Source organism: Lemur catta, chromosome 3, assembly GCF_020740605.2.
Source record: "Lemur catta isolate mLemCat1 chromosome 3, mLemCat1.pri, whole genome shotgun sequence".
NCBI classification, from domain to species: Eukaryota; Metazoa; Chordata; class Mammalia; order Primates; family Lemuridae; genus Lemur; species Lemur catta.
The window spans coordinates 55,544,780-55,616,868 of NC_059130.1; the positions used below are offsets into that span (position 1 = coordinate 55,544,780).

General features: G+C 36.9%; 1 protein-coding gene across 5 annotated transcripts; it reads right to left on the reverse strand.

Moving 5' to 3' along the window:
* Positions 1-12,404: 12,404 nt before the first annotated feature.
* ZNF326 (zinc finger protein 326) lies at positions 12,405-44,385 on the reverse strand. 5 transcript variants are annotated; one of them, XM_045547559.1, is made up of 12 exons: positions 44,237-44,385; positions 41,433-41,477; positions 34,733-34,768; positions 34,527-34,638; positions 32,017-32,422; positions 29,491-29,689; positions 25,283-25,394; positions 22,155-22,302; positions 20,940-21,039; positions 18,854-18,984; positions 17,108-17,203; positions 12,405-12,892 (listed from the first exon to the last, which is right to left on the reverse strand). In XM_045547559.1, the coding sequence occupies exons 1-12, from the start codon at positions 44,250-44,252 to the stop codon at positions 12,560-12,562; spliced, it is 1,734 nt and encodes a 577-aa protein (XP_045403515.1). In that variant the 5' UTR covers positions 44,253-44,385; the 3' UTR covers positions 12,405-12,559. The 5 variants fall into 5 exon arrangements, with proteins under 5 accessions (XP_045403515.1, XP_045403516.1, XP_045403517.1 ...); XM_045547560.1 differs by lacking the exon at positions 44,237-44,385 and adding an exon at positions 42,833-42,976; XM_045547561.1 differs by lacking the exons at positions 41,433-41,477; positions 44,237-44,385 and having other exon boundaries at positions 32,017-32,120; positions 34,733-34,767.
* Between the last annotated feature and the right edge of the window lie 27,704 nt (positions 44,386-72,089).

Consider the following 72,089-nt stretch of genomic DNA (forward strand, 5'->3'; position numbering starts at 1 on the left):
ATATGAATTTCTGAATCAGCTTAAGTGGTATATACTGCTAGTAGTACCCTAATACCCATTCTCCCCTTTGTGTATAATAGAACCCCTGCTTTTTCAGGTAGGAACATGGCTATATAGAACAAACACAATTCCTAGCCTTCCTGGCATGTATTTGTTCATGTGCCTCTTTTAAGTAATGAGATTAATGTAGAAAAGTAGGTACAATTTCTGACAACAGTTCTTAAAGTGGAGGTGTGTGACTTCCTCTTCTCCCTCTCCACTGGCTAGAATATAGACAGGATTAGAATATAGACAGGATTAGAGATCTGAGGTTTTGAAGATGGCAGAGCAACAAGATAGTCTCTGATACCTTGAAGGGTGCCACTACCTCTGAATCGTCTACCTGAACTTATATATAAGAGAAAGACACTTCAATCTTCCTTATGCCATTGGTTTTTTTTTTTAACTTTTCCTCATAGCCAATACTAATTCTAAATAACAATTGGAATGGTAATTAATTCATAAATTCATCTTAAGATAATTGACATACAGACAATATTTTTTGCAGATAGGAACAGAGAATGTTTCTCCATTTATTCAAGCATTTTATTTCCTTTATTAAAATGTATAATTTTCCTTGTATGTATCCTGTAGTTTTCCCACTATTTAGTCCTAATTAGTATCTAATCCAGATTTGTGTTGCAAATGAGATTTTAAAATTATATTTCCAATTGGCCAATGCTAGTCTATACAAACCTAAAGAATTTCATATGTTGAACTATTAAACAAAATTATTTATTTCTCATAGTTTTTCAGTTCTCTCCACAATATTTCTATTTCTTAGGGTTAAATGATTTTTGTAGCCAACAGACATCTTTGTCTCGATCCTGAATTGAATGTGGATGTTTGCTAAAGCTTTCTGTTAGACCTCCTTAGCTATGTTAAAAAAGTTTTCTTCTATTCCTAGCCTGACATAATTTAAATCTGAAGTGTTAAATTTTAGGAAATGTTTTCCCAGCATATATCAAAATTGTCATGTAATTTTTCCCATTTAATCTGTTTTTTGTCTTTTAATTGACAGTAATAGATTTCCTAATGCATTGAGTTACGTTAATAGATTATGTTGCATTCTTTGGATAAACCCTACTTTGCCATGACATATTATTCTTTTGGATTTAATTGGTAATGGTTTTTCAATGATTACATTAGTTCATAAGTGAGATTGGTCTGTAATTATCTTTGATGCACAATTTTCTGGAATAAAGGTTATGGTAGCCTCAGAGACCAAACTGAGGTGTTTCAACATTTTGTATAGTGCAGAATTGGTTATATAAAATAGGAATTCTTTCTTAAAATTTCCTGTTTTTATTTTCTTTTAAATGCAAGCATTACAAGAAGTGTTTTCTTTTATATCTGATTAATTTATTAATTGGTTTATTGTTATCCACTTGTTGATTTCTGGTTTTATTGTATTGTGATGACAAATGTCCCTTGTATGATTTCTACTTAACAAAACTTACTTTTTGTGGCCTGTTTCATGGTCATCTTTTCATGGCATTTGAAAACCAATACGCTATTAAAATCTGTAAACTGTATGATTCAAAATCTCTTTCCTCAATTTTGAACTCAACAATTTCTGTTCAGCACATGAGCCTTCTTATAAGACTTTTTCATCAGAAGTTTCTTTTCCCCTATTCTTTCTCATTTTTTCTGTTTTTACCTATTAGAACTCCTACATATTTATATATATATATACACACACACACTCATGCATACATATGTATTCAAAAATATTTATTGAGTACTTACTATTTGCCTGGCACTGTGATATATGCAAGGTATTCAATGGTGAATTCTTTTACATATGTTTCCTAGCCTCATTTTGTTTAATCTTAAATGGACGGTGTCTTCTTGGATCTTCTATGTCGTTAAGAGATATATGCCTACATGTCTTTTCTTATAATTTCTTTTGACCTTTTCTTGTAAGATTCTGGAGTATCCCTCAGCTCAAAATTCTAGCTCAGTAATTTGATTCTCAGCCATGTTTATTCAACTCATCAGTCTAAAATAGACATTTTAACAACCATTTTTTATTTCCAAGACACTTCTTTTTCATAGCAACTTGCATTTTTTAAATTAGTGCAATAACCTCTAAAATCTCTTTGAAAATTATAATGACGTATAATACTGAAGATTATATATAAAACTATTATAATTAGTACTAATTATTATTCTAGTCTATGTAAAACTAATTATACTTAAAGTTACTTTTTCCCCCTGCATTGTTTCCCCAGGAATTCTTTCTACTTGTTAAGTTTGCTGCCTTTCATGTAGCTCTTTTCCTTAAATGTTTGTTGTTTCTTGATTGTTTCTCTGTCTGTAAAGGAGAGTCTAGGAGTCAGCAACTTTTTATGCAAAGGTTAAGCTTTGAGGTCCACATATGGTATCTGGCATATATTGTGTCTTGGTTTTCTACAATCCTTTAAAAATATAAAATCCACACAAAAAACAGGTAGTGGAAGGCCTGCAGATGTTGGTTTTCCAACCAATAAATTTTTCAGTATCATTACCTGGAGATTATTTTCTCGGATTGAGTGAAAAATTCCCGGGCAGATTGTGATTACAGAGAAACTAGCACTTTAATTACATGAGAAGGAGGGAAGAACAATCAGTTAAAAACAAACAAACAGGGAAAGGATAGCCAGCAGACTTTTCTTTGTTTGCTTGTCTTCTAAATATGAGGAATAAAACTCCTTGTGGTAACCACAAAACACCTGGGGCACTGCCACACTTCAATGGCCTCTCTATATATGCTCTGCTTATGTGCTCTGTGAGCCTTACTTTATTTGGCAAACAGCTACTTAGAATAATTCTGTGGACCAGCAGCTCTGAGCCAGAGACTCGAATAAGACTATTCAGTTCTTTAAAAATCTGGCTTATCATACAACAGACACCTATCTCACAGCTGCCTCTAAACCGGAAGTAATTCCTTAATTACCCTCTGTATGTAGCTGTCAGTTACTTCGTTCTTTTCATTTCACCAGGATCTAATTCCTTATTTTTTATCTTTTAGAAATACCTCACAGCACCCTGTTGTCTTTCTAGTGTGGTATAAATTAATCTTTATTACTGCAATTTTTTATCCTTATATTTCTTCTGTAATTTTAATAGAACTTTAAAAAATAACAACTTGAATCTGGTATGACATTTTGATCTGTAACTCTCCCAAATTCCTACTTTATACTCACCTAATAACCAAGCTACTCAGAGTTGCCTTCCACACTCCATGCTGTTTCATACCTCCCTGTCATCAAGGAGGCCATCTGTCACCATTGACATCACCTCACCCCTACTCCTAATACTTGAAAAAAATTTTTTTTAACAAAACTCAGGAAAATCAAGGCAAAAGGAAGGGAAAAGTAAGATGAGACTAGACTTTTATGGCTGTTTCCAAGGAGGCCTCAAACAGTGGCAGGGCCTACTGAATTTACCATTGCCAAGAATCTGTCCTCTAGCCTTGTAGACTCCCTGGTTTCATTTGCATACCAAATAGGAACCCAGCTGTCAGGGGAGGCACTATAACTATCAAAGTCAAATTGTTAACATATAATATTAACTGTAACTGTCACATTGACTAGAACATCTCTGCCTATATGACTACTCCATTTTCTGTCCATCAACAGATGTCAAACTGTAATCAAAAGTTTGCTTATATTTAATGCCACTGAACTGTACACTCAAAAATGGTTAGAATGGTAAATTTTATGCTATGTATAGTTTACAATAAAAACTTTACTTATATTCAAAATAAGCACAATTTGGTAGACAAATCAAATGTTAAATGTCTAAAATAATCAGACAGTCTCTACTTCTACAACAAGAACAATCTTGCTAACAAAAACAGAATTCTTAAATACATTTCAACATGCACTCCTAACATTTGCCTTTTTAAGTTCTTTTTTCTGTGTCTATGTATATAAGACAGAGCTTTTTGTATAGGAAAACTACTATTCCTACTGACTTCACAATATAATTTTAAATATTAAATTTAAAAAGAACAAGGCCCAGGTTTCTGATTCCTAGAGGTCTGTTACAGATTCCAATGCTTTCATAAATTATGGAGAATCCCTCAAACCTATCTCTACTTACAAAAGTAGGGAAACTCCTGCTTTGATATGGGAGAATTATAAGCACCAGAAATTTGTTTGAGGGTCCTATCAATGTTCTAAGTGCAATCACTGACTATCACCTTCAAAATCACCTGGAATACTTGTTAAAAATACAACATCTCCAAGCTGGGCATGGTGGAGCACACCTGTGGTCCCAGCTATTTGGGATGCTGAGGCGGGAGGTTCACTTGAGCTCAAGAGTTCAAGTCCAGCCTGGGCAACATAGCAAGATACCTTAAATTAAGATCTCTAAAAATTAAAAAAAAAATTGAAAATTAAAAATAAAAAAAAAACACCACCTCCAAAGAATATGCCCTAGTAAACCTGGGGTGGTGCCCCAAAATCTTCACTTTTACAAAAATTTAAGAACTACTGCCCTTTTCTAACACTTAACATAACCTGAAGAATGAAGTCAGCCAAGGAAAGCTGACAGGTATAGACTACAGCAAATGCAAAGAGCTTTGTAGGAAAGAGCTTCATCAAAAAAAAAGTAACAGAAGGCTATTATGGCTGGTGAGAAGAATGGAATGATAAAAAGTTGAAAAGCTAGGCCAGTCTGATTGCCATGGTAAGGAGTTTGGATTGTACAGGTATACAAGAAAGCACAACTCAGGAGCACCCAGTTACATAAAGCAAACATTGTCTGATCTAAATAGCATGATAAGCAGTAATACCATAGTAGCAAGGGACTTCAACACCCCACTGAATGAACTGGACAGATCTTCCAAACAGAAAATAAGCAAAGAAATAATGGACTTAAACAGAGCTCTAGAACAAAAGGGTCTGACAGACCTCTACGGAACATTCCACCCAAATAAAGCCGAATATACATTCTTATCATCAGCCCACGGAACTTTCTCCAAAATTGATCACATACTAGGCCACAAATCAGACCTCAACAAATTCAAAAAAACAGAAATTATACCGTGTATCTTCTCTGATCATAGTGGTATAAAATTAAGAGTTCAATTTCAACAGAAATACTCACCACCTCACAAAGTCATGGAAATTAAACAATCTATTATTGTTGAATGACTATTGGGTCAGGGAGGAAATACAGAGAGAAATCAAGAGTTTCTTCGAACTAAATGATAACGGAGTCATTAGTTATCAAAACCTGTGGGATACAGCAAAAGCATACCTGAGAGGAAAACTAATAGCATTAAACGCTCACATCCAAAAAACAGAAAGCTCAAAAATCGACAATTTAATAAGCAGTCTCAAGGAATTGGAAAAGGAAGAGCAAATCAATTCCAAACCTAGCAGAAGACAAGAAATAACTAAGATCAAAGCAGAACTAAATGAAATTGAGAACTATATGGAAGATCAACAAAACCAAAAGCTGGTTTTTCGAAAAGATAAACAAAACTGACACCCCTCTTGTGAGACTGACAAGAATTTGAAGGGAAAGGACTCTAATAAACTCAATTAGAAATGACAACGGAGAGGTCACAACAGACACCACAGAAATACAAAACATTACTTTCGATTACTATAAAAACGTCTATGCCCAAAAACTACATGAGGAGGAAATGGACAAATTCCTGGAAACATACAATCTCCCTAAGTTCACCCAAGAGGTAACAGAATTTCTGAATAGACCAATCTCAAGCTCAGAAATTGGAGCAGTAATTAAAAACCTCTCAAAACGGAAAAGTCCCAGACCAGATGGCTACACTTTAGAGTTTTACCAAATATACAAAGAAGAATTCACACCTATACCACAGAAATTATTCCACAACATTGAGAAAGATGGTATCCTTCCTAACTCATTCTACGAAGCCAATATCACCTTGATACCTAAGCCAGGAAAGGACACAACAAAAACAGAAAACTACAGACCAACATCCCTCATGAATATAGATGCAAAAATCCTCAACAAAATTTTAGCAAATCGAATTCAGCAGCATATCAAAAAAATAATTCACCACGACCAGGTGGGCTTTATTCCAGGGATGCAATGCTGGTTCAACATATGCAAATCTATAAATGCAATTCGCCTCATAAATAAAAGCAAGAACAAAGACCATATGATTCTCTCAATAGATGCAGAGAAAGTATTTGACAAAGTCCAGCACACCTTTATAATAAAAAAAACTCTTAACAAAATAGGCACAGACAGGTCATACCTTAAAATTAACAAGTCCATTTATGATAAACCCATGGCCAATATCATACTGAATGGGAAAAAATTGAAAACATTCCCACTTAGAACAGGAAATACAAGGTTGCCCACTATCTCCACTTCTATTCAACATAGCACTGGAAGTCCTTGCTAGAGCAATTAGACAAGAGAGGGGTATTAAGGGCATCCAAACTGGGGCAGATGAGATCAAACTCTCTCGCTCTTTGCCGATGATATAATATTATATCTAGAAAACCTCAAGGATTCAACCAAGAGACTCCTAGAATTAATAAATGAATTCAGTAACGTCTCAGGATACAAAATCAGTACACACAAATCAGAGGCATTCATATACACCAAAAACAGTCAAGCCGAAATTCAAATCAAAAACTTAATATCTTTTACAATAGCCTCAAAGAAAATTAAATATCTAGGAATATATTCAAACAAAGATGTGAGAGACATTATACAAGGAGAACTACAAAACACTAAGAAAAGAAATTGTAGAAGATGTAAACAGATGGAAAAATCTACCTTGCTCATGGATTGGTAGAATCAGTATCATTAAAATGTCCATACTACCTAAAGTGACCTACAGAATTAATGCACTTCCTTTCAAAGCACCATCATCACTCTTTACGGATCTAGAGAAAATAATTCTACGCTTTGTATGGAACCAGAGAAGACCTCATATAGCCAAAGCAATCTTAAGTAAAAAGAACAAACTGGGAGGTATCAGTCTACCAGACTTCAAAGCTGTACTACAAGGCTACAGTAATTAAAACAGCATGGTACTGGCACAACAACAGAGACATAGACCTTTGGAACAGGACTGAGAATCCAGAGATGAAACCATCCACATACAGTAATCTAATCTTTGACAAAAAGACAAAAATATACACTGGGGAAAAGAATCTCTTTTCAATAACTGGTGCTGGGAAAACTGGATAGCTACATGCAGAAGATTGAAACTGGATCCCCACCTCTCATCTCTCACAAAAATCAATTCAAGATGGATAACAGACTTAAACTTAAGGCATGAAACCTTAAGAATTCTAGAAGATGTTGGGAAGACCCTTTCAGACATCGGCCTAAGCAAATAATTTTTGAAGAAGACTCCCAAAGCAATCACAGCAGCAACAAAAATAAATAAATGGGATCTGATCAAATTAAAAAGCTTTTGCACAGCCAAGGAAACTATCATTAGAGCGAATAGACAGCCTACAGAATGGGAGAAAATATTTGCTCTCTATACATCCTATAAAGGGCTGATAACAAGAATCTATCTAGAACTTAAAAAAATCAACAAGAAAAAATCAAACAACTCCATCAACAAATGGGCAAAGGAAATGAACAGAAACTTTTCAAAAGACAGAATAATGGCCAGCAAACAATATAAAAACATGCTCAACATCTCTAATCACTAGAGAAATGCAAAATCAAAACTACAGTGAGATATCACCCCAGTGAGATTGGCCTCTATCAAAAAATCCCAAAACAAATGTTGGCGAGGAGGTGGAGAGAAGGGAGCACTCTTATGCTGGTGGGACTGCAAATCAGTGCAACCTCTGTGGAAAAGAATCTGGTGATACCTCAAAGAGCTAAAAATAGAAATACCGTTGGATCCAGCAATAGCACTCTTAGGCATCTACCCAAAAGAGCAAAAGACATTCTATAATAAAGACATCTGCACCTGAATGTTTATGGCAGCACAATTCACTATTTCAAGGATGTGGAAACAACCCAAGTGCCCGTCGATTATGAGTGGATTATTAAAATTTGGTATATGTATACAATGGAATATTACTCAATTATAAGAAATGATAGTGATCTAGCACCTCTCATATTTTCCTGGATAGAGCGTGAGCCCATTATCCGAAGTGAGGTATCACAGGAACAGAAGAATAGGCTCCACATGTACTCACCATTAAATTGGCACTGACTGATCAACACTATGATGCTCACACAGTAGTAATATTCTCCAGGGATTAGGGGGCTAAGCGCAGATAAACTCAAAACTAATGGACGTGGTGAGCATTGTAGAGGGGAAGGGTATGCCTCTAATCCTCGCTTGGGTGAGGCAAAGACATAAAATGTAACCAAAATGTTTGTACCCTCACAATATCCTGAAATAAAAATTAAAAAAGCAAGCATGAGATTAACATTATCTGAATTACGTTTTTAAAACCTTACCTTTCTTCGTAAAAACCTGAGTCTAGCAGGGTAAGGGTAGAAGCAAGATTAGTTGGCTATTTCAATAGTCCAGGGAAGAGAAGACCAAGACTTGAACAAGGCTAGTAACACTGGAGGTGGAAAAGTAGGCTAATAAATTTTGGAAGTAGGACAGACTTTCTGATAAATTGAAGGTAGGATGTGATAAAAGGGGATGAATATAAAATAATCCCTAGGCATCTGGCTTAAACAATTGTACAGGTTGTAAATAAATGTCTTTGGTTATTTAAAACTCTACATCTCACTTTTTAATATCTTACTTTTTAATAAAGAAAACAATACTTGGAAAATAGAAGTTGAAAGGTTATTAAAGGTTTTATATAAATCCTTATTATATAAAAGCAATGAAAATATAAACACTACAGATCACAAAAATTAATCTGCCTATAAACTAACCCATCTACAAATTACGCAATAGGAAATAAATAAATTTGAATTTTTGAATTAAGCATAACAAAACACATTTTGTTGATACCTTGCAAATAAGCTAATCTGACAAGTTCCACAAAAATACTACTTAGATGCTCTTTCCTATCTCTCATTCTAAAACATTTACCAAGTTGTTACACAGGATTCTTGTTATATAGGATTCTTTTTTTTTTTTTGGAGACAGAGTCTTGCTGGGTGCTAGAGTGCAATGGGGACATCATAGCTCACTGCAACCTCAAACTCCTGGGCTCAAGCCATTCTCCTGCCTCAGCCTCCTTAGTAGCTGGGAACTACAGGTGTGCACCACTATGCTCAGCTAATTTTTTTTCTATTTTTAGTAGAGATGAGGTCTTGCTCAGGCTGGTCTTTTATTTTATTTTTTTTTTTTTGAGACAAGAGTCTCGCTCTGTTGTCTGGGCTAGAGTGCGGTGGCATCAGCCTAGCTCACAGCAACCTCAAATTCCTGGGCTCAAGCAATCCTTCTGCCTCAGCCTCCCAAGTAGCTGGGATTACAGGCATGCACCACCATGCCCAGCTAATTTTTTCTGTGTATATTTTTAGTTGTCCATATAATTTCCTTCTATTTTTAGTAGAGACGGGGTCTTGCTCTTGCTCAGGCTGGTCTCGAACTCCTGACCTGGAGCAATCCTCCTGCCTCGGCCTCCCAGAGTGCTAGGATTACAGGCGTGAGCCACCCAAACCCAGCCAGCATTCTTTCTAAAAGTTTCCTATCTCAGTTATTTTTTAAATCACCCTACTTAATATCAAAAGAACCAAATACTAACTACAACCCAGGACACTGTGTTATTCTTTTACTTTAGCCCTTACAAGTATTTGAAAATAAAGGAGAAACAAGAGGGTTAATCAAGTCCTATTATCCTTGAAATTTGAAATCATAAGCAAAAAGGCTTTCAGAAGCCTACAAATAAATACAGACTCCTACACAGGATCCAAATTTCTCTAGTCTTCAATTAACTTTCTCTTGTTTGGCTCCAAATCCCTACAATTAGATATAAGTGTCTACTAGATATTCCCAGCTTAAAGGTAAGCAAACCTAGCTCACCTCAAAAAAAAAAAAAAAACCATACTGGTTCAGAAAATCTAATTTTAAAAGCCTTTTTGTGTAAAAAGAGAAATTACCTGCGGAATTCTACACATGCACATGTACTCATCTGCTTAATGTCTTGCTATTTAATACACGCATACATTCATCCATTCAATGCCTCAAAACTTTAAGAAGTTAATTTCATTAAAATAAAGCCCCTCTTTCAAAAGAGGCCAAAGTAAAGATTCAAAGAAATAGAGCACTACTTTTCAGTGACATAGATAGAAGGTCATTTAAAAATAAATTACTTATGAGATCCTTAAGTATACAAGCCATAAAAAGTAAAAAAGAAAAATAGGGAGAGAAATATTTTAAAAAGAAATAATTATTTTGAAAAAAGATTGTTTGGTTCTTCAGCCAAAAACAGACATGACAAAAGAACTAACACAACTACAGAAGACTTATTTGTATTCAAATGTATTTTCAGGAAGATTTCAAGATCTGACACAGGCACAGAGAAAAGGAACAAACTGAAACAAGTATAAACAAGGTCAGTTACAAACTGACCTCTATTTGAAATGTGTTAAAAAAAATATTTTAGTCATACATTAAAAATATGATGATTGAGAAAAAAATTTTCTTTAATTCAAGTCTTCTCAATCATCTTGAAATACTGTGACCTGAACTCATACATTAAGGCAAATCTTGATTTTAAATACTCATTTAATTGATGAACTATTTCATTTAAATTGCTAATCCAGGGAGAAAGATTTTATAAAAAACATTTTATTGCTACAAAGGGAAACATGGTCACAAAAAGCCTTTAAGCGTATCTTAACGCAAATTACTATTCAATGTCCAATGCTGTAAAAAAATACACAGTCAGAGCACAAAATACTTGCCCAATTTATCTCTTCTAGGGTAAGTATTCAAAAACTTAATGCACACTTGAATATTTACTCCCAAGAGCAGCATTTAAGTTCAAATGATTAGAATAGATATACTACTAATACATGTTTGTTATCCTTAACACCAATAAAGTAATAAAAATCAAGCTTAAAAATTATACAAACAATTTATCAGATCTAGTTTGGTAGCTATAAAAACTAAACTAAAATAATCTTACCATCATTTTATTAAACAAATGTCAAACATTTAGAAATTATATAAAACACAATTTTAATGTGTGGAATGCATGCAACATGGGTGTTAACTCATATTTTAAGCTATTAGGTTATTAAGTATGAAATGTCCAATTTCCTTAAGTACTAAGTTGACATCTCTGACTTCACTTTCACACTTCTAGTTTTATTTCTGTTGTGAAGGTACATCCTCAGTATTTCAAACACACGGTTTGGCTTGTGACTATCTTTCAAATTTTTTTTAGCGCAACTTTTGTGAAACTGGGGATAAGTCAAAAATTTGCGTTATTTTCGAATATGAGTTCCGCTGTGAAATCAATGCAGTGCAGACAGCTCAAAATATCAATGAAGTGTTTGGGAAGGATGTGCCTGATGAACGCACAGTACATCGATGGTTTGAGAAGTTCTGTTCTGGTGATTTTAGTCTTGAAAATGAGCCACATGGGCAACCTAAAACCAAGGTGGATAATGATGAGCTGAGAGCTACAATGGAAGCGAATCCATCTCAACCTACACATGAATTAGCAGCAAGGTTTGATGTTACTATTCCAACAATATTGGACCATTAGAAACAAATCGGCAAGGTAAGGAAGCTGGTAGGAAGCTGGAGAGATGGGTACTGCATGAATTAAAACAGGCAACAGAAGAAAAATCATCTTGAAGTTTGCCTTTCTTTGCTGTCATGATATAAAGGCAAACCATTTCTACACCACATTGTTATATGTGATGAAAAACGGATTATTTTTCACAATCGCAAGCGTTAAGCACAATGGGTAGATAAAGAGGAAGTGCCAAAACATAGTTCAAAACCGAATATTCATCAAAAAAAGCTAATGGTGCCTGTTTGGTGGTCCAGCGCTGGTATTATCCACTGTAGCTTTGTGAAATTTAGCCAATCGATTACAGAGGATGTCTACCGCAACCAGTTGGACAAATGATGAGGATGCTTGCAATTAAGCAGCCGAGTCTGGTCAACAGAGACAGGCCAATTCTCTTGTAAGACAATGCTCGACCACATGTCACACAAACAATACTGCTCAAATTACAGAGGCTGAACTTGGAAACTCTCTGTCATCCACCGTATTCACCAGACCCTACATCAACTGACTACCACTTCTTCCAGGCTTTGGACCACTTCTTCCAAGGAAAAATATTCAACCCTCAACAAGCTGTGGAAAACGCCTTTCACAATTTCATCACCATTCACTCTCCAGGCTTCTTTGCTGCTGGCATAAACAGGCTACTGTTAAGATGGCAAAACTGCCGATAGTTTAGGTGCACACTTTTGACTAATTGTACTGTTTCTTGTTTGAGATACAATAAACTACACTTTTGATTCGAAACTGGACATTTCATATTAAATGACCTAATAAAATTCTTACCCTTTTCCACATTAGGACAGAAATTTAAAGCTCCTTTTAAATCTAATACCTTATATCTAATTTTCTTCAGGTTGTTCAGGAGGGATGTCAACAGACTCTTCCTTTGCTTCTTCTTCCTCTACTCCCCCTACTCCCTCTACTTCCCCCACTGCCCCTACTTCCCCACCTCCCTCTGTGTCCCTCGCATCCTCTACTCCTCCAGTTTCTCCCACATCCTCCGCTTCCTCCACTTCTTCCACTTCCTCTGCCTCTCCTACTCCCTCTACTTCTTCCTCCTCCTCTTCGTCATCCTCTTCTTCAATAGGCTCATCAATCTTTTCTTCATCCTCTTCATCTCCTTCTATTTGCTGATCCTGAGAATGATCTTGAATTTCAAAAGGATTCTCACCCTAAAAACATGAGACAAGGCTTTTAAAACCAGCACATTCATTTTTACATCAGGACATTTGTATTTGCTATATCATGAAGAAGAAATATTATTTGAAACTTTTTATTTTAACTTATGACAAAGCCATTAAATATTTGTTGAGTACCTACTTCTTACCAATGTGGGTATATAATTTACTGAAGCCATTTCTTCATATTCCATAAGCTGGAGTACTTTTAAAGGTCCTATTTTCTTCTTAACTGAATTTCTAAAATCATATATATATGATAAAGGCAAATATGTGATTTGTGGTAGAAACCAAACAGATGATGCAAAAATTTACATTTTACTTAATTATACCAGTATTCAATGTACTACTGTTACAGGATCTCTTTAAAACTCAAATGAAAATCAGGTACCTTATTTTTTCTACTAGATATCATGCCTCATTTCTACTTTAAGAAAGCAGACAAATCTTTAATTCAGTAAAGATTCACAGATATAATTTTATTTTGATATTTTATTTAAATACTTGAATTATTTATCTGGGTCAAATCTCAAATAAATTGGACTATCTAAGAAAACTATAATAATGTGGTAAGAAATGAAGTGCCAGTAAAGGTTTTTAAAAAGGCAAGTATTAAGACTGATGCTACCCTTTAAGATTAAGCAGGTAGGAATGTGCAGGATGAAGTGGAGTAGCAAGAGAAGAGATACTAGGGGCTACTCTAATAGCCTGGAACAGGGAAATGTAAAAGATGTGGTGACAGCATTAACAGAATAGGTAATCAGAATCCCCATTCTAATGGAAAAGAAAAGGGAAAGGAGGAGGTAGGTGTATGCTATGCACAATTAGAATTTCAGATGTCTAAAAGTTTAACAGGCAGCTATAAATTTGCAACTTAAAAGAGGAGTTCAAAGTAGATATTTACATTTGTGAATTGCTTGCATACAGTGCACTGTAAAGGAGACAGCCCTGGGGTGGGACCAGAGGAGTTAAATGTTAAAAAGGCCTGGAATAAAACCCTATGAAAATACCTATACTATACACAGGGGCAGAAGTTAGAAGAGAAGGAATACTTGGTGCAGGAGGAAACCCAAGAAAGTAAAATATTATCTGGTAAAATATTTTCAAGACTAAGTGAAAGATGAACACTGCCAAATTATACAAATAGATAAAAGTACAAAAGGACTGAAAAAAGTCACTAGAGTTGATCATCTTTATAGCTGAATAAGGTTCTTTAGGATTTGTTATACTATCCCCCTTACTTTTTATGTTTAAAATGATAATAATGTTAACATTTTTTAAAGACCATTAAATTTGATAATTACATCACTGGTAATCAGGAAGAACAGTTGTAAAAGTATGATATAAGTAAGAGTTAGGAGTTGTATGAAAATATATCTTCATAATTTCCTGTGAAGTTCTCAAAATACGCAGGCCCTGGTTCCACACTCTGGGATTTTAATTTAGTCAAGTCCTAGAACTCTAGCTAAAAACACAAATTCCTGAATCAATCCCAGATCTCCTGAATCAAAATTCCCAAGGTGGAAGACTGGTAACCTGCATGTTGAAGAAGCACTTCAGGAGATATTTATCAAGAAGTTTGGAAAACACTAATTCAGAAGGTCTGAAAAAAGGCCTAGGTAGCTTTTTGGTTGCTCTTTACCTCACAGGTGATTCTCACTACGTTCCTCCAGTTGATAACTACTAGTTTAAAAAGTGAATAACAGGAAGTAAAAAGCACATACAAGGTAAACTATCTTTTCAAGCATGGTGGGAAGAGAAGAGATAATAATATGGAGAGGGCCTAAGTCTAGGAAAAGTTAAGTCATTTTTAGTTTAGGGAACACATAAGCAAGTCTGTTTGGGGAAGACCAGAAAAAAACAAGAAAAACATCAGTTGCAAGTAAGGGAAAAGATAATGATAAAACAAGAACACAGATGAAAGGCAAAGAAGAATATCTTCCCTCACAGATAATAATAAATAAAGATTAGGGAAAGATACACATACATATGGCAGAGAGGAGAACATTTACTGAGCTTACATCTAATGGTCTGAATCTCCGTAATGCAAGAGAAGAAATAAGCATATGGGAAGTGAGGAGAATAAGTATAAAATCTGGAATGCGGGACGTGAAAAAGGTTTAAAACAGTCACTATAGGAAACACATTACATTGACAGTAAGTAAAATTACTGTGAACTGAGTGAAAACCTTGCAAACATGGTACTAGCACATTTCCATAGTATTTTTTTAGCGAGACAGAATTAATAAAGCTAACCACAGATGGCATAGTGTTGGGAACTCTTAAATGGTAAAAGAACAGCAGCATTTCTTGTTGAAAGGGGTGATCACAAGTGCGCAGAGCAGAGAGTGAAGACAGAACAAGATGATACGGCTGGAGAATTAAGAGATTGATGAACTTATCAATTTATTTGATGGGGAAAAGGATTTAAAGAGGTATTTTCTCAGATAGAGCACTTGCCAGTGAAAGATTTTTAAGCCATGACCAAAGCTGACCATGAGCAGAGAATGAATGTTCTGGGGAATGACAATAGGGAACAGAGCAGAAAGACATGTTGAACAAAGAGAAATCATTGACTCATGTGACTCCAGTGCTTCTTGAATTTTAACATGCATATGAATCAACTGGGATCTTATTAAAATGAAGATTTTTATTCAGTAGGCCTGGGTATGACCTAAAATTCTGCATTTCTAATAGAGCTCCCAGGTGATGCTAATACTGCTGGTCCACAGATCACAATCTGAGTAACAAGGTTCCAGAAGAGTTCTCCTAAATTCAGGTGCTTTCTCTACAATATACACATGAGCAAGACACTCCCACCCATGTTGTCTCCCATTACATGAGTGACTTAATTGTGTAGTTAGAAAACACTACAGAAATTCTAATTTTATATTCCTCCCTCATTAAAAAACACTCTCCTACATCCATAAACTACTAACTTCTCAAAAGTTGTGACAAAGCAAGGATAAAAATCTAATTTTTCCTAATATAGCCGCGATGCTCTCGTCCTTTTGATAAGGGCATCATAGCTAAATTGAGCACTATACTTCCCATAAAATTTCAATTCAGAACTGTATTCATTTTTTTAAAGCATTGTCAAGAATGCTGTGATGATATGATTAACAAATTAGAAAACAGGCCCCTAAGAAGCAAGCCAAAAGAAGTGAGATTATGCAACTTGGAAGTCACTGGTTGAGGGATAATTTAATGGTCATTAAACACACATCAGGTTTCTTCACAGAGAAGCTGGTACTCACCATAATAGCCAAAATATATAACACTTATTTAAGCTACAAAATATTTACTAATATAAATAATTGTTATAAATCTTCAACATAACAGTTCTCTTCAGTGTAGAATGATTTTAAGGTAGGTATTATTTTATAAAGACTCAAAACTAAATTCTAAAATTTATTTGTTAATTTCCTGAATAACAGCAAGTTCTTATTTGTACAGTAAGTGTTTAAAATAAATTTTACATCAAGGTGGATTCAAGCAATAATATATGTCAAAAACCCTGAGGAGTAAAGTGAGCCAGGTATACCAATCATTCACATCTGAGTTTCCTAACATTAGGAGCAAACCTCTTTTCTCCTGCCCTGCTGAAGCAACACGTCTGACCTCCTGCTTCCTCTCCAATTTTTATCCAAGGAAGAGGAATGATTTACCTAATTAGTATGTCTGGAAGAAGAAACTGAGTATACGTAACTCATTCCCTTCTGGGTCCCCTCTTTTGGGTCTTCCTAGCAATGGAAAGGGTATATTCTAGTCTGCTTTATGTGGTGTGGTAGACTAGGGGAAGCCTAGTGATGTCCATCTGGGCCAGTAACAGAAGTTGGGGGGATGTAAGTTTAAGTTAGGAGTGAAATATTAAAGTCCACAGTAACTACACATCTAAGACATATTCTCCAAGTCAATCTTATTTTTAAATCAAGAATAAAGCTAACATTTTGATCTTCTATCCAATTCTTGTATATCTCTCAGTTGACTCAGAGCTAGAAAGGGGATAAGAGAGGAATCACTTACTATTCCCCTCCTGGCCAATCACAATAATTAGGAAAAAGATGTTTTACCTATATGCAAGATATTAAGTAAAACTATTCCTAATATGTTGTGCTATATTTAAATATCACAAAGAATTACTACGTCACCATTTAATTATCACAGTACAACAATACTACCCAAAAAGCTTTTGCCCTGAAATCTTACCTTAACAAAACGTTCATATCGTGCCTTCACTATTGGATTATTTAAAATGCTTGTAGCAGTCAAGACACTCTCTCGTTTTATTTGTTCCTTATAAGCCTATAAAAAAAAACAGAACACACTCAGGGTACTTGAAAACCATGCCATGAAAACTAGTTCCATAATTAAAACAGCATTTATGTTCAAATTCTTAGATTTAAATGATTTACTTTCTGGCAAACTCAGCTATAGAGCAACAAATACTACTGTGACCAAAGTCATCTATAAATTAAAATAATAAAGATTCAAGTCCATCAGCTTCAATAAAAAACACTTAGTCCCCAAATACTGCAAGTCTAGATCTACTAGATAGTTGCTTTCTTTTATTTCCACTCTATATCTATCTCCCCAGCTCCCAACTACTAATTTTCATGCTGTCAAAAAAGAATAATTTTTCACGCTACAAGAGTAATTAGTCTTCCTCTAGGCTGTAGTTATTGTAAGACTGTATTATACAGAACAAGAAAGGTAATAATACAAAATGTCTAGTTGCCAAAAAGCTATCAAGAGAATACCAAGGAACAGAAAGTGAAAAGAGTAATAAAAGACTACATGTGCTCAAACTGCCTAAAGAAGTCTGAGTTAAAGGTTCACTTCAACACAAAATATAAATTTAAGACTCAGGTATGCTCTACTCAAAACTTAAGTCTTTAATATGTGAATCTTTAAATTTGCTTTCTTAACAAACTAATTTCCCACAATATAAACATTTGTATTGTTTGAAGTAAATTTGACTAATAAAGCCAACAAATACTTAAGCAGAAATATGCTAATCAAAAAAAAAAAACAGTAAATTTTTCAGGAGTATTCTACTCAAAAAATGTAACAATAGATGGTAACTAGTAATCCTACGTTTTAATTTTTTTCCCAACCATTAGAAAAATGTTATCGGTAATAATTAAATCTTTCCTTTTTGTTCTAAAACACACACCTACATACACTCACAAAATCATTTTGTAACAACTTAAAAAAAGTGTTAAAACAACAGTTCAACACAACAGCTATAATTTCCTGATTGCCTACCATTATCAGGCACTATTTTAATTGCCTTATCTGTTTTAATTAATCTAATCCTTAAAACAATCACATAAAAGAATGGATTATCTATCATTTTACAGATAAGGAAACTTGGACAAAAAAAGTTTAACTTACTTGCTTAACACATGTTATATACTGAACCAGGATTCAAAACCCAGGAAGTCTTGCTCCAGAGGCTACAATCAATCAATCTATCTATCTATTTATCTAACTAGGATACAGGATTTCACTCTGTTGCCTGGGCTAGAGTGCAGTGATATCATCATAGGCCACTGCAACCTCAAAGTCCTGGGCTCAAGCAATCCTCCTCCCTCAGCCTCCCCAGTAGCTATGACTACAGGTGCATGCCACCACACCAAGCAAATATTTTTATTTTTTGCGGAGACAAGGTCTTGCTAAGTTACCCAGCTTGGTTTCAAACTCCTGGCTGCAAGCGATCCTCCTGCTTCGGCCTCCCAAAGTGCTAGGATTATAGGCATGAGCCACTGCACCTGGCCCCAAGCCCACAATCTTAACCACTACATTCTAATGCCTCTCTTGAGTATACTTAGTTATTCACATATGAGAGCAATAGGATTGTATGCAGGTTAAGTAGGTGAGAAACAATGGCCTAAGGACAATAAAGGACTGATGGATAATTCAACGACTTTATTAAGACAGATCAAAATTTACCTGTTTCCCTTTGATGTGATCAGGCGATTTTAAGTGCTGCTGAACTGAACTGTGTAAAGCAGGGATATACACACTGCAAGCACTGCAGTGAACAGTCTCTACTTTCATCATGTGATCATCTGCAGTAACACCTACAAAAGAAATCCAATTATTAAAAAATGATTCTTATATTTCTGACCAGTCTTCACTACTTAGTTTTTCCATAATTATTTATACCCCTTCTTCCACAAAAAGGATCAGAGTATGTATTCATAGGTTTAAGTTTTTCTACCACATTTCATAAATCTACATATATACATTTGAAAATACAGAGATTAAAATTGTAAGGTATAATTACATTGTATTTCCTAATCATGTTAAACAATCATGTTCTGAGGCCTATAAATCCATCCCCCCAAAAAATATAAAGGAAAACAAATGTTGATTTTGTAGTAAAATAAGAATTTCCACAATTATAAATGTGAAAGGGTATGGCAAAGGGAACAGATGGCAAAATTGGATTCATGAGGAACAAATATATTCTGGATCTTGAAAATAGTGATTGGGGTTAATTACAGGTAAAGGTGTAAACATATGCAAGGGAAAGGTGAAGTATGAGAGAAAGTGACACTTTCTGGGAATTGCAAGTAATTCAATATGGCTGGGGCAGAGTACAAAGTAAAGACAAAAGATGAGAATAGAAGAAAGAGAAGGGCCTAGATTATAAAGAGCTTTGTGTGCCACGTCTAGGAATTTGAACTTTATCCTGTTCAAGATGGGGAGCCACTGAAAGTTTCTGAAGTAATAAGATCATGTAATAGAATTAGAGATATAAAAGACTGAAAGAAAGCAAACTAGTTAGAAAAATACTATAACTGGCAAGAGAACGGATAAGAATTTGAACAAATGTAGTATTTAAAACAGACTTTGCAAATATTTAAAAGATATAATGAATAGGACACAGTGCTACAGATAAAGTATTTAGGATAACTCTATACTTCTGGCTTTGTAGATGGTGGGGCCCCTTTTCAATATAAATGAAGGTGATAACTGTAAGTTTTTGTTTTGTTTTCTTTGTGCAGTAGGGTATGCTCAAGGAGATGAAAATTTTTTGGATATATTGATTTTGTGTGACTGTTGTAGACAGATACCAACAGACAGTTGGATGTATGAGACCAGAGTTTAGAAGAGACTGTGCTAGAGATATAATGCATAATTAATAAACATCTAGATTTTAATTTGAGCCCCATAAGTAAATGAATTAATCAGGAAGGAATATAAAGGGAGAGGCTAATGGAGATCATAACAGAGTACTAAGAAATACCAAATTCTAAAAAATTGATAGAGAAAGAAAAGCACAGAGACTGAAAAAATGATAAGGGGATAAAGAGAACATTAGGCCAGTGAGGTGCCACAGAAACTAAGAAAGGAAAATAATTCACAAAGAATGTAATTACCAAAAAATGTTATAGCAGATAATGATTCAAAAGAACCTATAGAAGTCAGTGTTGGTAACTTCTGTCAGAGCAGTTTCAGTAGACTAATGGTAGTAGAAAGTTGTTTACTGTGCTTAAAGTCATACATGGGAAGTGAAGAAGCAGAGACCAGTGTGGGTTATCCTTAAAGAACTATTGGTTATTTAAAGAGAAAAAGAAAAGGCAGGGTTTAGAATAACTGCTGTCTGGCTTTTCTTTCCTTTTCTTTTGTTCCTTTTGTTGATTGGTTGTTTTTGTTTTGATGTAAGAGCTTATTTATAGGCTCCAGATACGGAATCAAAAGAGAAGGAAAGACTGAAAAACATAAGAGTTCATAATTTGAACTTCAGACGATGGGAAGGTACAAGAGGGGCAGAGGATAGAAGTATCTTTCATCTAGATGAAAAGGTGACTTTTTCTCTGAAAGTGAAGTGAAAGAAATAATGGTAGATAGTGGTAAATTTGTAAACATAAGAACAGGAAGTCAAAAAAGTTCATTTCTGGTAACTCAGGGCTATAGCATATATGACTGTGTACTATATCACTCTAGCTGCTATCATTTGCATTGAAACAGGTTATGATATATAAAATACACATGTAAATTTAATAAAACAATTTGTTTAACTACTTACCTTCCATAACATCTTTTTCAATTATTTTGACTGCTTCGGTTTGATTATTTGTCTGTTGCTTACGAATAGATGTTTTCTTGAATTTGTTCACCATACATTCCTAGAAAACAAAATAGGAAGAATCCAAATAGTTTTCAACGAGCACTCAGTCAGTATATGCTTAGCACCATGCTTATCCCATAGAAGATACAATATCTGCTATGTAAGAACTAATATCCGTTCTCAATTTCTGCATTCTTGGCATTGCCACTTAACTATATCATCTGTGTATCTGTGAATGTGTTCAATTTCCAATTACTAGTTCACTGAAGATAGTGTCTGTATCTTCAATGCCTGACATAGCATCTTTCATATGTAAGAAAAACTATTAAATTAATTACTACATACTGATAAAACAAAGGACACTAAACAGACACCAGGCTCTCTGGCTCTGAATTCAGACTCTGCCACCTACTGACAAAGTCACCTAACTGTTTTATGATCTTTCATGGTAATGAGTTGTTATGAGGCCCAACTGAAATAATCAAAGTATCCAACATAACCCCAGGTACACCATAGATTCTCAATGAATGACAGCTGAATCTACATCAATAAACAGTTGTTACAGGAATTCTTTTTGTGACACTTCTCCAGAAACTACTGTAACAAATGTAAAGTTATTTCTCAAATAATAAATTCAAATTCTATCATACCAGAATTTATATCTAATTCCGGGTAAATTTTAAAACAACTCTTTCTTTAAATAAATAGTAAATTAAGTTTTTAGAAACATAAAATGGGATATATGGGAAACTGAAAAATGAAATTATAAGAAATTCATATCAAGCCGGGCGTGGTGGCTCATGCCTGTAATCCTAGCACTCTGGGAGGCCGAGGTGGGAGGATCCTTTGCGCTCAGGAGTTTGAGACCAGCCTGAGCAAGAGCGAGACCCCGTCTCTACTAAAGAAATAGAAAGAAATTAGCTGGACAACTAAAAATATACAGAAAAGATTAGCTGGGCATGATGGCACATGCCTGTAGTACCAGTTACTTGGGAGGCTGAGGCAGAAGGATTGCTCGAGTCCAGGAGTTTGAAGTTGCTGTGAGCTAGCTGACACCACAGCACTCTAGCCAGGGTGACAGAGCGGGACTCTGCCTCAAAAAAGAAAAAAAAAAAAAAGAAAAAAGAAATTCACATCAGATAAATGTTTCTCACTTCAAAAACAGATACTTACATGCAAAAACTCCATAACTACTTTATCAAATTTGGTTTGTTTCTGAATATGATCTAATGTCTCTTGGTGTGAAGAACTTTCCAGATGCAGTTCAATATCTTTTTCTTCAAACGTTCGAAATTTACAAAATGAACACGTAAATGCCATTCTAAAAAGAAAAAAGTTTTTCTTTAAATATTACTTTATTCACTTAGAAAAGAGTTCATAAGAATATACCATTGAAACTAATTTTACCAGCATAAATTATTTCTTTTTTTTCCTTCCATTTTATGACTGACTTAAATTTAGCTTAAGCCAGAAAAAAAGAGTATTTCTTTAAATGCCTATTTAGACAGCACAGCCATTATACCAGTCTGCATAGTTCACCCTGGAATGTCTGAGTAAGAAAAGAGGAATCACTGGCTCTATAAACTATTCATTTCAAGATGAGACCAATTACTAACAAAAAGCCCAAAGCAAACCTCAAGAAGTACCAAGTTCCAAAGTTCCATAACTTTTGTATGCTGTTCCATCCTCAAGCTTCTAAACCACTAAGGTAGTATCAACAAAGTCAGGTGGCACAACAGACAACCATAATTCATTTACACGGCGCTCTTGGGTGATCAAAAGTATTGCCCCTAAAGACCACCTCAGAGTAACTAATAGTCCTAGACTGGACAAATCCACACATTTAGAAGCTCAAGAGCCACTCCAGAATGAATTCCCTCATTTAATTGTTTCTGCCTTATGTATGTTGTTATTTCCTTTTCCTTGTATTATGACTCCTAAATGGTTTCTCTCTCTAGTCTCCATTTCCAATTAACTCTTTGCAATGTTATTAAATTTATTTTCCTCATTGAGAAACCAGGCTCTGGAGCCAACTCCTGGGTTTCCATCCTAGCTCCCTTTTGTGACTTTGGGCAAGTTACTTAAGGCCTTGGTTTTCTTATGTTAATGATTTGAGACCCTTCACAGATCTCAAGAGAATTTAAAAAAATTAATACATATAAAGCTCTTAGAACACTTCCTGACACATAGTAATTATTCAATTAATATTGTTACTTCCTAAAGGATTACTTCAAAAGGATTCATTGGCTCCATAAAGGTTCAAAAAGCAAAGTCAAAATGCTTTCAGTTGCCATCTACCAAATTTCCTAATCTCTCCTATCTTTTTGGCTTTACCCACCAATACCTTGAACAGTATCTCACATATAACAGGTCTTCATTAAATAATTAAATCAGATCATACATTTCACCTCAGTAATCACTTCATTCCACACAGCTTTCCATTTTCTGAATATCAATAAAATATTTCTATTTCTTCACTTTTACATCAAGCCATGCCCTCTACCTGGGCTGCCTCTCTCAACTCCTCCCACAACCCTAACATTTCTAGATCAGTTCAAATACCATTTCCATCATGCAGCCTTCCTGATTTTCCTGCACCCCTATTTAGAAGTTACCTCTCATAAGACTACTCTGCACTTCTCTTTTGGCCGTCTTCACCAATACTGTTGTTTGTGTACACCTTTCACACATCCATCCCTTTCCCCCTGTGTTCCCTTAAGTTTAGGTATACATAGACACCTTTTCATCCTCTTTATTATGCTGAAAGCATTCAAATATCCTAAGGAACATATCACAAGAACAGTCATTTACTCAATCTCTAATTCTCCTAACTCAAAGTAAAACTGCTTTGGTAAATTAAAATAATTTTAGACTATTTTAAAGAATTCTTATCCTAAAATGATAATTTAGTTGACTGACATTCTTTTAGTTATATAATCAGGTTTATAATTAGTTATGGAGAAAACAGCTAAATGAAAGCTCAGTTCTTTCATTTCCTCTAAATCACAACACTTATGTTAACATGAACATACCATACCCAAATCTACAATTTTTAATGGGAAAAGTATTCACAGGGTAATTCAATAAAAAAATGAATCTGATAATTCAAAATCATTTTTTGGCTCCTACACATTTGACAATTTCAATTCGTTTCCACACCAAAGTAAGCCTCTGCCAAAAGAAGGAATTATGAGCTGAAGAGTGGGAAAGATACTTGCAAGGACCAAAAATAGCAGTACTCTTAGAACTAAAGCTTCTTTTTATGATTAATTCTTAATAAGTTCAATCCTATTGTTTCTCAAGTCCCAATAAATTAGTAATTACAAACCAGAAAAGGATAGAGATTATTAAAGCTAGACACTAATATTACACAAGTATATCTAACAGGTTAAAATCAAAGACAGACCAAACAAACAAAACACATCTGGTACTTAAGATGCAACTGAATTTTCTTTTACTACATTTTACGTAAACAATACTAATGTATATAAGACCAACTAATAACAAAGAGTACCCTGTTTAATATGGAAGCTAGTACCTACTAATTTACTCTTCTTTTTCATAATTTTCTTTGGAATATGGATTGGAAAGAAGTTATATATTTGTATAATAATACTTAGTTTTCTTATCCAAGAATATCACTATTATTTCATCATATACTCAAATTTTTTTTTTTTTTTTTTTTTGAGACAGAGTCTCGCTGTGTTGCCCAGGCTAGAGTGAGTGCCGTGGCATCAGCCTAGCTCACAGCAACCTCAAACTCCTGGGCTTAAGCGATCCTCCTGCCTCAGCCTCCCGAGTAGCTGGGACTACAGGCATTCGCCACCATGCCCGGCTAATTTTTTCTATATATATTTTTAGTTGGCCAGATAATTTATTTCTATTTTTAGTAGAGACGGGGTCTCGCTCTTGCTCAGGCTGATCTTGAACTCCTGACCTCGAGCGATCCACCCGCCTCGGCCTCCCAGAGTGCTAGGATTACAGGCGTGAGCCACCGCACCCGGCCCCATATACTCAAATTTTAAGGAGTCTTTGTGGTTTTCTTCAAGTTGTGGTACGTATTTCTTTTTAAGAATACTGCTGTTTCTGGACACTTTATGTTTTTCAGATTACCATTAAGAACAGAATCTCTTTTTTCTTATGTTTTCTAAGTGGTGACTACACATAAATATCAAAAATCAAAAGCATCCCTATATACTTTTGATCACGTTTTCATTTGAATCTTAGGAATTTTTTCACATTACAATCAATGTAATTGCCTATTTTAGGAAATCAATTTTCTGAATCTACTAAGCACAAACCTGTATCCATCTCCATATTTCTCACTGTTTTTTTCTCTTCTGCGTCTTTGTTTCTCTCGCCGAGCCTCAATTCGTCGCTTTTCTTCTTCTTCATTTTTAGGATCGGTTTTTGCTAGGATATCAGACAAAAGTAAAAACTAAAATCAGTATTTCCACTCTCCCTTTCTAATCACCAGTCCATAAAGTACATACTTACGGGTTTACTTAGTGATGGTAATCTAAATTGAACTCACCAGAAAAATCAGAGCTTGAGACTACCCAGTATTTCTGAAACTTCATTGAATAAACTTCATTCATTTGAATACCATCATCATGAATTCTGCCGTATTTGCTTCTCTCATCTTTGTGATTATTTGCTACATATTTTTCTTTAAATCTGTTCATTTTTTTCTTATTATCCTAAGCAATAATATCCTTATCACCTAAAATCATCTTAAACACCAACCTTTGGGAAGCACTGTAGTAACCTGACCTCGAATGCAAAGGGAAGCCCGACAAACACTGGAGAGCCCTGGATGCTAGAATTCATATTCATATTTTAGGAGCTCTCCCAAAATTTTTCTTTTTTTTTTTTTTTTTTGGAGACAGGGTCTCAGTCACCCATGCTGGGATGCAATGGTACAATCACTGGTCACTGCAACCTCCCAACTCCTGGGCTCAGCCTCCTGAGTAGCAAGGACTATAGGTGCATGCCACCATGCCCAGCTACTTTTCTTATTTTTTGTAAAGACGGGGTCTGACTATGTTGCCAGGCTGGTCTCAAACTCTTGGCCTCAAGTGATCCTCCACCTCAGCCTTCCAAAGTGCTGGGAAAGGTATGAGCCATTGTGCCCAGCCCCAAAATTTCTTAAAATGTATGAATTCTAAAATAAAAGGTTTCTTTTTTTATATTTTTTATTGTGATAAAATACACAAAATATAAAATACACTGCTTTAACCGTTTTAAAGTGTAAATTCAATGGCATTAAGTACATTAACAATGTTGTGCAGAACTTTTTCATCATTCCATTAAATAGTCACTTCCCGTTTCAACTCTAACCTAAGGTCTTGGTATCCACTGATCTTATTTCTGTCTCTGGATTTGCCTATTCTGAATATTTCATATAAATGGAATCATACAGTCTGTTGCCTTTTTTGTCTGGCTTCTTTTATTTAGCATGTTTTCAAAGTTCATCCACGTCTTGGTACTTCCTTTTTACGGCTTAATAGTATTTCAATGTATGAATACACATTTTTTTTAACCATTCATCTGCTGATGAACATTTGGACTGTTTCCACCTATTGTATATTGTGAATAATGCTGCTTTAAACATTCACACACAAGTTTTTGTTCGAATACCTCTCTTCAATTCTTTGGAGTACACAGCCAGTGGAATTGCTTAGTCATATGGACAGTCTATGTTTAATTGTCTGAGGAATTACCAAACTGTTTCTCACAACTTAACCTTCCCATTAGTAATGTGTGAGCATTCCAATTTTTCCATATCCTTCTCAGTACTTGCTCTTCTTCATCTTTTTAATTATGACCATCCTAGTGGGTATGCAATGCTATCTCATTTTGAGCAGCTTCTTTCTTATAATATGTTTAACTTTACACTTTAAAAAAAAAAACTTATCTATTTTCCCTTAAACTTTTCCTTTTACGCATTGTTTACCCTTTTGGATTGTCTTTGGAAAAATACCTACCATAAAATCATGAACACTTGGAAACTCATAAACTTGACTTTAAACAAATATTTATTAAGTATTTGCTATGTATAGAATGAGATCAGTTTCAAAATTATACAAAATCAATACCTTAAATTTTAATATCTAGCATCTAGATTCTTTTTCATCATTTTACAAGAGCTTAAATATACATTCTTATTTTATCAAACATTTTCAATATGCTCATTCACGTTTCCCTCAAACCCTCACACTACAAAAAATCTGCTTACATATTACTTCAAACAAGTAATTTCATCTCCCTTTCATTTGCTAAAACTGTATGATACGTTGTACCTCCCTCTATCCAAGTGACAGAAAATGGTTCCTTACCTACTAATTTTCTACAAGTAATATAGTCTACACTACAATGTAGCAAGACCTCATATCCTGGAAAATTCAGCACATATCTTTAAAAATACCCATTTTTAAAGAGGAGGCCTGATTCAACTAATGAATTTTAGCTTCACTCTTAGTTAAACCATACTATTCTCAAATTTTGTTAAAGGGGGTGGGCAGGGACATATACATCTACTTTAATGGCAAATCAGTTTCTGTACCAAACTGTGCAATACATATTTAACTATATCTGTAAAATATATCTTTGAAATCTGTCCTAAGAGGATCAAATGAATTGATTATAGTAATATCTAGTAAAATTTCAAATTTCATACATCAATCTATCAATTAACATACTGTAAAAGGCATCCCCACAACAAATACTCTTAGTATCAAGTTTCTAGAATTCCAGAATATTGTTACTTATTATTAAACAATACAGATATCAATTACAAACCATGACAGTAAAGTTTCTTGCATTTTATATTATAGTTCATATTTTAAGAATATAAAATTGTATTTTCAATTTTTTTCAAATATGATACATTAAAATGTCTATAATCTTATAATTTTTAAAAAAGCTGTTTTAAAATAAAAGGGAAAAAATAATACAAAGTATTTGTTACAATTATATGGAGGTTTAAAAGCAGAGTTTCTAGAGCAAGACTTGAGCATCTTTTCATGTACTTATTGGCTACTTGTATATCTTTTTTGGAGGAATGTCTGTTCAGATTCTTCGCCCACTTTATAATGATTATTTGTCTTTTTATTATTGAGTAAGAGTTCTTTATATATTTTGGATACAAGCCCCTTATCAGATACGATTTGCAAATGTTTTCTCCCACTGTGTGGATTGTTTTTCACTTTCTTGATGGTATCCTTTGAAGCACTAAAGTTTTTACTTTTGATGAAGTCTGATTTATCTATTTTTTATTTGTTGCTCTTGCTTTTGATGTCATATCTAAGAATTCTTTGACAAATTCAGAGTCATGAAGATTTACCCCCATATTTTCTTCTAAGAGTTTTATAGTTCCAGCTCTTGCATTTTAGCCTTTGCATGTGGCTATCCAGTTGCCACACCACCTTTTGTTGAAAAGACTATTCTCTTCCCATTGAATAGTCTTGACACACTTATTAAAAACCATTTGACCATAGATGTACATGTTTATTTCTGGACTCTCAATTCTATTTCACTGCTCTATATGTCTGTCCTTGTACCAGTAGCACACTATTTTGATTACCACTGCTTTGCAGTAAGTTTTCAAATCACAAAGTGTGAGTCCTTCTACTTTGTTCTTCTCTTTAAGGATGATTTTGACTATTTTAGGTCCCTTACAATTCCCTATGAATTTCAGAATCAGCCTGACAATCTTTATAAAGTCAACTATTAATAGAATTCTAATAGGATTTGTGCTGAATCGGTAGATCAGTTTGGGGAATACTACCATCTTAACAATGTTAGTCTTCCAATCTACAAACATTTATTTAGTTTTTCCACTTATTTAGATCTTCTTTAATTTCTTTCAACAATGTTTTGTAGTATCAGAGTACAAGTTTTGTACTTCTTTTGTTAAAGTTATTCCCAAGTATTTGATTCTTGATGCTATCATGAATGAAACTATTTGTCTTTTTAATTTTATTTTCAGATTGGCTTTACATTTTGTAACGATGGAAAAATAGAAATATGATTATCTCTAAGAGTCATCATGCCCAGAAGAGTAAAAGCAAATTAATTTTTTAGAAGAAATACAGCTTTTCCTAGTACCAAGGACCATGAAAAACATCTTTCCTTTGTCCTCATAAAGGAGAGTCTATGTTATATGACATACCACTTCCTCCACAGTACCTCCAATAATAAAATATTACACCCAATAAAGAACTTTGGATCAAAATAATATGCAAGGCCTTTTTAAAAATATAGATGTTCTCTGGCTCCACCACATAGAATTCAGGAAAAAGGGATGAACCAAGGTATGTAAATTAAAAAGTATCTTGAGTACATGATTAATAACTGCACTAGGGAATTCACAGATCTAATTGCTGCAATCATAATTATGTTTTTACATAATTGTTTTTCTATGTAACATGGAAAAATTTTATAAAAGCACTGAATTTTAAAAAATAAACAGTATTCTGAACCATAACAATTACATTTTCTTACTTACTAGGTGATTTGCTGAGGCTCATCTTCTCCATAGGTTTTGCTAGCTTGGGTTTCTTGATAAAGGTTCCACCAGGTTTGTTAAATGGCTGCATCATTTTTCTCTTTATTCCTCTTGCAGCAGCAACTGTCACATTGGTAGGTTTGTTTTGATAGTCAACAACAATTCCGGGTCTATGAATGCTTCCAAAATCACCCATATGCTGTAAATTTGTGAAATCAAGAAACATTAGCATGTTGTCCAAAGATAAAATATGAATTCATATAAAATTTTCATGTTATCTATCTACTAATTTTCACCTGAAAATTCCCTGGAATATAACTAAATTTTACATGTCCACTCTGAAAAACCACATTGAAAAACTCTGTATTATTGCATGTACTTAAATCCATCAAATTAGTAATTTTATTTCCAGTAGAATAATGGGTATTTGCTACCTATTTTTATTTTTACAATTCAAAATTACTTGAGATCATAAACAACATATGTGCCTGTCAGAATGTTACCACTTGTACAACTCTCTGACAACTCCTCTTCAGAGTTCCTAATTGATGTTTTCCCATGAAAAGACCTTAAAAGAAATCTTTATTTTCCTAAAACTTGGCTTAAAACTAAGATACACAAAGAAGACCATATTTGTAGTTTGAAGTAAAAAAGATCCAGAAATCATTTAGTATTTCTCCCTGTTGAAAAAGGGAATGAGAAGGCGAGATGGAACATTAGTATGAAATAGGAGAGTTAAAGCATAACCATGCATCAACTTCCAAGACACACTTCAGATAAAGAATTGCATCTGACGTTCCATTCACATTCTTACCTAGAGAAACATATTCTGATCCAGAAACCCAAGAAGCAAAAGTTTACAGACGAAGAGTCATGCAACCAAACGACTCTTTATGTCCCTTCCTCTTCTCCTGTCATTAACAAAATCCACTACACCAAGAGACAACATGTCCATAGAAATTTATCCTGCTAATCTTACTTTTAGAAAATAAAGATTGAGGAGTAATCTGAAGAGAAGGACCCAATGGGAATTGTACAAGTGAAGATTAAAAACGAAGGTCCTATTGATTCATCTACTTCATTAACAAGAAAGAAAGAAAAGTCCATTCAGACTAGAATGGTAAATACAAAGTATAGGACTACTTGTTTTACTATCATGAAAACAAAACTGATATTTGAAGTCTCATTAAGAAAAAATTCCTTTGCCTAAAATATGCAGCGTGGAAAATGTTAGGTGTTTTCCAAATTTTCAAACTGGAAATGATTTTCAGTTTCAAAACCCAAAGCCTATTACATCAACTATTTTCAATTAACCTACAATAATTAAGTACAGTGGAACAGCAACATCAGTTGCTTACATTTGTATATCATGCTTAGGAATACCTATCTAACCTAGCAGTGTTTCCAGGTAACTTATATAGTCACATCAGAAAAATCTTCATTAATTATCCATTAAAGGTGCAATGCATTTTTACATAAGCAAAGAATAACTGTTAAAAATGCAAAATTTCTACACCAAGTATGACAGGCTATACTGATATACCAAAGGTTAATAAACAGTCAATAATGTGAACCCTACTACATTTTTTAGCCTAAGTACTTTCCTCTGCAAAGAGAATATTAATTAAAAGCAACTGACTTAAAAAAAATGTTACAATATTCTTTAAATGATCAAACTACATAATAACCCCACAATCTACATACACTTCCTAGGTAAAATTCCATGTCAATCAAGTTACCTACAAACATAGACCATAATCTTTACACTATATACCCTAAAATTAAACACTGGAGAGCTAGTAAATTTATTCATTTAAGCAATAATTTACAAAATATTACTTCCTAAAGAAGGAGCCATAAACATGTCTGTACAGGTAGGAAATTATTTCTCAATAGTAAAGCTAGTGACACAAGGGAAAATAAAACAACCAGCAATAGGACATATTGTAAGAGAGTAAGTTAGCAAAATTATACTGACCACAAATCATTCTACAATCTATTATACACATCAACTTCTTCAACATGGCTAAGCTACCCTGACCTATCACCAACTTTTAGTCTCTTTGTTTAATGTGAAACATGGAGCTTTGAAGAAATTCTACTTGCTAGAGTTTAGCAACAAAGTATAAACATTTTATCATACATTGCACCTTTAACCTACTCAAAAATTCAAAAAGACTTCAGTGACCTTTCACAAAAATCTAAGAACTGTTCCACCAGCAAAACTGCTAGTGTTTACAAGGAAAAATGCAACTCCTTTTAACCCCTTTTAGACCAAACCTAATATCCTCACCTTTATAATAAAGGGAGATTTGGCACAACTTTCTGATTATCTCAAACTGCCACTTATTTTCTCAGGTGCTGGAAAAACTTTTACCGTCAACCTAAAAAATATGTTTATGACTCAGCTTTTGCTTCAAAATACACTGGGATGAACAGTGTTTATTCTAGTTGAAAACGATGGTCTTGAAAGGGTTTAAAAGAGTGACTAGTGAAAAGAATCTGAAAAGATTCTGTTGTACTTACTCCTCGGCCTCGGCCTCTGCCTGTTGATGGTCCTCCAAAAGCATCATAGTTTCTGCTTCCAAACGTACTTTCAGGATAAGCAGGCGTTCCTCTCCCCCGAGAGCCTACAGGTGCAGGCTTCATATGGGGTGAAGAAAAACTGCTGTAGGAAGAGTAATTCTCTCTTCCTCTGTCCTCCATAAACCCAGGCCTCAATTTTGAACGGGAGTAAGGTGCTTCCCAGCTAGACCCGCCCTGGTTTCTACCTCCGAAAGAGTCAAGGCTATTCCGGTAGGAGCTCTCAAATCGACCACCATAACTACCTCCGAAGCGGCTTTGTTCGGGTTCATTAAAACCATAGCCAGATCTGTACAGATCTCGCCCACCCAGAGAAGACCTGGAGTCGTAAGACTCATAAGGTCCAAACCTGGAAAAGTTGCACAGTGAGGGAAAAAACAAAAGTAAGCTTACTAATGTTAGACAATTCAAAAGACAAATTATCAGATGACATTTATCAACTAAAATTCATTTATACCATACTGGTTTGCACAGTTCTACTTTTGTTCACGCTTGATTAGGGCTGGGCAGTTCAACATGAGACCAGATAGAAAGCTATCTGAGTCAACTTCTAAATAGGAATTGAGTTTAGTAAACCTTAGCTTAAAAATCTGCTTTTCAGCAGCTTTTCTATTTAATTAAGAAGAAGAGATTTGTCTGTCATTATTTAAGCCCAGCCCTAGTCTTAGAAAAGGTCATTTGCTCAAGTTCACAAGCTATTCAAACTTTCTTTGAATCTATCCCTAAAATTAAAAATTACAAAACATTTACAATATTTTGGCTTTCAAAAGGGACACAAATTGAAGACCACATAGATGTAGGCTCTTTGTGACACAGAGAGATCCTTTTGCACCTCAATAATCTATATTACAAAACTGCTTCATTTTGTCTGTAATAGTCAAAATTTGGGGAATTATCTCTGGTTATAAAAATTTGACAATCTGCCAAACTTCAGCCAAGGTTAATAATCAATCAATCCTCAATTACTTTTTACTTGTAGACTAGAAAATCTAACAAATCGAGAAAGATGAACACATAAAATAAAATACAAAAGTAAAAGATCACCAACATATACACCCTCTGCATATAAATTTTCAAGGCAGATGAGAAAGAATACATTTTATAATGTCTTCAATTATTTGAAAAATTATTTCCTGTCAGGAAATTATCACATAAAACTACTCTAAAAAAGGGAGCACACAGTCTCCTCAAGGTTTTAAGAGTCAACAAAAGAAAACAAATCATCTTACTTCTCACAAACCCAAAGCATGGATTATAAAAGTTACTTCATGTCTTACAACACAGTTTTATAAAGGCCCACAATTACACGAGATAAAACAATAACATCTACAGAAATAGTTTATGCACATTTACAATGTAATATGGCAATAAATGATATATTAAAACATTTAAATTCGTTACATTACTTCAGTTATTGACAGATCACTAAATAGAAGGTAGCATTTACTTTTGAATCCTTATAACCATATAAAAAATTATTTCTTTTCAACTACATTTTTCAAAACATCTCTCACATAAACAAAATTGTAGTAATCGTTCATTTTCTTGATTTTTCTTTACTATAAACCATAGTGGCACACTGGAAGCAGAAAGAAGGAAAGTAAGCATCATTCAGTCCATCATTAAGGAATCTGGATCCTTCAATTTATGAAGAAGGATGATGGTTTCAAATGTCTCCTAACTAGTCTTATTTATATTATCAGGAATCTTTTGCCTCATAAAGTAGACCCTCTTTTCCTGAAATACGGTCAACCCTAAAGCCTATAGTTGTTTAAGTAGGTTTAAGCTTTACACAGTATCAACAGTGAAATATAAATACAACCTAGGTACAGTGTTCATGGCATTAATACAATGCTCCTAGCCTAGAGCACAAGTGTTTTTGGTGTAAATAGTATCTGCCAATGAATAACCTGGACAGGATTTAAAGAACATTTTTATTATTACAATATGCTCTTATTAAAATTAAAATTAATAGAATACCTATCTTAACTGTTTCTTAGAAAACGAATGTCACTAGACTGATTCAATTAAATCCATTCTAGTCAGAGTGGTTTGCTGCTTTACATACAGCCCACATTAGGAAAGATTTTTTTTTTTGTTATTAAGAAAAAGCTTCACAAATAAGATTTTCAATAACATTTTTATATCATTTGTTCAGGACATTTTGATTGACAAGGAGTTAAAAGTAAAAGAAGTTAAAAAGTTCACTGCTAAAAACAGTATCTTACTGTATTATACTGAAATAATAGCTATTTGGGGTTTTCCTAAAATAATGTTTGCCAGTGATCCTGAGATAAATTCTTATACCTATTAACACCCTTAAACATTTAAGGTGGTTATTCAATACCAAACAGCAAAGTTCAAGTATCATAACACGCCTAAGAAATACTTAAAAGAATATATCCATAATCTTATAGTTGTCTATTATTTGGCTAAGTGATTAAGCAATTTACCTGCTACCCCCACCACCACCACTGTGATTGTCCATGCCATATGACTGGTTTAGGTAGGAATCCATGGATCTTTGACCCCCATAGGATCCATGGCCATAGTCACGATCCATCCCTATAAGAGTTTAAAAAGAAAAAAATTAAACAATGCTCACCTTTACTGGCACTCAAAAGAAGAATTTTTAGATAAATATCCTTGAATGTCAGACCTCCATAAGATCCAGGACCATAATCACGATCTATTCCTGAAAGAGAGTTAAGAAATTGTCAGTAAAATATACCATTATCTTAAGGAATCTCTGCATAAAACACAAGATGTTCACATCAATCACCTGAGATGATAATTCATCATTAATATTTAAACTAAACTCACACTAGATGTAAAAGGAAAAAAACACAAAAAGGATAATTTACTGAAAAATCAGATTTGCTAACAAAGCCTGATATTTCAAAGAAAATATATTACCAACTGAAAAGTTCTATATTAGAATTATTTTCAATTTAACCAATATTATTTGCTAGGGAACTATCATAAGGCCTTCTTTAGATACTGTAATATATATAATTAATGATACATAATTCTTATTCTCAAGAGAAGTCAGTATTTAATAATGTCAAAAGGGAAAATTTTTGTCATAAGTATACTATGACATAAGTATACCTATTTTCTGCATCTAATTGCCTTCAAAATGTCTGAAAACTCAGAAACCACATTTTCAATTAGCCATGTTCACAATAACTGAAATAGATATTTTTAAAAAGCAAAATCACAGACTGGGACTGTGCCTATAAATAATAAGGACTCAACAAATATTTAAACCCTCAAATTCCCCTGAATAAAGAAAATGAATGTAAATTCTAGCAATGTGAACACTAAAAAAAATTCTAATACAATAAGGGTACTAAGTATATTTTATGACACTGCAATTCTACCTATGTCCCAACCTCTGACATGAAAAATAAATAATAAAAGAGATAACAAAATTAATTTACGATGACTATAAAAACGAAAAATTAAAACATTTAGAATGTTTCCTATAAGCAGTTTAAAATCCCTCATTACTATCCCCCAATTTTATGTGTAAATACAATAGTATGCACAGAGCAAATACCTTAGTTTACATTTTTAAAAACACTAAATTTTATTTACAATCACTTAAATATTTCTAGTCCTAACAATAACGACAACTTTACAAAAATACTCATTAGACTCTTGTAACTTGAAACCAAAATGATCAAATTCAATCTTCTCATTTTATAGATTTGGGAACCAAAGTCCTAAGAGATGAAATGATTTTCCTGAAGTCCCATAGTTATCCTCCTGTTGAGCAGCATGCTTCTGCTTCTACATGAGACATTTCCCTCAGCTACCTCAAGTATCTTCTGACTGAAACTTTCTAACCTTTTAAAGCCCATTTAATAAATAACGAATTCAAGAAAACTTTTATTGATATTCTCTCAGCTAAGCATCATCTTTCTTCTGAATATTTACAAAAGCCTGTAACTCTTATGTGATACTCTACCTTATAGTCTAATTTTGTGGCTTCATTTTAAATTTACACTAGTCTTGTGGTAAGGGTCTGATTGTTACTAATTTTTCTATGTATCTTAGAGCAGTAGCTCTCAAGGATGGTCTGCTGATCACTGAGAGGTGCTGAGACCCTTTCAGGGATTCACAAGGTCAAACCTATTTTCATAAATAATATTAGAACATTATTTTCCTTTTTCATGGTGTTGACATTGCACTGAAGATGTAAAAGCACTGGTGGTAAAACTGTTGGCACTTTCGTACAAATTGAGGCACTACCAACAGACTGTACTAGTAATCATTATATTTTTTAATATCACGCACTCACAGTAAAAAATAATAAAATAAAAATGCCATCTTCACTTAAGAATGTTCTTGATGGGGCCAGGCGTGGTGGCTCACGCCTGTAATCCTAGCACTCTGGGAGGCTGAGGTGGGCGGATCATTTGAGCTCAGGAGTTTGAGACCAGTCTGAGCAAGAGCGAGACCCCATCTCTACTAAAAAAATAGAAAGAAATTAGCCAGACAACTAAAAAATATATAGAAAAAATTAGCCGGGCATGGTGGCGCATGCCTGTAGTCCCAGCTACTTGGGAGGCTGAGGCAGAAGGATGGCTTGAGCCCAGGAGTTTGAGGTTGCTGTGAGCTAGACTGATGCCACAGCACTCTAGCCCAGGCAACAGAGCAAGACTCTGTCTCAAAAAAGAATGCTCTTGATGAAGCAGTAAGAATTATTAATTTTATTAAATCATGATCTTTGAGTACACATCTTTTTTATGTTCTGTGCAGTGAAACAGAAGTACAGATAAAGCAATTTTGCTGCATACCAAAGTATCATAGTTCTCTCCAGGAAAAGCCATTGTGCAAGTGTTTGGTTTGTGAATTAAATTAGCCACTTTTTACAAGGGCACTTTTATACTAGAAAGACAAACTGATAGACAAATGCTATGGTTTTCAGATTTGGGCATTTGGCAGACATTTTCTCAAAAATGAACTAAGTGAAACTATCATTTCAAGGAAAACAAATGACAGTTTTGTTGTCAATGATAAAATACATGCTTTCTAGTGAAAATTATAATTTTATAAAACTTCTATCTACCATCTTGAGTTTGATAGCTTCCCAGTACTTAAAGGCTTTTCTGATAAAGTTGGTGGTGGTATCAATGAATATTATTTTTTATATTGTATAATAAAACCTGTCAATATTTGGAAAATCTATATAATTCAGTTTCCAAATAACTAATGCCTGATATTACAGAATCAGATATGCTAAAAAGAAATCCACTCAAAGTGTAAGTATAAGACACACTGATGGATTTTAATATAAGAGCAGAAAAAGTTTATCAGTATACAAAACATATTAATGAGATTTTTGTATTGTTTTTTCATACTAAGACTTCAAAACCAGTGTGAACCACTGACAGCACATCCCAATGCAGACTATTCACATTCCAAGTGCTCAATAGTAAGTAAATAGTAGCTACCATATTAAACAATACAGTTCTAGACTAATAAAACAGTCAATTATTTGTCTTAGAGGTGGTTAAGTATATAGTGTAATTTATGCCTATATCTCTCAGAGGACAATTTTGAGATTAAAATAAAGTTTCCAAAATAAAAAGTTTTCATCTAAGGCCTCACATTAAAAAATAATCTTAAAATTAGGTTTAGTAATATACACAAAGCAAAAAAATCTTATATTTTGCTATTTCTGCCAGTTTGTTTTCAGTTAGCAGTGGCTGCCTTTGACTACTAAATCATTTAGTTTTCAAAATTCTAAATGTTTTCATTTCACTATGCAATCATAAAATTATTAACATTTATTGGACACTGACCATGTATGTGCCAGGCACTGTGGAGTACACAAAAATTAATAAAGTTATTTTTGTATAGCAGTGATTCTGTTTTATCATTCATAGTACCATTCATAGTATTATTCAGTTAATTAAAGAGAACTCTTTATATTGTATACAATCTACACAGTTATAGGAACATAGATTCTGTAAGATGACTGCTTATATATAAACAATTTTTCTTCCAGGTTACTAAAATGAATTTTAAAATCACTTTTAAATAAGAAAGTAATTTACTCAGAAAAATAAAACTGACATAATAATTTAGATCTATTCTAACACTTGGATCACTCTATCATATAAATAAGCACAAAAATGTTACAACTAAACAAAAGGAAGCAGCAGTGGAATAGTGGGGAAAAAACTGACTTATGACCAAAATAATTAATTATTAATAGTTGTGTGGCACTAAGTCTTTGGCAGGACTACTTTTCACCAACTCTGCACTTCTAGCACTCTAGTGCAGGCTACTAGCATCTATCACCTGGATTATTGCAACAGCCTAACATTTTTCCACTTCTACTTTTGTTCCCTATTTATTATTTTATCAGAATAATTCTGATAAAAAATATAAGTTAAATGATTTCCAATGCTCAGTACCCTCCAATGGCTTCCCATTTTACTCAAAGTAAAAGCCGAAGCCTTAAAATAACCTGTAAGAACCTACACTAGTGGTTCTTAACCAGGGGCAATTTTGCCCCCAGGAGACAGGAGCAATGTCTGAAAACATTTTTGGTTGTTACAATGAGGAAGCAGGTGCTGCTACCATCTAATGCATAGAGGCCAGGGATGCTGCTAAACATTCTACAATGCATGTGACATTCCCTCACAGCAAGGAATTATCCAGTCTAAATGTCAACAGTGCCAAGGTTGAGAAACCCTGCCCTATATGATCTGCCTCATCACCTCAACATAATCTACTATACATTCATTTATTCCACTCCAGCTACACTGGCCCTGCTGTTTCTAGAACACAACAGGTATACACCCATTTTTGTACCTGCTGCTCCCTCTGTCTGCAATGTTCTTCCCCTGTACCTGCACTGTTCACTCCCTCGACTCTTTCAGGACTTCACTTTCTACTGCTTCTTATATATTATAAGAAAATTACCTTTGATTTTCAACACCTTCTAGCTATACCTCACCACTCTAACCTTGTCTTAAAGATTGCTCAGCAAAAATCATCTGTTCTAGTCAAGCCAGTCTTAAGTCTCTCTGAAATACAATGCACTCAGCCCTACCTTTGTTCCTGCTGTTCCCTCTACCTGGAATGCTCTCCCTTTTTCTATCTGCTATTTATACAAAAAGTATTAAGAAGCAAGAAAGAAAACATGGAGACACTAGAAATACAAGTTCCTCCCAGGAAACAGTGGGGAGGAAATCTGCATCTTGTCATGTTTTCCAATAACTTCTACTTCATTTCAGTTGCTGGAAAAAATGCTAACAATGAAATGTATTTTGGGCTTTTTGGTATCTACACATCTTTTATTTCCTAAAACCTATAACATTCTTCCTTTAGATAACCTCATAGCTTGCATACTCACCTCCCTTAAATCTTATGCTCTAATGTCACCTCTTTGGTGAGTTCTTCCCCAACAATGCTAAAATTACACATATTTGTCCCCCTTCCTTACATTATTTTTCTCCCTAGCAATTATTATCATCTAGCATACAATATTTGTTACTTCTTTGTTTACTGTCTATTTCATTCCACTAGACTGGAAGCTCACAAGGGCAGGAATATTTGTCTATGTTGTTCACTGCTGCATTCCTACCTCCTAGAACAATACACAGCAGGCACTAAATAAATATTTGTTGAATGAAGTCAAATCAAGTCCCTGAAATTAAGTTCCTCATTTGTAAAATAAAGATAACCTAGACCTCAAAGTATTGTCAAGCAGTGGTCTTTAACCAGAGGTGCATTCCAAAATCATTCAGAATACTTTTGCACAATATACATAGCCATGAAGGACTTGTCCTAAAATTAAGATTCAAGAGATCTAGGATATGACCTGAACAGACTTTGAAAACGCTCCTAGCTCCCCAGGGGATTCTAACAATCACCCTCAGATAAGTACCACTGTTCAAACTAAAATTAAGAGAAAAAATAAAAGCCATAACATTAGACCTTTTTGCAAAACTGTGCATTAATAAGGAAATAAACTTCTGGCCCTGCATAACTCTGTATTTCAAGTCCTATGTTTAGACATTAAATCTAACTCTCCAGTAAATCCTACTGGAGATCATGGCCATCTATTACCCAAAATCTCTCTTTCTCTTTCTCTGGTAAAAGGTCCTATTCACTCCAGTTTAAAATCTTGGATTCCTTTTTATTCAACCCTCTCAATTTTCTACTCATTACTGGTTTGCCTGAAAGTTCTGCTAATTTTCTCTAAAAAATATCTTAATATTTTTAAAATTACTATTGTCACTCCCCAAGTTCAGGGTCTTAAAATCCTTATATCTAAATTTATGAAATGCCTTTCTAGCTAATTTTCCAGTTTTCAATCTAACCTGTATGTGGATGCAAATTAACTTCCTTTAGTAATTTTATTATGTCACTCTCCTGCTCAAAAACATACTCTTCAGCACTCACTTAATATATAAACTACTTCCTACATGTTGAGCCTTTTTAGCCTGAATAAAATCCAAAATTTCTCTTAATCCATAGAAATGATAAATAAAAATTAACTCTACAGTAATTATTCCCATAAAAAGACATAGTCTTCTTTATTGGTACATTTGCTTCAGTTTCACTTTATGAATATATTCTATTCTGCCCAACAGTTAGCTTTTGCATTTCTCTGCCAGTCAGGATATTTAATGCCACTCCCTCAAGTCCTTCATACAATATTTTTTTAACCTCTTTGAATTGTTCTGTGTCCTTTTCTTGTGTTATTATCCTCTCTGGCAGGGCCTTAACTGAAATAACTATCAGAATGACAACCAATTGTATTCCACATATTTTTCATGATTCTATCTAGCTTTGTAGTCACAATTCTAACATTTTGCTTATATCAATAAATAAGCAGACTTCTTATGTACTCCTATAGACAGCTCTTCATATATTAGCACAATTAGACACACTGAGGAAAATGACCTCAAAAACAAGGTTAAAACGCATTACAATAGAGGCTACATAGAATCAAGCCAATAATCCACTTAATCTGCATTACTCAATACCAAAGCCTCTAATTCAACAAAAAGAACTCAGCCAGTGTCTTGTAAAATTCATCATTCAGAATGTAGTCAGGCCCTTTGGGATAAATTAGAAGAATCATAATTCTTTTGACAGACAAAAAGTCAAACTAATCTGAATAACTCCTAATTTTTTCTGATTCCAAATTCAAATGCTATATATAGTATGACACCATTAACACTGAAAAGTGATATATCAAGAGCCAAAACAATGACTGAAATAGGTGGAACTGGTTTTTTATAGTGACATTTTATTTTTCTGGGTATGAAGAGAAAGGCTGAAATATATTCCCTCAACAAATTTAAGATAAAATGAAAGAGGATACTTACCATTAAAGCCCTGGTAAGTATTCCTGCAAGCAGAATGTGTGTAATCTATGAAGACATATTTAACAAAAAGAAATTAGGGCAATATTAGCAAAATCCCAAAATTATATCCCCATCTATTCAAAAACAAACACAATTTTTAAATGCTATTAACTCAATTATCTGCAAAATTGGGGTGTAAATAATTACCAATAACCCATTAGAGAAAACACATAACTCTCCTTTCTTCACTACCTCCTCAAATGGCAGGTTTATTATCCAAATTATAATAATGTAAGTTAGTTTATAACACCTGATACACAATAGCCAATAGAGGGGATTCAGTGCTAATTTATACTGATTAACAAAAAGGAATGCAGGTAGAGTAAATTATGTATCAAACAATGCAAAAGCAGAGCCATGAAAATTGATTCTATGTGATACAAAATTATTTCAAAGTTAATATTTCTTTTACCACTTAATTTGCTCTCTAAAGATGTCAACATCTTATGTGACACGCATATACGTATATGAGTGCGTTCTATATCCATCCAGAATACGACATCACTGAAAACTATATTGGCAATTTTCTTGTCAAAACTACTAATAATTTGACAAATGTCAAATCTGTCAGTTAATTTTACAAATAAATACTGAAAAGAACAGAATTTAATGCTGTGGTCATTTGGATACAACAGAACCCTGCTACATTACACAGGGTTTGATTTAGCTACAATGCTGGGGGGAGTGGGAGGGAAGAAAAAAATAGATACAATGTTAGTCAAACTCCATCTCCCAAATACAGCGGTGGTGGCTAAGGATGGGCAGTGAGAGAGGAAATATTTTATCACTGACATTGCTTAGTTTTATCACTGACACAGTTTAGAACTGCAAGCATATGCCAATATAATAAAAAACAAACCCACTAAGTTTTTTTTTTTTTTTTTAAATATGTGTGGCTTTTTTGGTTTTTTTTTTTTGAGACAGAGTCTCACTCTGTTGCCCGGGCTAGAGTGCCGTGGCGTCAGCCTAGCTCACAGCAACCTCAAACTCCTGGGCTCAAGCAATCCTACTGCCTCAGCCTCCCGAGTAGCTGGGACTACAGGCATGCGCCACCATGCCCAGCTAATTTTTTTTTCTATATACATTTTTAGCTGTCCAGATCATTTCCTTCTAATTTTTAGTAGAGACGGGGTCTCGCTCTTGCTCAGGCTGGTCTCAAACTCCTGCCCTCGAGCGATCCACCCGCCTGGGCCTCCCAGAGTGCTAGGATTACAGGCGTGAGCCACCACGCCCGGCCTCCACTAAGTTTTTTTAATGTTTTCCAATTCTCTACAGAAAATGGATTCCCTTATTGCCTTGGTGGAGGGGAGGAAGAACCGTTCCCATTGCCCCACCCCCCACCTTGTTAGCCTGGGCTGTACCTTGGGTGTTGGTACTGCCATCAAACTTTAGCACAAAAACACAGTAATGTATTTTTTATTTCCACTCCAAATTCCAGCCACTTCAAATATTCATAGTTTAAAAGTATCTACATCAAAATGAGTCAAAGTCCAGCTAAAACAAACAAAAACAGCTCAGTGTGCTAAGAGCTAAAATTCCTATTTCAAAGTAACTCAAAAGTATCCACAGTTATTCCATTCCCCTTTCATATGCTTAGATTTGACAGCTTTAACTCTTTGTAGCATGAAATCTTATCAAAAACCAAAAGCTCATTCGTTAAGACATATGCAGAGATCACAAGTCATTTAACGTTAAGAATAATTTTTTGGTGGACTTAGAGGTTTACAACTACCTAGTGAACTGGTTTGATTTAGAAAGGCCTGATTACTCAGTATTAAATACAGTTTAATCATACAAGCCCTTTTCCAAGTCTCCCTAACGCTGTCACTAACATACCATTTTATCTTGATACCAACTCCTATGAAAGTTGGACAAGATCTGAAGTCAAGGTGAAGATCAAATTAATTTTACTTTGTGATCCTGTGAAAACGGTTTAAAGAACAGCTGTCAGAGACGACTGAAAAGGGATATTGCTAAAACACAGTTTATTTAATCAGTAAGTCCAACACAGGCGGCTGTGTATAGGTCTGAATGTGAAGGGCATTTGACGCTTGCTGTGCCAAAATTCTGAACTTAAAACTCATCCACACACAATCCAAAGAAAAGTACTTTGGTTACAGAAGTATTTCAAACTAGGGATTACCAATGAGGTAATTGTGGTGGGTAAATTTCCCAGTCTGCTAACCAGGAAGTAGCTTGCTTTCCATTCTGTATGGATACCTACCTCTACATATCACTTACAGACGCCCTTTAAACTCATCTTAAACTAAGGCAATCACAAACATCACTGCGAACAAACCTCTGAAAATTTTATCTGGCAAGAAGTAACCCGAGATTGAAGATTCACTAAAAGGAAGATCTGGGTCGCTGCCCTGCAGGGCGAATGCCAGACGAGGCGGGTGAGGCCCCGCTCGCCCCGTGGCCCGACACCGGGAAGTTGGAGGCGTCGGGGAAATTTCCACGCACAGGAGCCGAGGCGAGCCCGGGGCCCGAGCCCTGAGGCCCTCGCGCTCTGGGTGCGACCTGCCCGGCATCGAGCCGGCATCGAGCTCCCAGGTCCCCGCCGGCAGCGGCGCCGGGCGGGCCGAATCTGGGCGCGCAGGCCCCCGAAGAGGCCGACTGCGGGCGCTGGGCCCGCGGCGGGCGGGCGGCCTTCGGGCCCGCAGAACAAAGCCCACACGGCCATCTTGAGACGGTAAACAGACCCCCAGCGCAGGCCACCCCGCCTCCCGCCAGCGAGCAGACCAGCCAGAGGCAGCGCTTACCGTCCTCGAAGTCCATGGCAGAGGCTGGGGGGCCGACGGCTTCGGCGGCGCTGGGCTGAGGTGTATCCGGCGGCAAGCGCCCTAGACCCGCGGTTCCACACGATGAGTACGCGCGACCGAGAGCGGCGCTACCCGCCTGGGAGCCGCAGGCCACAGCGAGGCTGGAGGGTGGGGCCGACCTGCGCCGGCGGCCGCCCCAGCGCGGCCTGCCATTGGCTGACGCCAGCTGGTGGGCGGGCCCCCGCGTGGGTGGGGAGGCCGCGGGAAGTAAGTCCGCTGTCACGCTCTCGGGTGCTGACACTCTGCAACTGGCCTGGGGGAAGGAAGGTGAAAAGGAAGCGCCAAAGACTGGCGGGGGTTGTGGGAAAGCGAACTGAGTGTACTGGAAGGGCTGGCTGCGGCCCGCCATGTTTGAACCTGGCAAGCGCGAAAGGATCTGGTTGGAATACCTTCCTCTTGCCCAAACTAATGAAACCTCGTGCCTACCTTTTGCTTTTTATTGGCTAGTAATGACTGATCAAAAATTTTTAATAACTTGTGCAGTTCTTGTCAAGATGTTTTTAGAACTCTGTGGTAAATTTGAAAAGCAAGATACAAAATTACATATGGAATCTGATAACTGCTCTGTCAATACGTTTTTTTGAACGATAAAGCATAGAAATAAAAAGAAAAATTCCAAAACATGAACTATGATTGTTAATGACTTTTTATATACACATGCATATTTATTCTTGTGTATTCTCCAAATTTCTTGAACATTCTCCAAATTTCTTTGATAATGTAAAATATATATTTGACATAAAATGAGATGTAATATTTATTAGCAATTAGTGTTTATAAAAAGTTCTCTTGGCCTGGCGCGATGGCTCACGCCTGTAATCCTAGCACTCTGGGAGGCCGAGGTGGGAGGATCCTTTGAGCTCATGAGTTCGAGACCAGCCTGAGCAAGAGTGAGATCCCCATCTCTACTAAAAATAGAAAGAAACTAGCTGGACAACTAAAAATATATAGAAAAAATTAGTCAGGTATGGTAGCGCATGCCTGTAGTCCCAGCTACTTGGGAGGCTGAGGCAGGAGGATCACCTGAGCCCAGGAGTTTGAGGTTGCTGTGAGCTAGGCTGACGCCACGGCACTCTAGCCCAGGCAACAGAGTGAGACTCTGTCTCAAAAAAAAAAAAGTTCTCTTTATCCAAATATTGTATTTCATTCTCTTTGGAGATACAATTATTCATGGGGTGGGCTGAGGCCATCTAAGTCAGTGTTTCTTGATCATGACACTTTTAGTAAGTGCCAATACTCAGGCCTCTCTTCAGGGATTCTGATTTGATGATGAGCCTAAAACTGTGACCAATGTTTATTTTCAAGACATTTACAAGAGGTGCTATTGGAAAAAGTTTCTTCTGTTTCAATAACTAGTACTTATTGAGAAAATGTTAAATCTGAAAAAAGAAGTTTAGAGACAAGCTTTGATCTAGTTCTGAATTTTAAGGTGCAAAAAAAAGATCTGTAACAGTTCACAGAGAGAGAAGATTAGTGGCAGAAGTAGTCATCCAGAACTTGAAGGATGACCCTCACAAACACATACACACACTGTTATTGTATTATTGCCACTTTGGAAATAGTGTTATGGACAGTAGGCAAGATTATTCACCCATGAGGCTATATGGAAAAAGACAACTGCTTTGGTCATTCTGATATTGGATCAGCTTGAACCACAAGTGAATTTTTTTGTTAATATAGAGCAAATGGTGGCAACAATGAGTTGATCACCAGATAGAAACCATAAATCAAACTATTTGTTCTTCTTCAGGGTCTACCCAGTTGCTGGAACCAAATTCCAACAAGGCAGCCTCTGGAAATACAACTGGAAGAAAAACTCACAGATACACTATATGTATTACTGCCACCCCAAATCTGGGCAGGGCCTTGTTTCCTCCTCATCATTTTCCTTCTCCAACCTGATTGATTCATGCTGTTCTCCACCCATTTCTTGTTACCTTCCTTTTCTCCTCCAGTATGATGCTCCTCAACTTACTTGGGGTTATGTTCCAGTGAACCCATCATAAATTGAAGATATCACAAGTGAAAAAGTCATTCAATACACCTAACCTATCAAGCATTATAGCTTAGCCTAACCTACCTTAAAAGTGCTCAGAACACTTACATTAGCTTACAGTTGGTCAAAATCATCTGGTACCATAACACACTGTGGAATATAGGTTGTTTACTTTCGTGATCAAGTGGCTGACTTGGGGCCACTGCCCAGCATTTGGAGAGAGTACCCTACTGCATATTACTAGCCAGGCAAAAGATCAAAATTCAAAACTGGAAGTAACATGTTTATTAAATGCATATCACTTTTGCATCATAAAGTCGAACCATAGTTAAGTCAAGGACCGTTTGTACGTTTTCTATTCACCTGTGCTAAACATGTAGAAAACTGAACTCATAATTTCCCTCCTCAAACCTGCTCATTCTCCTGTGTTCTTTCATTTCTGTTAGTGGCATCATGAGCAACCACCCACTAATCCCAGCCAGAAGCCTACGAGTCATTCAGTCAAGACTCAGCCCTCCCTCATCTTCCCACTGCAATCTATTCTGAAGTCTTTCATCTGCTTATGACCTAAAATTTCTTAAACCTGCCCCCTCTGCTTCATCCTCACTGCCACTACCTGAGTTCAGACTCTCATTATCTCTCTCCAAAACTATTGCCATAGCTTCCTAATTAATTTCTCTGCCCTGCAGCCTCCGCAGGGTTGTGGTGATCTAAATGCAAATCTGAACATGTCATCATGCATCTCTATCACTGATTAGGTCTAGTAAAAGCTCCCTAAGCTGGAGCACATGCAGCAGGATCTGGCCACTACTTGACCTTCACCATTTCTCTACATTTTCCTCTCCTCCTCTCTCCCACACTCTCTCTTTTGATTAGCAATTTCAGGCTACTGGGTCCCAAAACATCGCTATACTTTTTCATGCCGCCATACTTTTGCTTGTGTTGTTCCTTCTACTTGGAACACCACCTGGTTAACCCCATTTGTCCTCAAAACACAGCTCAGGATTTATTTCCTCTAACAAACATTCCCAGGTCCCATCCCCAAGCCCAGGCCAGTATTTCTCAAATATGAATATGCATGGAATTCATAGGGACTTGTTAAGACAGATTCACATTCAGTCTGGGGTGGAGCTGGAGAGTCTGCCTTTCTAACAAACTTCCAGGAGATGCTGCTGCTGGTGGAACCACACTTGGAGTCGCAAGGCCTTTGGTTCTGTTATTGCACTATGTCCCATGCATTCAATAATCTGGCTTTATGTATCCCCACATTAAAAGCTCTTTGAGATTGGAATGAAGTCTTCTTCGTATCCTAAGCGCCAAACACATATGTTTACCCATTAAAATTGAACTCTCCCTGAATGTTAACTTTTTTCCTTCTAACCATTTTAACCCCAATTTACCTTTTGGCAAAAGGAGGATTTTGTAACCTGAGGTCTTCAGGTCTTGTCATGACTGGAAAGAAATACACATTGGGTCATTGTATTTGTGTGTCATGTGTGGGCGCACACGCACAATCGCACACACTTGCACACTCTTCTCTCCTGAAAGAGAAAACTGCCAGACAAGGAATTCCTAACTCCAGAAGAAACCTGGCCTCAGCACAAATTCATGGAGGGCCAAAATACACACATCTCTTTTCCCCTTCCTTACTCTTTCCGAAGTGCTCTTACAGAGGCAGATGGCCATACCCTAGAGACACCCATTCGTGAGGGTCCATCAAGCTGCTCTCTAATTCATTTATTAAACAAATAATTATTAAGTACCAACTATATGCCAAGCATCATTTTCTTACTTCATTGTTATCTCTCTTCCACCACCCCCGACACACAGAGTCTAGCTAGATTAGCTGCCCTGTTCCCACTCTACTAGGCTCAGATTTTTACCTTAAGGGATCAATACTTTCTACAAAGCCTTATGCCATTTCATCTTCCATATATTTCACAACAAGTGGCAGGTAAGTAAATGCCAGACAAGCAAAGTCTAATGGAAAAGAAAAAAGAAAAGGACTTTTTATATGCGGGGGTAAAAAAGGACATCAGGGCTGAGGTCAAGAGAAGACTACAGGTATGCTGGGCATGGTGGCTCATGCCTGTAATCCTAACACTCTGGGAGGTCGAGGCAGGAGGATCGCTTGAGCTCAGGAGTTCGAGACCAGCCTGAGCAAAAGCGAGATCCACTCTCTACTAAAAATACAAAGAAATTAGCCAGACAACTAAAAATAGAAAAAATTAGCAGGGCATGATGGCGCATGCCTGTAGTCCCAGCTACTCTGGAGGCTGAGGCAGGAGGATCACTCGAGCCCAAGAGTTTGAGGTTGCTGTGAGCTAGGCTGACATCACAGCAATCTAGCCTGGGCAACAGAGCGAGACGCTGCCTCAAAAACAAGAAAAAAAGAAGACTACAGGGAGAAGGAGGAAATGAGAGGGCACACCTAAAGACTTAATCCCCAGGGAGTTGCCAAAGAAGCCCCACCCTGGAACCTGAGAAGAGCTAGGTGAATGGACTCCCTGAGGATCTAGAGACCTTTGTTCCTCATCTCCTAACCCTCCGCCTACATTCCTTCTGCTCCAACCACCCGGATCATCTGCTGTTCCCTGAACAAGCTGTGTATTTTCACATTTCCATGCCTTTGCTCATGTTGTACTCTCTGTTTCTATTGTGTTTCCTCTCTTCCTTTGCCACTCTTCGGGCTCAGTGTAAATGCTGCCTGTTTGTAAACCTCTCCTTAAATTCTTAATCAGAATCCCCTTCACTCAGTGTAACCTTATTAGCAGTTATCACAGTTGGATTTTTGGTATAATCAGTGAGTCAGGTAGTTATACCCTGTCCAGCTCCTCATTCACACTGTTTGGGTGTGGAAACCTTTGCACCCTTTTGCATGGCTTGTCCATAGCACATTGTCACTAAATATGCAGAGGGGGAGAAGCATCAACCAAATCACCACTGAAGAGAAGACTTAGGCTGAAATTGTGTGCCCAGAGCTTCATCTGTACAAAACCACTGTGTCCTACAATTATTTTGGAGAGGAAGTGACAGTAGGGTTACAAAGGAGAGTCCTGGTTACATAATGCTTTCCTAATTTGCCTCCAGATAATTTTTCCTCCCATTATTCTTTTGGGAATCCACAAACACTTAGAGAAGGAAGTTAAGAAATAAGAATTACTTTCTTATAGCAAAGCAGCCGAACTTAAAGTAATTTCTCCTGAGGGTTCTGAGGACCTATCAAAGGAGAGGTGGTTACAGGGCCACAACAATGGAAACTGCTGTGAACAGCAGGTATGACGGCATTGAATGGAATGTATTTTATACGTGGAAGATGCCTCTCCCTGGTTTTAATATGGAACTTTAAAAAGATGCAAGCATCTCTAAAAGCTGAAATGAATAGCAATTAAAGTAATAACTAACCTTTATTAAGGCTTATATGTTAATAAATATTCCAAAGGACTTTATGAGTATTAGCTCACTTATCTGCTCAGCAATCCTATGATGTAGGTATTATCATCTCCAATTTACCAATGAGGAAACTGAGACCCAGAGAGGTAAAGTTACTTGCTCCAGGTCACATGGTTAATAAAGAGTAGAGCCAAGATTCACATCCACTTACCCTGACTCCAGAGCCCAAGCTTGCATCTCTATCATTTTAAAGTACCTATTGTGGTCTACTGAGCAGCTACAGTGTGCCAGAAATTTTGATGGACACTTCACATGCCTTATTTCTAATGTTTACAGTAAGGTAGATTATATCCTTTTCCAAATGAGGAAAACTAAAGAGAGGTTAAGTTAATCACCCAAGACCATACAACTAGCAATTGCTAGCTTCATATTCATCATAAATATTATATAGTTAGGATTAGGTCTATTGGTATATGGAGCCAACCTTGTACACTCAATACCATCATCAGGGTCCCCAGGATTAAAAAAAAAATTGCTAATCTACAGATGATTCTACATAATTGTACATAATGTGGTCAAAGAAAACTACATACCAAAAGAAGTGATCGTGAATGCTTTGTTCTATATTCCAGACCGTCTTCAGATTAGAAAAACTGATTAGTTTTACACGAATTTATTTTCCAAGAAAGCAAGGTAAAGTTCCAAATCCAAAGGTGCTTTCAAAATGTAACCACTACCTTTCTTCCTTGGTTACATATTATATAAAGTATACTTTTCTGGAAAATAAGATCTATTCCCTTATAGGTGCTCGTTTAAAACTTTGAATTATCCCCATTTGTTTTATCTTATTAATGTGTTACAATCATAAATTTTAAATTACCAAGTAAATTGAGAGCAAGCTAGCTATGACATCTGTCAACCCCACCGATTGCCAGAATCGATTTGGTAGATCTATCCTGCTAGAACAGTGTACCATTTCTTCCTGGCTCTGCCATATGTGTTTTTCCCAAAGCGGCATGCTTCACTGGAGAGGATGATTTTTCTAGATAGATAGGGTCTACAAGAGATCAAGTTCTCCTGCTGCAATAGCCAAGGCTTGCTGAGTAGATTGGCTGTGTCTCCCCCACTAGGTAAAGAGCCACTTGAAGGTGAAGATTTCATCTTTATGTCTCCAGTCCCCTGGCATCATACCTGGCATGTGGTAGATTCTTTTCTTTTTTTGAGACAGAGTCCCGCTCTGTCACCCTGGCTAGAGTGCCATGGTGTCAGCCTAGCTCACAGCAACCTCAAACTCCTGGGCTCAATCAATCCTTTTGCCTCAGCCTCCCGAGTAGCTGGGACTACAGGCATGTGCCACCATGCCCGGTTAATTTTTTTCCATATATATTTTTAGATGTCCCTATAACTTCTTTCTATTTTTTTTAGTAGAGACGGGGGTCTCACTCTTGCTCAGGCTGGTCTCGCACTCCTGACCTCGAGCAATCTACCCGCCTCGGCCTCCTAGAGTGCTAGGATTATAGGCATGAGCCACCGCGCCCGGCCTAGATTCTTTAAAATGTTTGTTGAATGAATAAAAAGGAAACAGACCCACAGCCAGCTCCTGTATTCATATAGCTTCAATTCTATATCAAGGCAATACTTATAAATAAAAATACAGACATACAACATTCAAACATGCACAGATACAATGTAAACTCCCTTCCTTAGAGTCCTTACCCACCACATAGTTTACAAACAGAAAAAGACACCATCCTAGAATAGCCAGTAGAGGGCATCAAACACCAAATATAGTCAAGATTTGGCTACAGAAATTGAGCCCAAGTTCTAGTTCCTGCTGCTATGAAGGGTTGGACACCAAGGTAGAGATTACTCGTGTGGCTGTGTTCTGCTGGTACCTGTATTTCTATTTTGGTGTAATCTTGGGTATAAATGTTCCTATTTGCCTCATTTCATTAAATTGCATTTTCAGAGATGACTTTTAAAACATGAAACAAAGAAAAATGCTTATTATAATGGTAAATTTGAAAAGCAAGATATAAAACTGCATATGGAATCTGATAACTGCTATGTCAATAAACTTTTTAAAAGATAAAACATGTAAATAAAGCATATAATTCCAAAACATTAACTATGATTCTTTTTATGTATACATGCATATTTATTCTTCTGTATTCTCCAAATTTCTTGAACACTCTGATAATGTAAAATATATATTTGACATAAAACAAGATGCGATATTTATTAACAATTCGTGTTTATCAAAAGTTCTCTTTAGCCAAATATTGTATTTCATTCTCTTTGGAGATACAGTTATTGAGGGGGTGGGCAGTGAGTCTTTACTGGCCATTTAAGTCAGTGGATCTCGATTGTGGTGTTACTCTGGAATTCAGGGCACTTTTAGTAAGTGCCAATACTCAGACCTCACTTCAGGGATTCTGATTTGCTGATGAACCTAAAACTGTTACCAATGTTTAATTATTTTCAAGATATTTACAAGAGATGCTACTGGAATAAGTTCTCTTCTGTTTCAGTAACCTGTACTTCTTAAAAAAATGTCAAATCTAGAAAAAGAACTTCAGAGATTGAATAACTAACTACACATTAATTGATCGATGTGTGGAAAACGGTGTCACCACACCCTGAGCCAGGGCTAGTACAGATGCACGTACATCTTACAGCTCTAAAAGCTGGCTTGGTTCCAATATTCCCTCTAACTACCCTGCAGCCCTTGGGAGATAATTAGCTAATGACAATAAAGAGCTTTTAAACTTCAGACATGTTATATAAATGCTAAACACAGGAACACACAGAGGATTTCTACTATTGCCAATACTTTTCAACCAGAGGCAATTTGATGCAACTTTCAGCCAATTTCTTTTTTATAACTGAAATCTTCCTAATCTTTAATCCAAGGGAAATAAAAGGAATTCTTTTTTAAAATGCCTTTCCTGCAAATCAAAGACCTGAGAAGATTGCTCCTTTCACTATTTCAGAAGTGAGGTTCTTGTCTCAACAAAACACCACGTTGTAATGTGGTTTGTGTGGGTGAAGTTCAGTTAGTTGGTTTGCTTGGATAATTGAAGGTGGATGCTACCCAAAGAGGGGTCATACTAGGTTGTACAGTAGGACTCATGGTACTAGTCTATACTTCATCTTTTGTTTTAAAGCAAATAATTCATGCACATGGTAATAAATCACATTATAAAAAAGAACTTCCATTGAAAATCAACAGCCTTTCCTCACTCCCCTTAATCAACTCCAGTCCTTCTGCAGAGAAAAACTTCCTTGTTTCATCTGGTGTGAGATCATTTGGTGTTTACTTCCATTATACTCTATATGTCTCTTCTTGGTTTACCAACTTTAATCAATAGCAATTGATTCCAAAGCATGAAAATGAGCATGTATCCCATACTATTCTCCTCCTCCCAATGTTTAATAGCAATAATAGCATTTTATTTTCTCTATTGGAACTAGACTTTTATATTTTTAAATAAGTACTCAAACTCCTATTTCTTTTTAATAGAGTATCTGTGGATTTTTTGTTCTATAAAATGAAGTAGGGGCTCCTCTTCCCATTCCTCCACTTTTCCTCTCCCTTCCATTTTTGTCAGCTACACTTTACCATAACATTGTTAAAATTGTTAATATTTGCATTGTATGCTGCAACCATAAAAGAATATTTCTTACTTTTTCTATAAATTGACTTTAGAAGTTAAAAATCTATATACTCTCTTCTAGAAAATACAGTATAGAAAGGCAGAGGGAGGAGTAACTTTATAGCATAGAAATCTGGTAAATACTAGCTCGGCCAGAGTTGATCAAGGTCAAATCAACAGTGATAAGTCATACTGATAGCATGTATTATCAATACATAGTATGTACGTACTCTTGATTTGATGTGATAAAAATGGCACTTTACCTTTGTGATCTTCCCCACAAAACAAATAACGCTAGTCTAATCATAAGAGAAACATCAGACAAAGCCCAAGTGAAGGACATTCTACAAAACCCATAACTAGTACTCCTTAAAACTGTCAAGATCATCAAAAACCAGTCTGAGAGGCGGGGCGTGGTGGCTCACGCCTGTAATCCTAGCACTCTGGGAGGCCTAGGCGGGCAGATCATTTGAGCTCAGGAGTCTGAAACCAGCCTGAGCAAGAGCAAGACCCCATCTCTACTAAAAAATGAAAAGAAATTAGCTGCACAACTAAAAATATATAGAAAAAATTAGCCAGGCATGGTGGCACATGCCTGTAGTCCCAGTTACTCGGGAGGCTGAGGCAGAAGGATTGCTTGAGTCCAGGAGTTTGAGGTTGCTGTGAGCTAGGCTGACACCATGGCACTCTAGCCAGGGTGACAGAGTGGGACTCTGCCTCAAAAAAAAAAAAAAAAAAAAACAAGTCTGAGAAACCGTTATAGCCAAGAGGAGCCTAAAAAGACATGATTACTAAATGTAATGTGATATCCTGGATGAGATCCTGAAATAGAAAAAAACATTGGGTAAAAACAAAAGATATCTGCATAAAGTATGAAATTTAGCTAATCATAACATATCTTTCATTAATTGTAACAAATGGAGCAGATCAATGTAATATGTTAATAATAGGGGAAACTGAGTGCAGGGTATATGAGAACTGTCTGTATTATCTTTGTAATTTTTCTGTAAACCTAAAACAGTTCTTAAAAATAAAGCTTATAGAAATATAAAAAAAGAAACAATCCAATATACTGCATATATATTATTATAGTCAATATAAACATTGTTCAGTGTTAATATGCTAGGATAATATTTTCTTTTTCATGGACATAATGTCATAACCCCCAGGTCTTTCCAATGACACTATTGCTAGCATCAGGGTCAAATGAGTTGCCTTTTCTTACACTCCATGAATTGCTTATATTCATGCCTGTTTGTGGTTTGCTTCATGTATGGTCTGTGACTTTATTGTTCAGAATTGTTTATCTTGAGCTTCTAATTGTCATTTTATTTTGTGTATTCTAGCCTGTAGCATTTTCTGACCATTTAAACCATTAATTCTCCCCTTTCACTTTCTATGTTTTAGAAATTTGCTGAAATCTCCAGTCTATTGGTTTCTACCTCTCTCCACCACATACTTTTGTTTTGTTTTGTTTTGTACTTGTTTATGTTTATTTCAGTGGAGTCATGGGGGGAGGTAAGTGCATATAGGTTTACTCCCCTGCCGTGAAGTGAAGCTAACTTCGCCTCTCATACAGTTCCATCACCAACCCTTACTAGAGTGCACTAGCTGAGATCTGACTCAAAGAAAAGTATAGGGAGTGTTACTCTGGGCTATATCTACTCCTTAAGGAGAAAGAAATAGTGCATTTGATCAATCATTGGTCTTCCTGCCACCAGATATTTCTAGAAGCAAATTATTCCGATCAAAACAACTTTCTTACCTGCTTTTAAAGAAACACATAATTGTAGGAAAATGAGTTTTAAAAGAAAGATTGAAGGTACTTTCCCAGGGTCACTCAGCTAGTACCAAAAGCATTAAGACTAGAAAACAATCACCATCAAATTGGTTTCACTGATCATCACCTAAGAGCACATTTAGGAATAACATTAATCGGGTGTTGGGCAGATGGGAGCGGGGATGAGTGTATACATACATAATGTTGTGATGCGCACCGTCTAGGGGATGGACATGTTTGAAGCCCTGATTGGGGGGGAGAGGGAGGGGCAAGGGGAATATGCGTAACCTAAACTTTTGTACCCCCATAATATGCTGAAATTAAAAAAAAAAAAAAAAGACTAGAAAACAAGTAAGGTTGACCTGAGGCGCTTTCTGACACACACCCCACCCTGAATCTTGAATAGCTCTTTCCCTCTTGCTTCTCTCCTATCCCTTCCCCTCCAACCACATCCTTTTCAAAAATTCTAAAAAAAGTGTAGCGAGAGGGGTGGGGTAGGGTGGAAGGCAAAGAGGACTGCAGCTGGGAAGGAGTCTGCTCCTGCCTTTTCCAGGGATCTTCCTGATGTGGCTCAGATCAGTGAACAAAACTTACCAACTCCAGGAAATTACTCTACCTCCTCCACTCCCTCCCTTACCCCAAACCTGCCTGGAAGGGGCTAATACAGAAGGCAGGCCTCGCTCTACTTGTTTTGACAAAATATGTGCCCTGGCTTTAGTAATTAAGGATCTCCTCTACAGGAGGTAGTAGATGTTCCTATTTACATAATGAATCATTCTCCCCAAAGTTTTCTAATGTCCTAAATATTCATGCTGATATGAATCACTAGGAGAAGAAAGGTCATAATTTTATGACAGTTAGTTCAGTAATTAATATGAGGCAAAAGGAATTTTTTCCCCAAACCCTTTAATTTCTGTATTGTTTTTTGCTTCAGGAAACTGGAAAGGAGAAAGAAAAATGTTAACAGCACACTTGACTGCTTAATTTTTATTGTTTTGTTTTTTTGTTTTTTTTGTTTTTTTTTTTTTTTTTTTTTTTTTGAGACAGAGTCTCACTTTGTTGCCCGGGCTAGAGTGAGTGCCGTGGCATCAGCCTAGCTCACAGCAACCTCAGACTCCTGGGCTTAAGCGATCCTACTGCCTCAGCCTCCCGAGTAGCTGGGACTACAGGCATGAGCCACCATGCCCGGCTAATTTTTTTGTATATATATTTTTAGTTGGCCAGATAATTTCTTTCTATTTTTAGTAGAGACGGGGTCTCACTCTTGCTCAGGCTGGTCTCGAACTCCTGACCTCGAGCGATCCACCCGCCTCGGCCTCCCAGAGCTAGGATTACAGGCGTGAGCCACCGCGCCCGGCCGACTGCTTAATTTTTAAAGCACAAAGTCATGAGGGAGAGGTCCTCCTCCATGACCTACAATTGCCTTCTATAACTCTAGGACATTATCCCCCCAGGGCAACTGTTAGAGTGACCTCTAAAGGATGTCACTAGATATCCTGTTATTAGCTAGAGAGCCTAATACCAAAGCCAATATTCAACCTTTGTAAACCATGGTGGAGAGATGGTGTCATAATCATCTCTCTGAATCTTATGTTGAAAATGCATCCCTTTCTAGGAGCCACCTCTGGGATGCACCCAGAGCTCCCCTTTCCTTGCCACCACTGATTCTCATTAAATATCTGAAAATGAATAAAGACAGCTGTGACTCAGCAGAATTTCTTATTTATGAGGGACAGTCCTTGTCTCTCTTAGCAACTTCTCTTCATCTTTCCAAATTCTTGTCTTGTGAGCTGTACCTTGCCAATGAGTTAAAAGGTTCAATACTAAAATCTTCTGATTTTTTTACTTAAGAATATTGGCAAATGTGAGCTTAAAAATTAAGTCCCCGCATTGAGGAAATTCTTCTTGAAGCTGAAATGAAATATTCAAAAAGTCTCAAAATGGTTTACCATCAAAACCAATGAATGCCTAAATAAAGATGATGAGACATCCATATAAAAGCTATTTTTAAAAAAGAATATATGGTTGACATGTAATAGCTAGTTACTATAGATCTATTAATAGCATGAATTGTTGGTGTTAAAAAAATATTGGGGGACAAATTGGAAAATCAGAATATGGACTGGGTATTAAATAATCTTAGTGTGCAATAATTTAGTTACATTGCTGGGTTAATTTTATCATTGACATATAATACATCTCTTAATGCACTCAAGAAAACTCACAAAATGGGTGAATTGTGGATGGCAGTTAAAGCACACAGTCACAAATACATTCAGGGTCTGGATCCTAGCTTTGCCAAAAGCTGAGTGAACTTAAACGTACATTCTAAGATAGTTTCTTAATCTATAAAGGGGGATAACAATAGTGTCCACGGTTATTATTGTGCATATATGGTCATTGTTGTGAGGATTAAATGAAATAATCCAATTATCACAGTGTCTAACACATAGTAAGCACTCAATAAATGTTTTATGATCATTATTCTGACCTTAGACAATCTATTTTTCCCCTTTCCTGGGAGTCTCAACATCAGTGTTACAAGAGGTCTTGCACATGTGTATGTATGAGCATGTACATGTGCATGCACGTGTTGGTACATTCTTTCCAAAAGAACTATTTTCACTCTAGGCAGACATTTATAGATTACTCATTTAGGGAAAAAAATATTGTGATATAAATGGCTAAGCAGAGATCTGCTATATTCCTTTTTCCTTACATTTCCTAACTAAGTCACATTTAAAAAAAAAAAATGTTTAAGATGGCATTTAAATTTCAGAGTCACTGCATAAGGACACATAAATACAGCAAAAATTTTGTTATCCAAGGCAATAAGAAAAATAAGTGTTTTGATTAATCCAACACTTTAATAATACATAGTTGACAATTTTCAAAGAATTGAAATTTTGTATGCACTCAATATTAAAACCAGACTAACTACTATTCAATTAATCTCTCAGTGTTTCAAAAAATAACTCATGGACTTTATCAAAATTAAAAACTTTTGCTCCTTAGAAAATAATGTTAAGAAAATTAAAAAGCAAACCACAGATTGAGAGAAAATATTTGCAATGCACACATCTGACAAAGGACTTGTATCTATAAGAGAATATATAAAGAACTCTTACAATTCGGTAATAAGAGGGCAACAACTTAATTTTTTTTAATGGCAACATATTTGAACAGACACATCATAAAATATAACAATGGTCAAAAGCTCATGAAAAAATGTTCAACATTATTAGTCATCATGGAAATACAAATTAAAGCCACAATGATGTATCACTATGCATCCAATAGAATGACTAAAATTAGAAATATAGAATAGTTGGAACCCTAACATATTGCTGGTAGGAATGTGAAATGATACGACCATTTTTGAAAATAGTTTGTCAATTTCTTATAAAGTTCATATGCAAGACAAATGAAAACATATATCTACACAAAGACTTCTACACAAATGTTCATAGTAACTTCACTCATAATATCAAAAATTGGAGAAAATGCACATATCCATCAAGTGAATAGATAAATAAATTATATCTCATCCATACAAAAGAATACTATTCAACAATAAAAAGAAATGAACTACTGATAAAGGCACTGCATGGAAGAATCTCAAAAACATGAGGCTAAATGAAAGAAGCCAGACTCAAAAAAAGTGCATACTATATAATTCCACTTATATGAAATTCTAGAAAATGTAAACTAGCCTACAGTAACAGAAAGCAGAGCAACAGTCACCTAGGGTCAGGCATGTGGGTGGATGTTGCCTGCAAAACGGCATAATAAAGAAACTTTTGAAGGTGATGGAAACGTTCTATAGCTTGATTGTGGTAGAGGTTACAAGGGTGGATACATTTGCTGAAACTCATTAAATTGTATACTTTTATTATTTACTTTTTTTAGCCCTTCCACCACCCCTCGAACTGTATACTTTTAATGGTTTCAGTTTATTGTATATAAGCTATATTCAATAAAGTTTATGTTTAAAAAAGCAATAATAGAGTTTATCTTTTTTTAAAAAATGCAAGAATTGCTAAGATGTCATTGAATAATTGATTGTAATACCAAAGAATAGGAAGCAACCTAAATGTTCATTAACAGATGTTTAGTAAAATTAACTATGACAAATCTATACTATAGAACAATGTGTAATGATTAGAAAGGTCAAAGTAGTTCTATATGTTTGATATGGATGTTTATGACATATGAAGTGAAAAGGCAGGTTAATCAACAGTATGCATAATATGATCTCATTGGTATAAACATAGTCTCTATTTTATATATATGTCTATATTTATAAGCATGAAAACTTCTAAGGGATCTACACTAGTCTACAGAGTAGTTAACTGGAAGGTTAATTATGAGATGAAACATTTACAAAGGGATTTTTCACTTTCCCATTTTTCAATGTTGAATTTTTACAATAAGCTAGGTTTATATGCAAAATCACCAGGAACAAGGGTGTTAATTTTATGACCTGACACATTCCAGTCACCATTATAAACACCAATCATTTTGTCTTCTCCAAGTGGGGAAATGTTGATTAATAGAGGCTTCTAGTTAATTGAATACCAATAAGCAAGGATTTACTATATGTTGGAAAGGAAAACATTGTGATCAATTCTACCAACCAGCTAGAAAAAGTGTGTAACTGAATTGTGGAAGGGAAAAGATGATGACCAAACCTGGCAAAGCAGGAGGTTTCCATGCCTAATCACTCTTCCTACCTCTCCAAAAGAATGAGTCAGTATCTTTTAGTCTGGACAAGAAGCTCTGAAGCATCTGCTCCTGCCTTTCATGATGACAGACTCTAAGGGTAAAACTGGTAAAGATCGGAGCACTGCAGCCCACCTTTTTCTGCAGATCCTTGGAATCTTCTTGAGGAAATGAGAATTTTGAAAACCCTAGGAGCTCAGACAAAACACTCAAACCTCCCCTCACATAATAGACAACTTCAGGGCAATCCCGAGAAACACAGATCAGTACAGCATTGTCCTCAGGAGAGACTTTCAAAATCCTGCCATCTTCATGTGTCTTCTCAACTGTGAAATTAAATATTCTCTTACTGCCTCCTGTAGTTCCCCAAGACTGGACACTATAACTACCACGACAATTCCTCCAATGCCCTAACGAAGAGAGAACAAAAAGCCCTGGAAAGAGAAAGCCAGGACCCCAGGACTTAGAAGTCATATCTGCCAATGCCAGTGAGAAAATTAGCCAAATATAGAGGAGAATGATTCATCTATTCTTCACTTCCCTATCTCCTCTCGCTTGACTTTCCTCTATGCTTCTCAAAGGAACATATCAAAAGTTTGCTTCTACTTTTCTCGCTCCGTATTTAATCTTCCTACTGCATATGGCTCTGCAGAGGCCCCTCTAGGCCATCAGAATTCAGTAGCTAGTCTGTGCTGGACCAAGACATGCCAGTTCGCAGCGTATTTTTGAAAACTTGCTTTTATGAATAAATTATGAATTTCTACAATGTGCTTCAGTTCATTTTTACATGACAACCTAAATGTGAGCAAACTGCACCTATTCAAACAGGACCCAGGTTCCAGAGTTGGGACTGAAGGCCTGTGGAAGAAGTAGCTATCCAGCCCCCATTCCCCCTCAGCCCCTTGTGCAATGAGGGACTTGGTAAACTTCACAACAAAGCCAGTGTGCTCAGCCCCATGCCCCACCCTTGTTTAGCTACCTGAGCAGTGAGTCAGGGGATGCAGGGGTGCCCAGATGCAGCTCTGCCCAAGGCCAGGGCCGCTTTTCATACAAAGAGCTTGATGTTTACTGGCAGCTGCAGGATGTTTAGTTATGAGCCAAAATTCCCCAGCAGTTCAGTTCTGTGGGCTGACCTGCCCAGCCCTTCTGGGGAACTCATAAGCAATATCTTATTACTTCTGCCTATTCACTATCACCTCTGTCTTTTCAACTCTCATTTTCTTACTTCCTGTTTTTCTCTTTGTCTTTAAAGCAATTCACAGGGTTAGCAGTGAAAAATGGGGCAGGGGGCAGGTGGACAGTAGAGAGCAGAAGAAGAGGAGCCGGCTAATCTGTCATTCATTTTACACACACACAAGTTGAGAACCCAGGCCCTTGTGAAACCCTGAGGACCAAGATTCCTGGCCAGCTACCCCCTGGACATGCCTTAACGCAGGGTAACAAGAAATCCTGCCCACCTGGCGCTTTCCACTAGTTACTTGCTCCCCATCACAGCTCCTTTTCTAGATGAATGGCTGGCCTGTCTGAGAATCCCAATGGGTCAAATGGCTTAAAGGGTTGTCACTTTTTGATAGTAATATCATTAGTATAATATTTAAAGTTTATAAGGCATACACATTATCCTGTTTAAGCCTCACCGCAACCCCATAAAATCAGTTTTATTTATCCCCTTTTCATAGACAAGGAAATCTGAGTGCTGACTGGTTAAGAGAATTAGGCATGAGATGGTATTAGAACTCAAACTAAATGCAAGCCCCAGGGACTGTGTCATCCAACAGCCGCTTCTAGTATAAACTGCCCTAATCATAGTCCCTGGGAAAGAATGTTTTCCTTTCCAACATATAGTAAATTATTGCTTATTGGCATTCAGTAGACAAACCAGATACATTAGGCTGGTGTCTGTGCACAAGTGACCACTAGGTGGGCCAGAGGTGGACACCTGGCCTGAGGCAGCCTGTCCGTCAGCTGGTTAATGGCTCAGGAAGATGCCTTGGGCAAAGAGCTCTACCCAAAGAGCAATGTCAAGGAGCAAAGTCATTTGGTCTAGCTCTTTCGGGAATTTGGATTGAGGAATTAGCCTGTTGATAAAGAGAGGAAAATGACACAGACACATCAGAGGAAAAAGGCAGAGAGAGAACAAGAGGGAGATGATGCCAGCCATGGGAGAGACAAAGAGAACAGCCAGTCCCTAGAGCTGCCTTGACCCCCTAACAGCTTTCTGTTTCCAGTTTGCACATCTGTGAAAAACTCTCCCTCTCCGAGAGGGCTCAGTGTTTCTCTGCTCCTTGAAACCAAAGGAGCCTTTCCACTCTCTGTCTGGCAGTGATCGTTGCTGACTTACCCCAAAGCATGGCCCCTGTCAGGTACCCAACAGGAAGAGATGTGGGGCAAGGGAGCCTCTCAAATCTCGCTATTGGAGGTACCTGATCTTATTTCCACATTTTCTGCTTCTCTCCTTTCCTCTCTGCCCACAAAAAGAGGCTCTGGCCAAGCCAAGAAACTTAGCTCATTGCGGTCTCTCCAATTCAACAGGTGAGGCAGGCAACACACAGGATGTGCCTTTGAATCCAGGTGGCTAATCTGGCTCTTTGAAGATCAACTTTACAAAGATCAAAATTTATGAATCAGAGAACATATTCCATAATAAGGTAAATGTGTAGTTTTGATTTACAAACTCTGAGATTGTGTGCCAAGGATAAAGATTCTTTTTTTTTTTTTTTTTTTTTGAGACTCTGTCACCCTGGGTAGAGTACAATGGTGTCATAGTAGCTCACAGCAGCCTCAAACTCCTGGGCTCAACTGATCCTCCTGCCTCGGCCTCCCAAGTAGCTAGTATTACAGGCACACACCATGACACCCAGCTAATTTTTCTATTTTTAGTAGAGATGGGGTCTCAGTCTTGCTCAGGCTGGTCTCAAACTCCTGAGCTCAAGCAATCCTCCTGCCTTGGCCTCCCAGAGTGCTGGGATTACAGGTGTGAGCCACCACACCCAGCCAAGGGTAAAGATTCTTACAAATACAAAGGCATATTTTTTCAGTAAGAGAATACTTTTGAAATTATACTGCAGAGCAATGTGATTGCCTTGTAAGAAATTATTTTGTTGGACAAGCATGGTGGCTCACGCCTGTAATCCTAGCACTCTGGGAGGCCGAGGAGGGAGGATCGCTTCAGCTCAGGAGTTGGAGTCCAGCCTCAGCAAAAGTGAGACCCTGTCTCTACTAAAAATAGAAAGAAATTAGCTAGACAACTAAAAGTAGAAAAAATTAGCCGGGCATGGTGGGGCAGGCTTGTAGTCCCAGCTACTTGGGAGGCTGAGGCAGGAGGTTTGCTTGAGCCTGGGAGTTTGAGTTGCTGTGAGATAGGCTGACGCCACGGCACTCCAGCCTGGGTAACAGAGTGAGACTGTCTAAAAAAAAAAAGAAAAAGAAATTATTTTGTAAAATCCTTTTTGGAAACGTCTTTCTGATTAAAAGATGTAATATTTGAAAGAAGGGAATCATTTGGAGGAATTTCCTATCTCATGGAAAGACTTTCTTCAGGGGAATGTTTTCTACTCACCTGTATCATATAAAAGGAAGTATAACCTTACATACTCCCTAAAACTAGCTTTTGTACTTTTGCCTTTTTTTCCTTTCTTCACTTTTGCCTTTTCCATTTTTCCTTTAGCTGTCATTTTTTAAAGTTAATCTGCATCATATTTTATTGTGTTCAAACTTTGGGGAGGTGCCACTTCCCTGAATACTTTTTACCTGTTTTAACAAGAAGCATTAAATACAATACGAGAGCCCCAGGTGTTTAAATTAGAGCACTTTAAAAAGCAGCTGGCTCTGCAATCCTGAATATAATAGGCTAAACAAATATGATTCAGCTGGAATTTGTGGCAACGCCAAGAGCTTTCCAACCAGGAATATCCTGACATAAAACAGAATATAGAAAGTATCTGCAATCTTTCAAAGCTAAGGTATAATGGTTCAAGCCTCTATTTTTGGTTACCAGAAAGGTAGGACAATGAATGAATCAGGTAGGGGATGTGTTTTGCAAATAAAAACAACAGGGAAAAACAGACAAACAAAAAACACCTATAAGTGAGAGATTTAGTAGGCTCTCACATTATTTTAAGTCAGGGGATAAACATTTTGGTTTTCTGGCTTCTGTAGTAGGAGGACAATAAGGAAAAAGGGTTTTGGTAAGCCAACCCCAGCACTCCCCACAGACAGAAGAGTAGAAGAGAGGAAGTACCCTAAAGTCACCCTCTGGGATGGAAAGCTCTGGGGCTCATCCCCTGAGAGGCACAGTACCATTTTAGTCAAGATAGTGCTGCAATAGCTCTCTGGCTAGTGGCAAGTATTCTACCTGAATACCATGTTTACAGTCAGACAGAGAAAAGACGCCTTCAGAGAAAGTCTACGGGGAGAAAGGCCCTGTCTGAAAAGGAGATGGCCTGACTGCGGAGCCTTCCCACACCTCTGCCTGGCTCCCTGCTGCCTGATTCTTCAGGTGTTGGGACGCGTGGCAATTGCCCCGGAAGGCCTACCTTGCCCTCTGAGGCTAAATTATATGACTTTGCTCAGCGCTCACATATAATCTTGAAATTATCTCTCATAATATATCTCTCTCATTTGCAAGGCTTGTTTGATATCTTCCTTCCTCATTAGACATGGAAGTTCTATGAGCATAGGGTCCACGTCTGTCATGTTCGATGATATTTCTTAAGCACTTTGCACAATTTTAAGCATATAATAGTTGTTCAGTAAATTTTCACTGAGTGGAACTAAACTGATTTGGCTCTTCTGAGTGGAACTAAACTTGTGCTCCTCCATAAGTTATCACATTTGTAATTATTTATCATAATTATATTATCTGTAATTATTTATCTAAAATCTGTTTTCCCCACTAGACTATTAGCTCTAGGAAAACAGGAACAAAGTCAGTTTGATTCAGTGATGTGTCTCCAGTATTTGTCATGGTGTTTGGTATATAGATAAGGTATAAATGTTCAATAAACACTTGTTGAATGAATGATTACTTTAGTTAAGACATGTAACCTTTCTGACACTCAGTTTCCTAATTTGTAATGATAACCACCCATAAACTACCACGATGATTCAATGCTATGCATGTGTAGAAGCTCAACAAATACTCATTCCTTTCCTCCCCATTGCGAACCCAGAGACTGAAGCAGTGGGGTTTGCAATAAGGATGAAAAAGGAAAACAGGGAATTCAGAGAACTTATTTGTGATTTGGTCCTAGAAGCTTTAATCTGCAAAAGGTCCATGACAAGAGTAAGGGAGTATATTAGTTTTCTAGGGCTGCCATAACAAAGTGTGACAGACTGGGTGGCTTAAACAATAGAAATTTATTTTCTCACCATTCTGGAGGCCAGAAGTCTGAGATCAAGGTATCAGCAGTGTTGGTTTCTTCTGAGGCCTCTCTCCTTGGCTTGTAGATGGCCGTTTTCTCTCTGTGTCTTCACGCGGTCTTCCCTCTGTGCTGTCTGCATTCTAATCTCCCCTTCTTGTGAGGACACTAGTTGTATTGGATTAGGGCCCACCACAATGATCTCATTTAGCCTTAATTATCACTTTGAATACTCTATCTTCAAATAAATTCTGAGGTCCTGGGGGTTGGAGCTTCAACATATGAATTTGTGGGGGACATAATTCAGCTCATAACAGGGGGCACTGGAAAATATGCTACCACACTCCCCTCAATTGAAAAAAATCTCATACATAATCCTCTGGTGGAGGATCACAAGTTTTAAAACCACCCACATCTCAACATGAATTGCTTCATTGAGCAGAATGTGACCCAGGTGAGAGAGGAGGTCAAGAAATGAGAAATGAGTCATTTTGACTCACAAGTTGCTACTGGGAAGGGCAGAGCTGGGTAGACCCAGGAATAATGATATATAAAATTTATTTGACATCTACTATGTGTTGTGCTAAGAATGGGTGACATTAGTCCATTTCTTCTACTTCTTCACGTCAACTCGATGAAGGAGATATATTAATATCATCCTCATTTTACAGTGAAAGAAGCTTGTACATGGAATGATTAGGTCAGAGCAGAAATCAGAATCAAAGTCTTCCTGAGGTCGAAACCCACACTGCTACCTTCTAGACTATTTGGGGACAGTTTTTTAACATGAGAACATAGGGAGCTTGAGAATAGGAGTGTCAAAAGGAGGTGGGAGAGCAGCAAAAACAAACTTCTCCTTCTCAACAATTCTGCAAAAACAAAGAAACAAAAAACCTTACTCACCCAATTGGCCATGTGTGTTGGAGGCTGACAGTGCTAGGAATAGAGATGTCAAATGCCCTGTGAGTTACCTTCCCACCCCAAAACACTAAACCAGCTTCATGGGTACAAATCTTATCTATGCAGGGAGGGGTGGGGGTCAGCCCCGGGTTTCCCCCATGGCTGTGGGGACAGATCTTGTTCTTAAACCACTCCAGGAATCAGGGCTTTCTCCAGCGCAGTGGTTTTTCACCCCATCAGACCCAGTAGCCCTTTCTTACAACAAATATTTATACTACTTCCCTTGTCAACATGAAATTAAATACTTAGATAATAAAACCTCCCTATACACATAATTTCAGGAAAAAAGCAATGCTATCCAGATTGGCCAGCAATCCTGGTTTGCCTGGAACTGAGGGATTTTTCTGGGACACAGGATTTTCACTTTTAAGCCTTAACTATAATAAAAAGGACAAATAAAAGGAGAGCATTTAAAAACAAATTAATATGTATTAGAAGCACTTGCTTGGGCCACGTTACATTAGAATACACACTGAAATAGTCAGTTGCTTACACTTACTTACAATGAATGAGTTAGGATATAAGAGAAGCAAGAATATCTATATAAGAAATCCAAGAAAATGAAAGAACAAGGGGGTGGGGTACACTAGAATAAAATCTAACATTTCAAGAAGTTTTAATTCATTTGTGTAAAAGAAGAGAAAGTGTCAATTTAGTTGGAGTAAGGATAATGTGCAAAACTAATTACACCACGTCAAAGCTGAAAACTGGAGGAGTCTCATAGCCATGGTGATGAGCTAGACATTGTCATAAACATAGGGGCCCTGTATGTATATGTATATGTATATGTATATGTATACACTATTATATGGAACAGGCTAGTGTCTCTTTTCTTGAAATTCCTCTGTGCTTTGAGGCATCTATTTAGGCTCTAGTACTTAAATTGATCTTGGGGACCATGCACTTGAATGGACAACGGGAACTAGATCCAGGGTTGGGGAACCTGCGACCTTCTGATTTCAAGATTGTTCCTTTTTAAGGACCAAAGGAGTCAAGAAAAGCTTCATCTTTCTCTGCTGCACCACTTTTAACAAAAGGATTTGCTCTGCAAAATTTGGGTTCAGTCAAAAGGCTGCACTTAAGGACCTAGAAGGCCACATTTCACCTTAAGGCCACACTAGGGAAAGAAACAGCAACACAGAAGTTACACAGAGGTTGTGTGGTAGAGCTCGGTACAGGATCAGAATAACCACAAAATAAACAAAAACCCTTTCATCTTATAATTTTCACATTGTGGATTTCTTATCAAAGTGCTAATTTTTTTAAATGCAGGGTGGTAATAATATGAAATATTTTTAAAAACAACGTTTAGTCATAAAATTCAATGAGATAAATTCTACATCTATTGAAAGGAGTGACAAATCTTCTATGCTATGTATTTTCACATGACAGTTACAAATGCAGACTGACACAAGTGTGGCATTCTGGTGAGTCAAATGCCATAAGCAGCATTGCAGTAGGTGATATATTAATATTTTCTGAAATGGTGATCATTTCTTGAAAAAGTCCCAAACAAAACAGAGTACAATCTTCCCTCTGTTTACTTAGTGATTGCTTTCCTAAATGGCTCATATTTGTATGTAAAATGGAATTAGATTTTAGGTTTGAAGGTTATAAATAGGTTTTTCACATACATGAACCTTGATCCATTGAGACAAGTTGAAGATCCCATGTGATAAGGGACAATTCTTTGTGGCATGCGTCATCTCTCTGAGGGAGCATGTCTCTCCTGCCTGGTCTCAGAGCACTGAAGGCCAGCAGGGCTCACTCACACATTTCCAAACAGCCTCAGCTGAGACCCACTTCTTTGGGTGCCATCATAGAGGGGAGGGAGTCCTAAGAGCTAATAGAATTAAAGGCCTACCTGTAAAGTGGGGATAAAAATGTCTGCCTTGTAGGGAATTACTGTAACAAAGGTAAAGGTCTGAAAAAGGGCAAAATGCATTACAAGCTGTCTCTTTCAAACCCCCAGCCCTTTTTGGGAATTAAAACCTGCATTCCTGCTTGAGGCCCATAATCAAAGGGCAGAAAAATGTTCATTTTTCTTTGTTTTCTAGTATCTTAAACCACAGGAGATGGCTCAACAGAATTGTCTGGAGCTCATGATATCCTCTTCACTGGATATAAGGTCGACCAAAACCATCAGCTACAGTTAAATAACAGTAGCCCAAAGCCACAACATGTGACACTGGTCACATAGACCTGAGCCCAACTTATGAAAACCCTTCTTTAAAAAGCCCTATATTTCTGCTTAAAGGTGAGATGGAGGCTTTTGGAGACGCTAGTCTGCCACCCTCTTCATTTGCCTGCAAATTAATATACTTCTCTTTCCTTTTCCTCAAACCAATTGTTCTCTTTCTTGGTTCTCACTGATTCAGCCTCGGGCCCAAGTACTGAACTTTCGGTAGCATTATAAGAATTAAAATGATGCAGCGGCTCACGCCTATAATCCTAGCACTCTGGGAAGCCAAGGCAGGTGGATCATTTGAGCTCAGGAGTTCAAGACCAGCCTGAACAAGAGCAAGACCCCGTCTCTACTAAAAATAGAAAGAAATTAGCTGGACAACTAAAAATATAGAAAAAAATTAGCTGGGCATGGTGGCACATGCCTGTAGTCCCAGCTACTTGGGAGGCTGAGGCAGAAGGATTGCTTAAGCCCAGGAGTTTGAGGTTGCTGTGAGCGAGGCTGATGCCACAGCACTCTAGCCAGGGTGACAGAGCGAGGCTTTGTCTCAAAAAAAAAAAAAAAAGAATTAAAATGAGATAATATATGGAAGTGTATAGCATGATGCCTGACCCATAGTAACTACTTGGTTAATGGTAATCATCCCAACTCTTGCCTATTTCTTACATATCTCAAACTTACTCCTGTCTGAGAGCCTTAGAACTTTCCACTCCCTCTGCTTACAATGTTCTTTCCCAATCTGGGTCCTTATCATTCAAGTCTTAGCTCAGAAGGCCCCTCACCACAGATGCCTGCTACAACCACCTATGTAAAGTAACAAACCCCATCTCTTCTTACACTTGCATGATCTCACTTATTTCCTTCACAGCAACTGTCACATCCTGAAATTGATGTTTGCTTATTTGCTTCTTGGCTCTTTATTCTCACTGCAATGCAGATTTGGTTAGAGCAGAGACCTTGTTCTCCTTGCCCCTTGCTCTGTCACCAGTATCTAGAGCAAGGCTGGGCACAGAGAGGTCCTCGGTATTGACTGAATGAGTGAGCACTGTTTTTTCAACCAACATGAACATGGCTTCACTTGACACTGATCTAGTTTAAAAGCTCTTAGAACTGGAAGGTCTCTCAGGAGATGTTCCAGTCCAGTCTCTGGGGTCTCCCTTTGTTACAGATCAGGCGAGGGAAAGAGACTCCTTTACAGCACGGACAAGTTAAGACTTAACCACACTGAATCAGGCACCCAGCCCCTGAGCATAAGAGGCAGGGTAAATAACTATTCTGTATAGTCAGCCTCAAACATCCAGGAACATTAAAGAATCTTTTCATGCCTTACAGCGATCTGAGTAATTAATCTACATAGAGATGAAACAGAAGTAGAGCTATAGCCAAGGGCTAAGAACTTGGCACCCAGCCCACAGCAGTGCAAAAAAAAAAAAAAAAAAGTGTTAAAATCCTATGGAGGCTATGCAGAGGCCAGAAATGCCCACCTGGAGGATTTGTCAAATACCTCAGCCTGTCTTGAAGCCAGAGGCTGGTTTGTCTACCTCTGACTTTGATAGCCCCTCGAGAACTGAAATTTATGAACAAATGCATATTGGACACTTTCTATCTACAAAGCAAAGGATGGAAAATAAATGACTATTTCCAGTTGATCTCACTCCTGGATTTACCCCGGGGATCTTGGAGGGCCCTGTCCTTTCACAATTGAACCTCTAGATCTTCAGAGACCCTGGGCCAATTTTTGTAGCAAAAAGCCCAACCAGGCAGGCTGCAGGATGCCTTAATTCTCTCCAACTCTTTGGTTGTTTGCCCCCTTAAGAACTGAGACACAGCAAATATCACTGTAGGAAGAAGAACAAAGAGTTTGGAGTCAGATGAGCACAGGTTTGTCCTCCACCCACCACGGAGTATTAACTAGGACCTCAGACAACTTACATCAGCCTGCCTGTGCTTCAGTTTCCTACTTTTAAAACAGATCTGCAACACTTTTCTTACCGACTTTACATAAGGACTAAACAAAACTGCAATGTTTAACATCCCTGTCAAAGGCCTCATGCCAAGTATTCATTTCCTTACATTACGTGGGAGAATGGCAATTACCTCTAAGCAGGGGAACATGGTGAGGGGAAGCTTCCCACAGCTCTGCTCGTGGAGAAAATAGAAAGGGAGAGACAAGAGGAGGATATAAAAGTGACTAACCCAGGAAGAGATGACATCTGAGTTATCAGGTAGGATGAAATTACTTTGGTTCATCATCGTTAATAGAAGTCCGCAGTACAGCACAGTGACTCTCCTTGGGTTTTATATTCAGAAAACCTGGCTTCTTGTCTTAGCTCCACTGCTTGCCAGTGGTTGGGGCAAGTTTCTTCACTTCTCAGGTTTTTTATAGGTAAGATGGGTTTAATAATACCTGCCTTTCAGGAGTATTCAGTTATTGAAGTGAGATGTGGGATAGAAGGCACCTGGCTCCCAGCCAGACTTTTTCTTTTTATAGACAGAGTCTCAATGTATCACACAGGCCCTGGAGTGCAGTAGCGTGATCATAGCTGACTGTAAGCTCAAAGTCCCGGGCTCAAGCGATCCTCCCACATTGGCATCCCAAAGTGCTGGGATTACGGCCCTGAGCCACTGCACCCAGCCCCCGGACAGACTCTCATATGTAGTAGCTCCTCCTAATCAGTTGAGATCTGTGTGAGAGCCAAGGGAAAACTTCCCCTTTGCCCTCTGAAGGTGTGCTGAAAATCGACTGACAAAAGGCAGATTAATAGGAGGTAAGACATATACATTTATTAGTGTGCGCAAGGGAAAGTCACAGAGTGCTTACCCCCCACCCATGTAGTGTGGTACAGCTATTTATATGCCCTTCTTAGAGGAAAAAGGGAGATGGGGATGATTTTAGGGGTTAGTAAATGATTTTTAGGGCAATTTAGTGGGTTTGAAGAACACATAATGGCCTGGGACAAAGTCTGTTGGGCCTGCAAAGCAAACAATGATTGGTGACAAAAGTCTATCCAGGTGCGTTGACAGACTTCAGTCTTTTTTCCCCGGGATATGAGTTTAGCTAATGAAAACTCTGGGAAGGGATCAGGGATAATCGGTTTTCTTCTTGGGCAGGTCCAGATTTCAGACAGACAAGGGAACTTCAGAGAACAACTTCATCCTGTGCTTTGGGAGAAACAGGGTTGAGAGGGTAGGGGTAGGGTGTCAGAGACACCTTGAGGCTTCTTCTTCAGTTCAGCATGTGAAAGCACCATATTTTGGGGCATTGGTTACTGAGTCCCAACAGAAAGAGACGAGCCAGCTGGAGGCTTTATTGCACAAGTCGTCTTCCTCAGTCTAGGCCCCAGGCTGACAGAGCAACCATGATCAGCAGTACTGCTGGTTTCCACAACAGGAAAAAGATAACATGGTGAAGTCTCTTGACTTTTACAGCTTCCACTCACATTTCATTGGCCAAAGCACGTCACATGGCGATACCTTCCAGTGGGTAGGAAATTACAGTCCGCCCCATGCAGGAAGGAAAGAGAACAAGAATATTTGCGAATAACCCTAATGACCACTGTAGTTAGGGAGCAAAGACTTGGGAAAGATTTAATTATCTCTTTTCCCGGAGAAAGACTTGCCATGAATTAGCTTGTTGAGAATTGGCACATTACCAAGGATATGTTTCTTTTTTAATGAAAATAAATGATTATCGAATAATCTTGCTGAGTTGTTGTACTTTGTGCCATGGCCACTGCTGAG

Bases quoted from the DNA above. Each gene is read 5' to 3' on its own strand.
- ZNF326 (XM_045547559.1), bottom strand. The intron at 18,985-20,939 runs GTAAGTAGTTAA...TTTCTTTTGTAG, and splicing joins TGAAAAAGATGTTATGGAAG to GTGTTACTGCAGATGATCAC. The intron at 17,204-18,853 runs GTAAATTTTGAT...TTTTTTTTATAG, and splicing joins ATCACATCAAAGGGAAACAG to GCTTATAAGGAACAAATAAA.